The sequence below is a fragment of the Cenococcum geophilum genome, assembly GCF_001692895.1.
Source record: "Cenococcum geophilum 1.58 unplaced genomic scaffold K441scaffold_5, whole genome shotgun sequence".
NCBI lineage: Eukaryota > Fungi > Ascomycota > Dothideomycetes > Gloniales > Gloniaceae > Cenococcum > Cenococcum geophilum.
Window position 1 is genome coordinate 4924001 of NW_027137563.1, and position 66138 is coordinate 4990138.

At 46.6% G+C, this 66138-nt stretch overlaps 17 protein-coding genes across 17 annotated transcripts; 10 read left to right on the forward strand and 7 right to left on the reverse strand.

Annotated features, from left to right (window-relative positions):
- The first annotated feature begins 2116 nt into the window (after positions 1-2116).
- Positions 2117-4240, forward strand: K441DRAFT_603424 (glycosyltransferase family 4 protein). The gene is made up of 4 exons (XM_067645303.1): positions 2117-2541; positions 2600-2735; positions 2783-3776; positions 3863-4240. The coding sequence occupies exons 1-4, from the start codon at positions 2228-2230 to the stop codon at positions 4060-4062; spliced, it is 1644 nt and encodes a 547-aa protein (XP_067508657.1). The 5' UTR covers positions 2117-2227; the 3' UTR covers positions 4063-4240.
- Positions 4241-4379: 139 nt separating this feature from the next.
- K441DRAFT_653640 (uncharacterized protein) lies at positions 4380-5491 on the reverse strand. The gene is made up of 3 exons (XM_067647561.1): positions 5162-5491; positions 4946-5088; positions 4380-4856 (listed from the first exon to the last, which is right to left on the reverse strand). The coding sequence occupies exons 1-3, from the start codon at positions 5251-5253 to the stop codon at positions 4531-4533; spliced, it is 561 nt and encodes a 186-aa protein (XP_067508658.1). The 5' UTR covers positions 5254-5491; the 3' UTR covers positions 4380-4530.
- Positions 5492-5933: 442 nt separating this feature from the next.
- K441DRAFT_259987 (dDENN domain-containing protein) lies at positions 5934-9814 on the reverse strand. Its single transcript, XM_067640816.1, has 6 exons — positions 9048-9814; positions 6864-8954; positions 6556-6813; positions 6378-6500; positions 6216-6320; positions 5934-6158 (listed from the first exon to the last, which is right to left on the reverse strand). The coding sequence occupies exons 1-6, from the start codon at positions 9649-9651 to the stop codon at positions 6016-6018; spliced, it is 3324 nt and encodes a 1107-aa protein (XP_067508659.1). The 5' UTR covers positions 9652-9814; the 3' UTR covers positions 5934-6015.
- A 1758-nt stretch (positions 9815-11572) lies between these two features.
- On the reverse strand, positions 11573-13039 carry K441DRAFT_733717 (uncharacterized protein; the record flags this gene model as incomplete). The annotated part of the gene is made up of 3 exons (XM_067654262.1): positions 11573-12152; positions 12218-12856; positions 12905-13039. The coding sequence occupies 3 exons, from the start codon at positions 13037-13039 to the stop codon at positions 11865-11867; spliced, it is 1062 nt and encodes a 353-aa protein (XP_067508660.1). The 3' UTR covers positions 11573-11864.
- Positions 13040-13158: 119 nt separating this feature from the next.
- K441DRAFT_541429 (SET domain-containing protein) lies at positions 13159-13832 on the forward strand (the record flags this gene model as incomplete). Its single annotated transcript, XM_067642646.1, has 4 exons — positions 13159-13240; positions 13297-13423; positions 13497-13672; positions 13729-13832. The coding sequence occupies 4 exons, from the start codon at positions 13159-13161 to the stop codon at positions 13830-13832; spliced, it is 489 nt and encodes a 162-aa protein (XP_067508661.1).
- A 230-nt stretch (positions 13833-14062) lies between these two features.
- On the reverse strand, positions 14063-15956 carry K441DRAFT_703136 (uncharacterized protein; the record flags this gene model as incomplete). Its single annotated transcript, XM_067653454.1, has 8 exons — positions 15670-15956; positions 15528-15609; positions 15442-15466; positions 15109-15387; positions 14820-15055; positions 14554-14767; positions 14321-14506; positions 14063-14260 (listed from the first exon to the last, which is right to left on the reverse strand). The coding sequence occupies exons 1-8, from the start codon at positions 15884-15886 to the stop codon at positions 14063-14065; spliced, it is 1437 nt and encodes a 478-aa protein (XP_067508662.1). The 5' UTR covers positions 15887-15956.
- Positions 15957-16155: 199 nt separating this feature from the next.
- On the forward strand, positions 16156-16670 carry K441DRAFT_540996 (ribosomal protein P1; the record flags this gene model as incomplete). The annotated part of the gene is made up of 4 exons (XM_067642622.1): positions 16156-16224; positions 16276-16353; positions 16411-16555; positions 16624-16670. The coding sequence occupies 4 exons, from the start codon at positions 16156-16158 to the stop codon at positions 16668-16670; spliced, it is 339 nt and encodes a 112-aa protein (XP_067508663.1).
- A 4860-nt stretch (positions 16671-21530) lies between these two features.
- K441DRAFT_653646 (DAO-domain-containing protein) lies at positions 21531-24594 on the forward strand. The gene is made up of 5 exons (XM_067647562.1): positions 21531-21657; positions 21720-22343; positions 22397-22656; positions 22705-24021; positions 24091-24594. Exons 2-5 carry the CDS (start codon positions 21823-21825, stop codon positions 24177-24179), a joined length of 2187 nt encoding a protein of 728 aa, XP_067508664.1. The 5' UTR covers positions 21531-21657; positions 21720-21822; the 3' UTR covers positions 24180-24594.
- A 162-nt stretch (positions 24595-24756) lies between these two features.
- Positions 24757-30698, forward strand: K441DRAFT_684595 (DUF647-domain-containing protein; the record flags this gene model as incomplete). The annotated part of the gene is made up of 4 exons (XM_067651797.1): positions 24757-24954; positions 25264-25327; positions 25504-25841; positions 29364-30698. The coding sequence occupies 4 exons, from the start codon at positions 24757-24759 to the stop codon at positions 30696-30698; spliced, it is 1935 nt and encodes a 644-aa protein (XP_067508665.1).
- Positions 30699-31970: 1272 nt separating this feature from the next.
- Positions 31971-33493, reverse strand: K441DRAFT_693306 (uncharacterized protein; the record flags this gene model as incomplete). Its single annotated transcript, XM_067652642.1, has 3 exons — positions 31971-32998; positions 33246-33302; positions 33353-33493. The coding sequence occupies 3 exons, from the start codon at positions 33491-33493 to the stop codon at positions 32126-32128; spliced, it is 1071 nt and encodes a 356-aa protein (XP_067508666.1). The 3' UTR covers positions 31971-32125.
- A 358-nt stretch (positions 33494-33851) lies between these two features.
- Positions 33852-36993, forward strand: K441DRAFT_674090 (uncharacterized protein; the record flags this gene model as incomplete). Its single annotated transcript, XM_067650711.1, has 5 exons — positions 33852-34078; positions 34185-34296; positions 34358-34719; positions 34761-36282; positions 36385-36993. 5 exons carry the CDS (start codon positions 33852-33854, stop codon positions 36991-36993), a joined length of 2832 nt encoding a protein of 943 aa, XP_067508667.1.
- A 536-nt stretch (positions 36994-37529) lies between these two features.
- Positions 37530-40933, reverse strand: K441DRAFT_603444 (uncharacterized protein). Its single transcript, XM_067645304.1, has 5 exons — positions 39995-40933; positions 38963-39916; positions 38584-38901; positions 38339-38529; positions 37530-38179 (listed from the first exon to the last, which is right to left on the reverse strand). Exons 1-5 carry the CDS (start codon positions 40809-40811, stop codon positions 37841-37843), a joined length of 2619 nt encoding a protein of 872 aa, XP_067508668.1. The 5' UTR covers positions 40812-40933; the 3' UTR covers positions 37530-37840.
- A 105-nt stretch (positions 40934-41038) lies between these two features.
- Positions 41039-42435, forward strand: K441DRAFT_653655 (ornithine carbamoyltransferase mitochondrial precursor). The gene is made up of 3 exons (XM_067647563.1): positions 41039-41496; positions 41589-42270; positions 42323-42435. The coding sequence occupies exons 1-3, from the start codon at positions 41143-41145 to the stop codon at positions 42364-42366; spliced, it is 1080 nt and encodes a 359-aa protein (XP_067508669.1). The 5' UTR covers positions 41039-41142; the 3' UTR covers positions 42367-42435.
- A 312-nt stretch (positions 42436-42747) lies between these two features.
- On the forward strand, positions 42748-43254 carry K441DRAFT_541226 (uncharacterized protein; the record flags this gene model as incomplete). Its single annotated transcript, XM_067642635.1, has 1 exon — positions 42748-43254. The coding sequence occupies one exon, from the start codon at positions 42748-42750 to the stop codon at positions 43252-43254; it is 507 nt and encodes a 168-aa protein (XP_067508670.1).
- Positions 43255-43349: 95 nt separating this feature from the next.
- K441DRAFT_628553 (acetolactate synthase small subunit mitochondrial precursor) lies at positions 43350-44735 on the reverse strand. Its single transcript, XM_067646199.1, has 2 exons — positions 43759-44735; positions 43350-43703 (listed from the first exon to the last, which is right to left on the reverse strand). The coding sequence occupies exons 1-2, from the start codon at positions 44639-44641 to the stop codon at positions 43603-43605; spliced, it is 984 nt and encodes a 327-aa protein (XP_067508671.1). The 5' UTR covers positions 44642-44735; the 3' UTR covers positions 43350-43602.
- Positions 44736-44894: 159 nt separating this feature from the next.
- On the forward strand, positions 44895-47277 carry K441DRAFT_628557 (uncharacterized protein). The gene is made up of 8 exons (XM_067646200.1): positions 44895-45215; positions 45276-45428; positions 45670-45691; positions 45756-45808; positions 45865-46029; positions 46082-46290; positions 46344-46893; positions 46949-47277. The coding sequence occupies exons 1-8, from the start codon at positions 44931-44933 to the stop codon at positions 46970-46972; spliced, it is 1461 nt and encodes a 486-aa protein (XP_067508672.1). The 5' UTR covers positions 44895-44930; the 3' UTR covers positions 46973-47277.
- A 373-nt stretch (positions 47278-47650) lies between these two features.
- On the forward strand, positions 47651-50902 carry K441DRAFT_628558 (putative aconitate hydratase 2). The gene is made up of 3 exons (XM_067646201.1): positions 47651-47886; positions 48056-48838; positions 48893-50902. Exons 1-3 carry the CDS (start codon positions 47842-47844, stop codon positions 50531-50533), a joined length of 2469 nt encoding a protein of 822 aa, XP_067508673.1. The 5' UTR covers positions 47651-47841; the 3' UTR covers positions 50534-50902.
- Positions 50903-66138: the final 15236 nt, after the last annotated feature.

Consider the following 66138-nt stretch of genomic DNA (forward strand, 5'->3'; position numbering starts at 1 on the left):
ATAACCTTAAAGCCTTATATAACCTTAATCGGTAATAGTAAATAAGGAAAGTAATTAATTAAGCCTACTATAAAGGCTATAGAAGTTAAAGAAGAGGAGGATAATAGAGCGGGTAAGGCTAGCGTAGGCAGGAGAAATCTAAATCGCAACTACACTAAACCTAATTAGGTAATTAGTCTATAGCCAGCAGAACATTAAAGAGCCTAGCTTTTAATAGATCTTAGTAGGTTTAAGGCTTTACGCAATTTATAAATTTTGGTGTTGGGGAATGTCACGGAGCGCGGACAATGGCTACAAAGCGTATGTATTCGGGGAGTCTACAAGACGTTGCGCGATCGATCGTAAGGGTCGAGGGCGTAAGGAGGTGATATACCCTCGCGTAGCTGACATAAGCTGTACGCGAGGTGTACGCGAGAGCACGGGGTTCTCCTATGGAGGCCCCTGCGGTCGGGTTCCGTGACAGGGAATGTAATTAACTACCCCCTACCTAATTAGTTTCTACTACCTATAGACTATATCCATAACGTGGAAAGGCCTTTAAATACACTTATAAATTACAGCGTAACCTAGTTTAGATAGAATCTAATAGTATTATAGTGGTTTAGGGGGGTAGTTAAATTTAATCTCTAGAGCCTTATAAAATCTCGTTAGAAAATTAAGATTTTATATAATTATGCTCCACCAGATAAACAATTATAATATTAAGGATATATTATTACTTATTTTATGCCTAAAATTAATAAGATTATATATTAGTCCTTATTTATAACCATTAACTGCACTATACTTCCTAAATTAACTCGTAGAAACAGCTAAAATCTACTGAAAAGCTTCGTTAAAAAGCTTTATATAGCTTCAAATCTATTCCGGAATAAAGCAATTAATCCGGAATGAAGCAGCTCAAAGCGATACACGATTTGTTCCTCTTTGAGGACGATCTGTTCCGGAATGAGGCAGAAATATTCCGGAATAAGCCGTGTACCGGTATTGGGCAGAACAAAGGACGACGTAAACGTGGAGAAGCTCGAGGTGCTCATTCTCTCTTACCTTAGCTTTAACGTCCTTAGAAAAGACCCTCCTGCGGTAGATGTTCTCTTTCTTATACTTATATTTAGGACCTATCTTGCGCTTAATCTTCTTTGTCGTTTAAGTCCTAATTCTAGCGTAAAACTCGTCCGTAAAGACTACGTCATCCTAATTCTTAGAGTGAGGCTGTTAGCGACTTAGTTAATCGAGGCACGAGCACGGCAAGAAGGATGCATGCAAGCCTGTACGATTGGATTGTTTATCAACGAAGATCTAAAGCTAAGGAAAAAGAAAGAAGAGGACAATTAGCGCCTCTTGAAGTTTTATACGATTTTTCGAGCTACGTGACCGTAATTTGCCAGTACCGTAACAGAGGCCGTACAGCAAGCAACTTGTCCTTCTAATCTAATCTACTATCCGCTTGTTTATCCGTAAGCTCCCGCTCCACCTTATATACCGCGTTAATTATCCCTTCGTCTACCTTATAAGCCCTCTGCACTATTTATGGCTCCACGTCCTAAAATTTAGAGGCTTTAATATATATTATTTTTAGTAAAGTAACGCCCGTGGATTCGGCAAGGTCGGGCTATGGCTGGCCTTTGTCGTTAAGGGTAGTAGTAGGGTTATTGAGGTAGGAAGCAACGGCAGCTATATCGGATCGTTTGAGAGCTCTCTTACATCCGCAAGGATTGGGGCTAAGGTCTTCTTGGTTATAGAGTTTTCTTAGCTGTTTCAAGGTAAGGATTCTTATCTATAATTAAGGCGGGACCTTTATAACCGCCCCTATTATCTCTTAATTAATTAGGAGGCCGCTAAAAAGCTTCCCCTATAAAATACCGCACCGTTAAGGCGTAGTAAAGAACCCGGAGTCCGTAAAAAGCTCCTACGGCGGTGTATAAGGGCGCGCGACTAATTTACGTACTTTAACTACCTTATAAGAAGGCATTGTGAGGTGTGAGAGTGGTAATAAGTCTTGTTTACATTAAAATAGTGTAAATAGACTGCGCTCGCTTAGTGGGCGCACGGATGAATATCGGCCACCTTTTTCTCCGGCTGAGAGCCTTCCGTCATCAGCCCGAGCGCGGTGAGCAGCGGCAGTCGATGACATGCAGGAACAGACTGTCATCAACTTGCAAGAATTACACAGCTATCCCATGGCGATCATTTCTTTGGCATCTTGATACCCTTGGTGTCTTCAAAAATGAGCGTATCTTTTCTTTTACTCTCCGTCCTCGTTTCCATTATCGTGTCATGCATTTTTCTTCCAAAAATTCTATCCTCTCTCGGAGAGAGCATCGGGTACTATCTTCGTCGAACCTCGCGTACTAGGAGGGAGCTTTTGTTGGCCCGGGTGGCCTCTGAGCAGCGAAGTTACTCTTCTGAGAACATCGAAACTCGATCTGCAGAGGACGATGACTGGGAAGAAATTGAGGGCTACGCCGCGGGCACTGCTGCGAATGGAGGAAAGGCAGACCAAGATTGGAAAGGTATCGTGGGCTTCTTTCATCCTTTCTGGTAAGCAGCAACGCTTTAATCCTTGCTCTACATATGAGCCTGACATGAATTATGCTAGCAATGCTGGTGGAGGTGGAGAACGTGTTCTTTGGGCTGCTATACGAGCAACTCAAAAGCGCTGGCCAGACGCTGTCTGCGTGGTCTACACTGGAGACCACGACGTGGACAAAGCAGCTATTTTAAAACGCGTAAAGGTAATTACCACTGCCTTAGATATATTCTTAAATGCTTATAACTATAGGACCGGTTTAATATCCAACTCCATCCTCCAACCATCCACTTCCTCTACCTCTCTACCAGGCACTATGTCCTTAGCAGCACATGGCCGCATTTTACCCTCCTGGGACAATCTCTGGGCTCTCTTATTCTTGCCTATGACGCATTTATGCTCCTAGTCCCTGACATCTTTATTGACACAATGGGCTACGCCTTCGCGCTAGCACTTTCACACTTCTTTTTCCCTTCGGTCCCTACCGGTGCCTACGTTCATTATCCCACAATATCCACCGACATGCTGGAATCGCTCTCGGCCGGAGGACAAGGTGTGAACGCTGGAGCAGGCGAAGGATGGAAGGGCGTTGTAAAACGGCAATACTGGCACTTATTCGCAAAACTGTACTGCATAGTAGGCAGTACCATTGATGTCGTCATGACCAATTCCTCCTGGACTCAGGCACACATTCAATCACTCTGGGGCCCGTCTCGCAAAAGACGCACGCCGAATGCCGACGCAGACATTGACGTTGTGTTCCCACCAGTTGCAGTGGAAGAGCTAGAATCTGCCATCGAAATATCCGACACGAGCGGGAGCAGGCGTGGGCCATACCTCTTATACATTGCTCAATTCCGGCCGGAAAAGAACCACCAATTAATTCTTGAGGCCTTTGCTGACTTGTTAGCGTCCAACAACGGCTTTCCCTCTTTCCCGAACGAGTCCCCTAAACTCGTGCTCGTCGGCTCAGTTAGGGATAGCGATGACGCCACGCGTGTGTACAACCTGCGTCTATTAGCACACGAGCTGAAAATCAAAGAAAGTGTCGAGTTCGTCTGCGACGCCACGTGGCCGCAGGTCCTTGGCTGGCTAAGACGCGCCAGCGTCGGCGTAAATGGCATGTGGAATGAGCACTTCGGCATTGGCGTGGTGGAGTATCAAGCTGCGGGACTTATCAGTGTAGTGAACGACTCCGGCGGTCCAAAGCTTGACATAGTAGTAGACATAGATGGGGAGCCGACAGGTATATTGCCCTATCCGCCTCCCATGATCTTCGTTCGAACATTGCTCCATTTTCACAGTTGGCAACACTAACATTTAATCACATAGGATTTCATGCAAGTACCGTTTCAGAGTACTCAAAAGCATTTGCAAAATCCCTCTCGTTCTCTCCTGCCGAAACATTTGCGATACGAACCCGTGCCCGAAAATCAGCTCTCCGTTTCACGGATCGAGGGTTTGCAGAGAAGTGGATTAAGCATATGGAGAGACTGGTGAATTTGCAGATAGAGAAGGCGTCAGAGACATAAAACAATGAATTTAACGTTGAATGAATTACTAATGTATCTTTAGTATGGAGGTGGTAGGGGTCCGATACTGATATAATGCATGATACCACCCTGCTAAATACCAACCATCTTATTTTAGCATCCTTCGATTCCTGGCCAATATCAACGGCACATATATCCATCGTTCTTTTATAACGGGGCCACTTCACATGCACACACAGCGGATTAACATGCTAAAATCTTGGATGATGATAATTAGAGCTCACGAAACTAATTGTAGCAGACAGGCAGGAAAGACCACGCCGCCGCAGCCTCCAAGGCCGCGTCTAAGCCCAAAAAGCCAGCCCAGATATGCCTACAGGATAACAGAATAGCCAATGTGCTATTTTACAAACCTCGCTTCCCGCACCATCATCTATAGCCACCTGGAAGCCCTCTCACCAATCCCCATCACATCCCCAATATCCAGACTGGACACGCTACGTTTCCTTACATAGCAGCAAACAGCCCACCAACTACGACAGCGACAGCAGCGAGCCGGCCCATTTCATTCTTGCCGGCCGCCCCGGTGCTAAGAACTAGGGCCCCGGTGCCGGTTGCCGTGCCGGATGTGACAACACCAGTAGGGCCGGAGACAGCGGTGGTGGTGATAGCGGCAGTCTTGGTGCACGAGCACGACGAGTCAAACGAGGCAGTAGTGTAGACGAGGACACTGGTCGAGGCGTGAGCGGTTGTGAGCGGTATGCTAGAGTTCATACTGGCGATGCCGGAGGATTTAGCGGACAGGGTTCCTGAAGCGGAAGGAGCGGCGGAGGCTGTGGACTGGTCAGCATGATTACTTGCGAATGTGGCTGTAGTGGTGGTGGTAGTGATGGGAGAGGTTCGGAGGGTGGATGACACGTACAAACAGTAACACCGACGCCCTTGCACACGCTCGCGAAGTCGCTCAGCGCTTGTTGAGTGTTGTCGCCGCAGTAGCTGACGATGGTGGGCTCCATCTTTGAGCTCTTACAGATGTTGCTAATCTTAGATGGGTCATCCTGGGTGCTAAAACAAAGTAAGTTCATATTAAGTCGAGAATGTTTGTTTGATCAAAGAATGTCGGAACCGCCCAACGTACTTGATAGCGGCCAGCAGACAAGCCGGTGGAGTAGCTGTGGCCAATTTGGCAATTGCGAAGAAAGCAAGAACAAATGCGGACTTGGAGAACATGTTGAGAGCTGTAGATAGATTGAAATTCGTGATTCGATCGAAGATACGAGTTGAAGAAGGGTATAGGATAGTTATCGGTGTCGTGTGGACGTGGTCAGGTAGGCAGTCGCAAGTTATCTGTAAAGAGTGACAGAGAAAGAAGAAGTATATTGCAAATGAAAAAGAAGAATGAGTGTGCAGTCGTTTCGAAACGCTATAAGATGGAGGAGCGAAGGGAACCTGGCGATGTTGGTTTAGGGGATGCCATCCTGCCAAGCCCATCCGTGCTTGCGGGTGCGCTAAATTTTAGTCAGGTATGGACCGTTTCATGCATTCACCACACCAGCCATTAACATGTATAAATCATCAAATCGAACAGGCTGAGAGGATATTTCATTATACAGTACTGTCTTCTAAGGAGCATGTCTCCTGAGCCCTGCTCTAGTTAGACGAGAAATTTCCGGGATGTGACGCAGAGTCACTTCGCCAGCGACATTACAAAAGCTGTACAAAATCGTGTCTTTTTGCGGAATCCAAATGCAGCGCGATACATCAGATATGTGACCGCATTTCTTCATCCCGATAGAACCAATGCACACCAAATTACCGCCCCATCGCATTCAAAATGCAAATATCCAAGGACGAAGCCCGTCTATCCAAATGTACTCCTTAAAGCTCCGGCGCTTAAAATATACAGTATTAGAAAAGACAGAGTGTGGGGCAAAGAGAAGGCGCGCTGCTAGAGCTTCCGGATTGCGGATAGCCTTATCCTCAGCCTACAATCTAGGAAGGTGGTGTCTTTGGTTGAGAATTCGGCCCGAGCATAGAGGGTATGGGTTTTCGACGTGCTTTTGCTTGTGGAATACGCGGTACTCCTTGTATCACACGTGGTTCTTTCATAAGAGTTGGGTCCAATTTTGCCGGAACTAATTGCCATATCAGTAAACATGTACTCAGCTGGGATGAATGTCATGAGAGCTCACTTCTGCTCACGACTTGTCTATAGTCTCCAGGAAAGCGAGCATTCGGTGGCGTTGCTGCTGCTGAGCGCCATAGATGATCCGTCGTGTCAGAGAGAAAGTCGGTACCTTGATAGTTCTTAGTTATGATCGAAAGCAGCCTAGACACAATATTGCAGGACTCACTAGACTTGTGGAATATCGATGTGCGACTGCGGTTCTTCTTAGAAAGAATGATTTGATCGAAGAGCTTGATAGATGGATCATCGGACCTTTTGCTTTCTCGCTCATGGATGAACTCATTGAAGCCTGAAAATACCGTCAGCTAAGAATTCCTATACTACAAGCATTTGGCGCGGCTCACCTTGAGTCTGGTGCAACATGCTCATATATTCTGCATTTTCACGAGGCATGCTTCCTAAGAAACCGTCCATATTGAACCTATATATCAGTCCAGACTTCTTTTGGTCTCCTGTAGCTGGATGCAGATAACGGCGATAAGTGTAGAGAAGACTAGCAAAACAGCGGACAAAAGCTGCTTGGACTTGGTCAGGGCGGAATGCAGTCGGACACACGACACAAATTTGAGAGGCGCATCGACCGTGAGCGCAGACATTGCAGCCTTAGAAGATGTCAGACAATTGAAACGTTAGGGGAAACCTTATTACTTACCAGTGCACCTATAGATTCCTTCGTCCGACTTCTCATCACATACCGAGCATGAGGTTTTCTCATCATGCAGCCTCCATTGTAAGCAGTGACCTTCAACCCATCGAACCGTCTCAGTATTACGAACAGGTTGCACGAGGAATCCAGGCATGATTGTTGAAGCCGCTAACGTGGACTGCGCATAAACTGATGGAGCGTACGAGGATGGCGCGCGTATCTCGTTACTCAAACTTGATGTCGAAGTGCTAGGAGCATGGCCAAGGAAAGATTGACTCGGACGTTTGAGTGTTGGTACCCTTTCGAATCCAAACTGTTTGTATCTATTAGGAGGAAATTTTGCCGAATTATCACTTGAACCTACCGACGAGCTCCTGCGCGACGATGTTTCGAAATGTCCAGATCGTTTCTCGCGAAGATTCGCCTGTAGCGCGAAACCAGAGTCGCTTCGTGAAATCGGTGTAGTAGGTACTGGTGGGAAGACGGTGGAGATGGGAGAAAGCTTAGGACTAGGAGGGGAGCCGGTCTTGATTGTAGATGCAGTAGAGGGTCTGTCATTACCGCGACTTTGATCGTTCCTTGACTGGAGGAAAGCATTGAAAACTAGCGGTGGCGGGCCTGGACCCACGACAGTCCCAAAAGACGCAGAGTTGAGCCCAGCATATGTCGCGAGAGTAGATGGAGGCGGTTTATGTATAAATATGGACGGATTCTCAGAAGAAAACCCATCAAAAGGGTACGCCTCTTGCGCATATACTGGAGGCCCGACAGGGACACCGTATCTATTGTGGTGAGGAGCCGACAGTTGTAATAAGGAAACAAGTTTCCTCCGCTGTTGTCGAGGAAGAGTCATAGGTGGAACATAAGATTCGATTGTGTCCTGATCAAGATCGACCAGGACAAAGTCGTCGTCCGGCAGCTCAACCGATTCATACCGCTTGTCTATACCAACAATATAGGGACAAGGTGCCTCCAGAGCCTGGATGAGACGAGCAGGGAGTACAGGTATGAAAACACCGGCCCATTTAAACGGATATAGGAGGTTGGCTAATGCTGCGCTGACGAGATGAAGCATGGCGGTGTGCGAAGATCTAAGGATGATCCTGGCCTCCGAAAGAACGCACTCGAACAAAGTGACGATATTTGGAATCGAGAGGGACCTGAAAAGAGCGTAGAGATCAGTGTTACGAGATCCTGGAAGCTCGTTGACAGCCTCCTTCCGCGCATACATGCGAAGCTCTCGCACCGCAATCTCCACTTGAGTAATTGAAGTCATAGGACTCAAAGCTTCGGCGCAGAGGTTGACGACGTATCGTTCGAGAGGCTGCCACATTCCTATTCTGGGTGAGCTTGGTGGCACTCTCAAGACGCCACCGTTTGTCATGGGTACTACGACCGCCTTCAACCACTCTTTCCAGAAACTTGTAAGAGCGCCATCTCTCCCAAGAACGCCATAGGCGCGAGGAATCCACAAGCCAGTCTCTCCGTCCGTCAATCCATCTATCTTGGAAGCTGCACCATGTCTGACTGGTCGTAGGAGATCTGTCATCAGTCCAATTTTCTCCTCAACATTGCTGATATCGTCTTCCAAATTTTCCCTTTCCTCGGACCCGGATGCCACTGTAGGAAGTTTCGCTAGAAGTCGGGATAACTTTGCCCTCTCTCCTGCCAATCGCTCCCCGAGGCTACTCGCTAACTCCCTCTGCTCGCCAGTCATATTAGCTCTCCTCCATTCCTCGCATTGGCGTTCAAGTCCTTCGGCAGCCTTGGGGTTCAAAGGTAGCCATGTAATCAAGCATATGCCGTGAAGCTTAGAGTTGTCGCCGTTAGTCATAGCGAATCCATGCCAGGTTGCCTTGGGGCGTTCATCGGACGAAACGACATTGACGTCGTTTGGAAAAGCAAACATTGGGACATAATCTGGGAATGGATTTCTACGCTTTAGCTCGTCGACCATATTCTTTGGTGGGTAGCGATCCAGAAGTACAGGCTCATATGTCCGCTTCAGAGGATGCATGTTTGGTGCTGGCTGGAAAGGCTGAGGAGCAGGAATTACTGAATTATATCCACTCAGTCTCTTGGAAGTTCGGATTGAAGCTGGCGAGATATTAGCAAATCAAATAATAAATTCATCTCATAGCCCATTCGACATTCTGATACTCTGAGTGGCAGATGGAATATTGTACATACCTTGTCGTGCCATTGAAGGCTGTCGTTTGAGGCTGCTCATGGTTGAGATACGCCTCCGTATGCTCCCAACGCTAGATCTAAGATTTCCCACATCCTCATTCACAATTCTTTGGGGTTTTGGACGCGGTTTCGGCGGCCGGCTTTGCTGTGGAGTCACCTCGGTACTGAATTGTATCTCCTCCAAGAACGTCTCGCGCTCCGACGCGAATGTTCGCAACGCCTGTTCGAAGTCGGCATCACTGAGACCAGATCCTCCTACTTGGATGCCTTTTATTGTAGTGCTACTTCTGTTGCTTGCAGTATTTTTGTGATCTGGCCCAATAGTGCTGCCGACAGACTTGCGAGGTTCGAAGCTTAGCCTTGCTGATCTACGTTGTGTGCTATCTCCATTGGAAAGGCCTTCAGAGGAAATTGGTCGAATACTAGACTCCGTCTCCAGTGCTTTATCCTCTTCAATTATGGCATCCACGTCTACCGGGGGCGCGACAACACCATTCGGCTGCGCTCGATCATCATAAACCTGGGAGGACTCGATTCCGGAGATAAAGAAATAGTCGGCCAGTGGGATGGAGGAATTGTCGGTGGAGGAAGCGATTGGAGCCATGATAAGTCGTCAAAGCATAAGATACGGCAAAAGCAAAGTAACGAGCGGCGGTGCCAAAAGCACGACGGATGTGATTGAGCGTGTTTCTTTGCGAGATTAACTCATTAGAACTAGAAAACCGCTCAACGGTGTTTGTGCTGCAACGATGGTTATGCACGGAGCTTTCTTGTGCGACAGTAACAGGCCGGCAACAGACAATGCTAACCGTATCGCAATAATCCTGGGCGAGCTGGGGATTAGTGAGGAGGTGTAGAAGCTTTCGACAGATGGGAAAGTGAAAGGCCCTACCTCGGAGGTATAAAATCCCAAGCCAGTAGAAAAGCCTGTAGAGAGCCTGTCCCTGGGTGTGGTGCGCAAGCCTGGGAACGTCGACAGCGCGGGTCCCTGGAGTTGAATGGGTCGAATGGAACGCGGTCTCCCTTGTCCTTATCACAGTCCTGCACGCAGCGAAACACTGGGGCAAGCATCCACTTTCGCACGCAAGATCATGCAAGACAGTTGCAAGATCATTGCCCGTTGCAACATGTTTCTGCAGGGGACACGTCGATGCTTGACAGCTTCCCGCTCTGTTCATCGCTGGTCCTCGCTGGTCGCATACCGCGCGAACCCTCCCAAAGCGCACCCTTTTACGAACAAGGTTCGCTCAGGGCGCTGAGGGGCTTGAGGGCGCTTCTCACGCTTTTTTGGCCGACCAGCTGCCAAACTGGGCCCAGGAGGCGCCCAAAGCAGTGCGCCATATCGCCTTCAGTTGCCCGCTATGCCCCAAACAGTATCGTACCTGGCCGATATTCGTAGCTAGCGTTGATCTTTTTCTTCCTCAGTCTCAGGGGAGCATCATCAGCGCTACCACGACCCCATACTAGGGGACGGCGGTCGAACGCACCAGCCAATGGATATTAAACACCAATTGTATCAATTTGCACGCGACCACGATGGTGGTGTGCATTCAATTTATAGGGTAGCAGATAGAGTCTTCGCAGCAGCGGGAGCTGAAGCAGGTAAAAAAAATGGGGAGGGGGATGCTGGCATGGCATTCGAACGACCTGTCAACTTCGTAGAACTGCTGCTATCCGATCGCCAGAGTCCTACACAAGGCACCCTGCCGCCTGTCTCCACCGTATACTCACTAATATCCATGTCTAGCCGGGAAATGAAACGTAGACTCCGAAGAGCAATTTTCTCTCTAGTTGGCATTCACTATTCAAGCATCTCTCTTTCAATATCACCATCAGATTACAGTATGAGACATGGAAGTGAGGGAACGGCAGCCACAACTCAAATTACCTGGGGCAATACCCTGCAATTGCGCTAGTGCTGCAGGAACTTGATATCCAGGAAAAGACTTTTAACGCTTGGCAGTCATATACTTAGAACTGAGCTATCCTCAAAATGATTTTTGCGGTGTGGTCGAAGCGACTTTACCGTTTCTCCATAACCGCCTTTCTCCCTCCTGCATGTATACAAATTTCGAATCCTCGCAGAGTTTGAGCCAAATATCAAACCAGCCAGCAACTTGTTCCCGCATCCTTGGTACACGGTGATCTGGCTGACGTCATTCGGCTACAGTAAAAACTCTTTAGTACGATATCTAACTACAATACACTCTGCATTACGATCCACATCTCTTAATCAAATCATTTTTGGTGTATTTTACGATAAACTGACCTCTAATGATATCATTAAGTTCCTGCTACCAAAATCGATATAACCAGAAGAAAATTTGTATAGGAGGGAAGCTATTTGAGGTAGATACCCTACGCCCTTTTCGGACACTTGATGACGTGTCAGCCTCCTTTTTCCTGCTATTTAGCCCAATACGTGACTTTATGTATAACAATACCATCGGAATAACGATACGCTTGCCCGTGCAACCCGTATCGTACTAATTAGTTTTTACTGTACCTGCAGCCCGTGCTGCAAGATGAAAGCTAATCGGGCTATTGACGCAATCAATCTTCCGTCATTTTGACCAGCAACACTACTGGTGCGGACTGCGTCCGTCGCCCTCTGGTGCGACACCAGACGAAGTGCCGGGTCTCTTGGCTTTGTGCGACATCAAACCGGGTCAATTCAGGCGTCCATTGATCCGACAAAAGTGCTGGTTTGGAAATATGTGAATTTAAAGGACACGAATATTTCAGATTGTCTCTAGCAATCAATGATATGGCCGTGTTGCATCGAGGGAACAAGCACGAGACGCCTGCAATATTCGGTCATCGTCGACTTGTTAACCATCCGGTGCTCAAGGACCCGCGATCACCCAGGGCACTTCGCCATTGGATCGAAAGTTGGCCCAATACTTTCCTCGTGTCGCCTGGCGGGAGTCTTCCAGCATTATCACTAGCCTCATCAACACCATCTTGCTGCTCAAGAAGAAATGCGACCTGAATGACATCGCGAGGGTTCAATATAGGTGAATGTATAGACTCAGCACCAGGTGCATGCAAGTCCCAATTGAGCGACTTTGACTTGAACGGTGGCTTTGGGTTGACATTTACGGCCTAGAGAACACCCACCGTCAGTAAATAGAATTAGACGCAGAATGATTATAAATGATTATACGTACTTCTAAAGATACTGCACTCTCCCCCATATTCTCAAGCTGAGCTTCAAGGGCATATCTAGACAGTCCTACCCGCGATGGTAAGTCTCCCGTTTTGGTTCGTACACTCAGCAGTTGCTGTGCCACAAACTGGTACAGCTTCCTGAAACTTCGAACTCGCCCACTGGCAGCTTTTCCCTCTCCAGCCAACTGCGTCTCTGTATATGTGACAGTAACCGCCAGTATATGAGTTCCTTCCTCCTTGAGCTCAAATCGCAGGATCTTTTGCAGTGATTCGCCAGGGCTCGGGGAAGCTTGCCCCTCATCCTCCTCAGGTCCAGCCAAATCTAGAGCAACACCAGCTGGTGTGGAGGGAGTCTGCATGTCCGCAGCAATCCTTACACCGCTTATGCTGCGTGTATAGTCCGTTTCTTCCAGCTCATTATTAGCGCAAAGAGTGCATGAGAAGTTCTCTCCGACATAAGCACTGCCGAATGCTTCAGGAAGGTTGAGGACTGGACTAATAATAAACTGGTCATCGATGTCGTCGGAGGGATAGCTTAGAGATGCTTTAGGAGATATTCCCAGGTCGGTCGAGCGAGGTAAAGGGTACTGATAAGCCAGTGACGGTCGAGATAGGCTTCGCACGACACAATATCTCAGCTAGGGCGGTTACCAAAGCTAGGCCTCATGATAGATGTACAAACTCACCGAAGCACCTTCAGACTGACCATATGAGGGCTCTTCAAGCCCTCGCCTGCTGACTGTGTTCGCTGGTGGGACATTGCAGCAATCTGCAATCCGGGCAGATTGAAGCGTGCAAGAATCCCCCGAGATGCAGGTCATTATGGGAAAGCAAAAACTCCCTAATTTCTGTATGGCCTGTGCGTCAAAGTCTCCCACATTTCGTTTTGAAATAAGCAAGAGATCAAACACCCTTACAATTATCCGTTCACTTCCGTAAAATGGGAATTATAGATGAGGAAAGCCGCATCTTGCTACTTCGCTGTGCGGATTTGGTAATAGTATCCAACACTCCCAAGGGTTGTGTTACAACTCGTAACGTCACACAGCTCTCTTCTGTTCTTCTAACACATTTACAGGTCGTGGCGTATTTGCAGCAAAAGATATCCCAGCGAGGACGGTATTAGACGTCTGCCCAGTCTTAGTTTTAGGCATGGAGGAGAACGAACAGCATATCAAGCATACGTCCTTATATCATTACACATAGTAAGTAATATTTAACTTTCGAACATATTCACCGTTCATATCATTTCCTCGGCACTAACGGCATCAATTACAGTAATTGGCCACAAAAAGAACAAAATGGTGGCACCAAAGTGGCTCAGGCCGTGATATTTGGGCTTGGGTCTATGTTTAACCATGCAATGGATCAAAATGTTGGCTGGGAACGAGATACAGACCGCCTGCTAGTCACGTATAGATCTCTCCGAGATATATCAGCCGGGGAAGAGCTCTGTAAGTGTTCCCATCTTCTACCAATTATATAACTAGTTCTAAGTATATCTGCCTAGGTATTTCTTATGGACCTCGCTTGACATTCAAGGATGCGGGTGTTGCAGAATCCCTTACAGAAGGAGACGGTTTAGAACAGTTAAATAGAATACAGCTTGATTAAAAGCCAGCTTCCACTTATAAGTACAAGGGGGATTTTCTGACCGGCAAGTGAATCCATGCTCGTCAAAGTCAACACTTAAAGCCCCAACCCAAGCAATTGCCAAGGTAGAGGAAGAAACCTATGCTTGGTCAAATTGCCACCCCAGGCGGAACATAAAAGATTTGAGAAGTAAAAGAAAATACAGAGTAACCTGAGGCCAAGGCGCCTTGCCGTTGCCCCCACCACTTCCATTATGCTGCAATACCATGGTCTTTCGTATCATGCTCATCCTCACTTTCGTTTGATTCGTTCTCCTCGGCTTCATTTCGTAAATCGTAGGCAAGCTCAAAACACTCCTCGAGAAGTTGGGTTATGCTACCCTGGCCATCCGGAATATCGTCTCCAATCATAAATTTTCCGTCTTTCCTCATGTTATCGATAGAATTTAGCTAGATTTTGGTAAGCGTAAATTTCTCACGATGAGGGGGAGGGGGGGTGTAGCTGTAAACCTTCATGCTGTATGGATACAACTCCCGTGGAGAGGAAACCCCTCCCGATTGTTTGACCTCTATGAGGCACCTCCGCAAAGTTGTCAACTGATTGTAGATTGGTAGTAGGGCTTCGGAGACCGGCTCGGACGTTATTATTAGATGGTAGATGAGAGCATAACTCTTCCGCAGGAGATACAGCAATGTCTGAAATGAAATCAGCGAAGGCAGTCGAGAAATGCTTCGAATCTTACCCTCTGGGCGTGAAGATCTGCGGAAGCACCGTTGGAGTCAAGGAAGTTTCCATCAACTCGAGCCTCATCAATCCGATCTAGTTGTCGTTGATAGCCGTACAGGTCTGTCTCTCTCAGTGACCATGCCTGTGTGAGTAATAATTTCTCAAGCTTATTCCGAACATCAAGAAGTTTATCGTAAGTATCTCGGAATCTCTCGTCAATCTTGCCTTGCCTAAGTTAACGGTGTCAGTAGTCGTATTAAGAAATCTAACAGTGTTGCTTACTTCTTTTTTATAATTTCGACCCATAAGAAGCATCTTTGAAGCAGTGTTTCAATGAGATTCTTAGCTTCAGGTGCTGGAGTTGGATGATTTATTGAGATCTTCAACTTTTCCGTCATCTCCGCTATTTGTTCTTCCATAGTGCCACTACTCTCATATGCAGCGATACCGTATGCACCGAGGCTAGCTTGCAACTCCTTAAGCTGCTCGAGGAAGTCATTGACCTCCGCGGTTGGAAACTAACCTTCAGTGTTAGCAATGTATGAAATCTGTAAGTTCTCTAGCTCCATACCTTTGATCTGGTATTACATGCAGATAGAGACCTAAGAATAGAAACCAGTTTGTCGTACTTGGGCCGTAACTCCGGAGTGAGGTGGGAGAGAGATAGTTCTAGTTCCGATAAAATTGACTGGCAGACTTCAATTCGTGCATCGAGCAAAGTCAAGAGGTGAGGGCTATAACTGTCTTTTCCCCGTTCGCAATAGTCTCTGCATTCCTGGAGTCGGCCACTGATCGACTCCAGGTCTTTAGGAGAAAAGAAGGCTGCCTCCTTGAGATGGTCAAGTAGACGCTAGGAGCTATGAGTATGCAGGCCATCTCAGAGGATGTTCTGGGCATATCTCACCTTCATCGTCGATATGGCCGAATATCTGGAATCAAATCTGATTAGAAAACGAGAGAACACCAAAAGAACTATAATTTTCAGCGTACACAGCAGGAGCCTCGTGGTTTTTTCCTATTGTTAAGAACGAGAGCGATATGAGCTGAAAGCAATCATCCAGTACCGTATCCACTGTTCAATGACCGAGGCTATCAGCAAGAGTCTCTGAGGGGTTGAATCATGAAACCACACCTCTGTTCTGCTCATGGCGCTTATTTGTCCGTAGTTCATTAAGTATAACTACTTGCTCGATAATTTGATTGTACAAGTCGATTACATCTTGCGATTTGACATAAGTTGACTTGTCCTGTTGCAATAGCTCCAAATTAGTGCGGATAGCGAGTAACTTGTCAAGAATCGGCTGTTCCCGCGAATCTAGCGGTATTCGCACGACAGGAGAGTCAGTCATAGCTAGCTGGACGTCGAAAACTTGAATCTGGCTGGTGTGTTGCTGGAATATGCGTCCTACTGAATCTGGTCTCGAGACTTTCTAAGAGAGAACTGACGTCGATCCCCGTCCGCGGGGCTCTCACGTGCCAGCGACGTTCTCGCCTAATTTAGCCCCGACATTCCGACCTCCCACAAAACACTCCGCCAAAAAACGAGCCGCCATCTCAACTCTTCGACGACAGTTAATTCCGTTTTCGACACCCCATCATCCCTCTTCATACAGTCGAGATGTCTACCTCCGAGCTCGCAACCTCCTATGCGGCCCTCATTCTCGCCGATGACGGCGTTGATATCACCGTACGCAACAGCGCAAAACTTTGAGATAGACATATTGCTGATTCCTCGCAGGCCGACAAGCTCCAAACACTCATCAAGGCCGCAAATATTGACGATGTTGAGCCGATATGGGCAACTCTGTTTGCGAAGGTGCGCTCTTAGCTGCTATAATTGGGACCAGAATATCCAAATCTGATACACTACTAGGCGCTTGAGGGCAAAGATGTCAAGGACCTCCTACTAAACGTTGGCTCTGGCGGAGGTGCGGCTGCTGCTGCATCAAGCGGCGGCGCTGCTGCTGGTGGCGCGACGGAAGCCGCAGCAGAGGAGAAGGTGGAGGAGAAGGAAGAGGGTACGCTCATCCTAATTGAAGAATTGTGATTCCGAGGCTGCATATCCACTAACATTTCCGCTCTACAGAGAAGGAGGAGTCAGACGAAGACATGGGTTTCGGTCTTTTCGACTAAACTTCTCCTGTCACTATTTGAGTTTGCATTTTGCCTTGGTCGGCGTCTCGTCATTGCAGCGGATTAGCTGTCGATTTCAATACATCTCCCATACCCTCGGCGAAATACCTGGTCACTTCAAGTTTTGTGACTCCACTTTGCTCTGTATAATCTACCACAGCTAAAGGTTCGGAAAGGGCATACGAGGAAATGCGATGGATACGACCTCCTGAATGAAAGAGTCAAAAAGTGACGTTCCTAAATGCAGTAATGAAAAGTGAACTGATTGGAATAGCAAACCCCAAACTTAACTTTTGACTCTTTTAACCTTGAATACACCGAAATGAGATTGAGAGATAGCTTGCCAAGCTTCCATCTCCATTCTCTGTCACTCTAAGCTTTGCTAGCCCATCACCTACCTTCCCTCCATAACACGCCGGCTTCGGAAAGATATTCTGTGGAGTTTTCGTAAAGGTCTTCGGTGACCTTACAGAGCTCTACAGCTATGCGAACACACCCCTCTCATTTAGGGCATTTGATAAAGTACTCAGGGATGCTTCACGCTAGTCAACACTAGTGTATACCATTCTTACCAGGTTTAGACGCTTCTTGCAGGATTTGACGTTATGTTTAACGGGGGCATGTGTGATACAGCTGTGTAGTGTAACTCTTATTAAATTATACATGGCAGAATTTTTACACTCTAAGATTCTTCAAACATGTACCAGTAGTTATGACAGGAGATAACGCAAAATATTGGCAAAATATTGGCAAAATATTGAGATATTTTTGACATGCATAATGATAGGCATGAACTCCTTCCAGGGTGAGAAATCTTCTAATCAGAATCGGTGTTTGGTAAGATCCATCAATGGCGCCGGTTATGCGAATGAATTCATGAGGATCCATCAGAACAGATTCCTTGAAAAATCCAAAGCGAGATCATCCAATTCTAATTGAATCCATCTATGTATGCAAGGAAGTTGATCGTCCAAGATCGAGTGGTGAGGTACACAATTTTTGACAGGCTGTACCTTTACGACTCTGGTTTTTATTACGATTACGAAAATGGGGTTTTAACTTTTTAGGACCAAAAGAAGCCGATACCTTTGTCGAGCGATGCCTCTCCTGAAATCCTTGGGGCATAGATCTCACAATGTCCCTTGGAATTGGCCGGGTTGCTTCATTTCTAGCCTCGCCATTGATTTATTAGACGATTAGTAGATCCTTTTCCCTGTAAGAGAAGGGCCCCCTTTGTGACTATGAGTTCCGTTAAGTCGTTCATGACTGGACCATCTTCTAGCTCAAAATTATCGTTACATACAGGGCAGAACAAAAGTTTATACAGATGGCCAGTATGTTTGTGGTATCTGCTGTGAAGGGCCACTGTTGCATTTGGATTTGCACTGAACCAACGAGAAAGGACTTTGCTGTTCGCTAGGTCAAACCTAAAGCTACCGAATGCCCAGGCTAGGGAGCATTCCTACATACTCGGTTCATCCTCTAGGTACAAATTCCTAGTCCTTTTATAAACCTCATTCGGGTTGGCACCATTCGTTAATAGTAATTCGGTCAGATTAGGATCTGCCTGATCACTTCCAAACCGATAACTGCGTACGTGGTCTTGTCAGCCGGAACTTGAGGCTAAATATTGTCCTAATTGGCGTTGCCAGTGGGACCGGTTCTTCTGGTGCCTAGTTAGCGGCCAACAGGTCTGCTAGAACGTGGAGGTGCTGGGGAATGACCGCGCAGCTGAGCAGTGGTCGACCCTGCTTGTATTTGAGCTCATAATTAGCGTGGTCAAACCTATCTTTGATATAGAGGGTCAGATTTCCTTGCACGGCTAGCACCATAAAGTCGGTGTGTCACTCATAATTCCTTCTAGGTTCCTGTGACTCCCAGACGAACCAGTGGTAGCTCTTCTTCCGCAAACGGACATCTTGACTGCCTTCTGAGTACTCTTGGCTTGTATTTTTATGCTGATGCCACAGCTCCCACGCCGTCTAATCAAGACTATCCAGGAGTTCGGTGTGCGAAAGACCCGTAGTGCTTTCTGCTTGTGCCGCGTAGTATATAGCATCCTTAATAGGAACAAATATATTGACGACGTGGGCCAGTCGGCGAGATTTCCCCCAATGTTTCAACTGGGAAAGACATGCGCTCAGGAGCTGAATGTGGGTTGCAGACCAGTTAGCAGGAGAATATTCCACTTCTCTGGCCGTGCTATGAATTCCTTAATAGTTTTATGCAAGTAATTTAACCCTTCCCAATACTGGACGGCCATGCTTGGTAATAGCGCCTTCGAATTGTGTGGTTTCTACCGCTAGAAGACCAGCGCACCTGCTCAGAAGCTGGCCCTATAGTTTGGTGTGTGGGTACGCCTCAGAGGTATCACGAAATGCCAACAATGGCCGGCTTGATAGGCATAGCTTGATGTTCGGTGATCCCACCGCTCACCAAGACGCGCTGAGGAGATAGCGTGAGCTCCAAAATCCGCAGATTGACCGGGCTCGGAAGAAGTAAAGAGGTGAGGGGCTGATGCCTGGGCAACAGAGGCTTCAGGCCTAGCAGTCTGCTTACCTTGCGCCACTTCTTTAGCTGCCTGTCGAGCAAAAGCAATAATATAACCGGAAATGTGTTAATATCCAGTGTCTCTTGCGTCATCAAATTTACACATATCCATGTGATTTGCAAGAGTGGTACTAGTCTTGACATTAAATCCATAGGTCGAGGCCGAGTGCTCTTGGACGATCTGATTTGGAGTTAATATGGTTCAGATCAGTGTACATGGATGCTTACAAGCCCACCAGCAGTTGGTAACTTCTTAGAGACGCATGCGAGCAGCATCTCATTGCCAATTCCTGCCAAGGATCGCCTGTCGTTCCAGGATTTCCGATTCCCGCTCTAGAAGCTTGATGAGCTTATCGTTCGGATGTTGTGGGGCAAGTTTGGCCACGTCTGCAACCAATTACCCAAGCACTGTCTTAGAGCTCCTCGGTGTGGATTTCCTAAGAAAACCTCAATTTTGAAATCAGTCTAGCGTGTTCACGAAAGAAACGTACAGGATAGTCACTTAATGCACCTTAGTGCAGACGTGTATAGGTCCTGGTACTGGATCTTGTTTATTGTTATGGTATTTCGAAGAGCGGATCAATGCCTGGCACGGTATTAGTAGGCACTAATGACAACCACTGTATCGCATGCGTTGTTGAAAAGGCATCCACTCGAAGAGCCATTGATTTAGTTCCCTCCAACTTATATGAGATTTGTACGAGCTTCTGAAGTGCTTTAGAACTAGATATGAAAAGAGTCTTCTAAGAGTTTCTGGGTATCTAAAGTCATTACGAGGGCATAGCCAGAGTATCAAAAATTGAGTAGATACCTCGGCAGCTTAAGGAATTGACTACTTTTCCTTGAAAAACCCTAAGCCGTCCCATTTATACACTCACCTCTTTCATTACCAGACCACCTAGGCCATGTCCGACGAGGATAATTGGCCAGGTCGCCTAGCTATATGAACTTTGCGGAAATATACGTGCTCCGGGGGATCTCTACCTCTGCATCTGTATGCTTTAACCACGAAATACCGTTCAAGAGATTCTCGACGTGACTAAAACTGCTAGTTTGGCTAGTGGCCTTCGCGGCTTTCAGCACATTCGAGTCATATCCCCAGGTGAATATCCGAGCGTTGCTAATATCATCCTTCAAGAAGTCGCGAGGATAGCATACCTATTCTAGATTGGAAGATGACTGTGTTAGCCAGGCTCTGTCCCATGGAGATAGAGGCGACCACGCGAAGGGCTGTTTGCTCAGCCCTTGCCACGTCATAAAGGTTTAAACATGTATGTGAAACATCTCAAAATCAAACTTATAGACGATGCCGATAGTTTTCTTGAGCATCTGAAGCTACTTTTGAGGGCAGAAATAAGACACAAAAAATTGAGTGGACGCCTCAGCGGCACATGGGATAGAGGGTATAAGGAGACGTGATAAAAGACTTTCTCTCAAGAGTGCGGACTTACCCTTTGACCAAGTTTCAAAGGCATCTCTACAAGGCCCATGGACGAACCAGATGCTTCAAGTTGTCAATATATCTGAATCGTTCTCAATGACTAACACTCACAGCAACATTGCCTCCGTTTCTAGCCTATAGTTTAATCGGCCTAAAGGGGGCTATCGATAAAAAAAACGAGAGAAATATGGGGCTTTCAAATGGCCTTGGAACGTAAAAATCGAGATAGAGGTTCAAGGAGGCTGAAGCAGGAAGAAGGCAAAAGTAATCTTGGACAGATTTAGCTTCGGCCTCAGCCTGAGTCTAGCCTCCTACATAATAATAACCAATCGTGACCGACAAAAATATGCGGGATCGAGATGCTTGTGGTAGTATCGTGAGGCAGCTATGTCTTGTGGATGTTATTGGGGAGGAAAATATTTGGGTTTTACGACTCATCCTCGTTTTCGAGGAGCTGGGAAATCCACGCAATTTGGAGTATTGAAAGACAAAGTTATCAGACTCCGATTCAATTACATGACGGAGTATCATCAAGGCGTTCAGACTTTTAGTCCTTTTTTAAGCGATCTTCCGTGACGAAAGATTGATCGACAACAGCGGCCCAAACCTTTTGAGGTCCTGGTGGCCATCAATTAAACTAAGACGTAAGCGGTAACCTAATCGATATTTATACAAAATGCAATCTCTTTAGGCGTAGCTCAACAGTGGTAATTGATATATTGTAGCGTAAAGCATCTTGGCCAAGCCTCTCAAAAGGTTGAAATCAAACCGAAAACGGGGCGTGGGGTACTGTCATCAAAGGAAACACTTCGGGCGAGACTTTTAATCGGGCCGAAGCTTTCCTCGGCGCGAACCCATCGAACGTCATACCCGCCTGAAGTCCAACTCCCAACTCTCGGGTTACCCCATCGGAGCCTTTCCTTGCACAATTGACACCCGGAAAATTTTGCTTCGGGCTCTCTATACATTAGAATGCCATTTTAATATCCTGAAGAGGTAAAACTGTTACTGTAGTCGTTTTTCCGGATGGATTGAAGCTAACGGAAAGCATGTGAAAGGCATATCAAGCCTCAGTCTCGAATAGCTTTAACCTCGTGCGCTTTGACAGCGACGCCTATTCTAATAACCACGCTCTTTGCTTGCCTCTTTTACCTTCATACAATGGCGACTCGTCGCTCGATCCAGATCCTAAGGCCGCTCCTCTATGCCACGGGTGCCGGCTTGGTTGGCGGTGGAGTTCTGTACGCGAATTATCGACCAAGAGACATTCCTGGATCGGAGGCTGCGGCAGTTCCACCACCCACGTACGGCGAAGGTGGCATCTTTCGACCTCCAAGATTTCCAGTGGTGAAGTCGCGAGAGGGGCAGATTGCGGACTTGAAGCGCAGCAGCGGTACAATAGCGGGTAGTGTCGAAAAAGTAAAGAACAATCTTGGGAATTGGTTTGGGAGTGGTACAACGTCAGCACAAGATACTGGTGAGGAGGAGCCGTATGACCTTCTGATTATCGGTGGAGGTGCTACAGGTTCAGGCATTGCTCTTGATGCAGCTACTAGAGGCCTAAAAGTTGCACTTGTTGAGAGGGATGATTTTAGCAGTGGGACCAGCAGTAAGAGCACAAAGCTGGTACATGGCGGTGTAAGATATCTTGAAAAGGCGTTTTGGAACCTCGACTATAACCAGTAAGATCCTTTCCACAAGATATCACCGAGTCACTACTAAGAGGTTAATATAGGTACAAGCTTGTTGTAGAAGCTCTTCATGAAAGACGATACTTTCTGGATACGGCCCCTCATCTGTCGTCATGGCTTCCAATCATGATTCCGATTGATAAATGGTGGAAAGCGCCATACTTTTGGGCTGGCACCAAAATGTATGATTTCCTGGCCGGTTCGGAGAACATTGAAAGCTCGTACTTTCTCACAAAGAGCAAGGCTTTGGATGCATTTCCGATGCTTAAGAAGACTGGCCTAGTTGGAGCCCTCGTCTACTATGGTATGGATTGTAACCATGACACCTGAGCTTGGAAACTGATTATATTAGATGGTGCGCACAACGATTCCCGAATGAATGTATCTCTGGCAATGACTGCAGCTCTATACGGGGCTACAGTTGTTAACCATCTAGAAGTTACAGCCTTGGAAAAGGATGCTTCTGGAAGGCTCAATGGTGCCCGTGCGAAGGATTGTATCACGGAGCTGAATGGAAAAAAGGCCGAAGGATTCACTATTAAGGCCAAAGGAATAATTAACGCTACAGGCCCTTTCACAGACTCAATTCGAAAGCTGGATGACCCGAGCGTCGAGGAGATTGTTGCGCCCAGCTCTGGTGTTCATGTTATCTTGCCTGGTTACTACAGTCCTGCAAATATGGGGCTGATTGACCCATCTACTTCTGATGGTCGAGTCATCTTCTTTCTCCCTTGGCAAGGCAACACTATCGCCGGTACTACCGACACCCCGACTAGCATCTCGCAGAACCCTGTAGCTGGCGAAAACGAAATTGAATGGATCTTGAAAGAGATCCGACGATATCTTCAACCGGAAATTAATGTTCGCCGCGGTGATGTGCTTGCTACTTGGTCTGGAATTCGTCCCTTGGTCCGTGATCCCAAGGCTAAGAAAACGGAGGGTCTTGTGCGAAACCACTTGGTTACAACATCGCCATCTGGACTCATCACTTGCTCTGGTGGGAAATGGACAACATACCGTCAAATGGCCGAAGAAACTGTTGACGAAGCTATTGAAGAATTCGACCTCCAGCCCAAGTCTCTAACGAATCCACCTCGCGTGAGTGGGACAGCTGTGGACGATGAAGCACCTTTGGATGGAACCTGTCAGACGCATCGCGTTCGTTTGATTGGTGCACACGGATTCTCTAAGACTTTGTTCATCAATCTCATCCAGCACTATGGCGTTGAGACTGAGGTTGCTAAATATCTGACAGCCGCTTACGGAGACCGAGCCTGGACTGTCGTTGCACTATCCGCTCCCACCGAGCAGCGCTTCCCGGTTCGGGGCAAGCGTATCTCACCTCTGTACCCTTTTATCGATGGTGAAGTCCGGTATTGTGTAAAACATGAATATGCACAGACGGCGACCGACGTTATTGCACGACGGATGCGACTGGCGTTCCTCAATGCGCAGGCGGCGCTTGAAGCTCTACCTGCCGTGATCGATTTAATGGGCGATGAGCTGAACTGGGATGCGAAGCGTAAGGATAGAGAATGGAAGGATACCCTTGCATATTTGGGTAGTATGGGTTTGCCGAAGGGTAAATTGACTCTGACACGCAAGGACGTTGAGAGTGGCAGGGTCGGGAAGTATGCGGATGAAGAGTACCAGCTTTATGCTCGACATGGTAAGCCCCCCACGTCACTCTTTAGGTAGAGTAGTGTTATCAATAATGGGTTGCTCACGTATGAACTAGACAAACCAGATGAGACTCTTGCGTCAGACTCAAAGTATCCCCAGGGACACAGTCCTGTTATAGGCACGGAGTCCGCCGCTAATAAATAGAGTGGGAGTAATTATCTTCCTTTGTATATACCAAGCCTTACTCATTTGCTCCCCTGTAATGCGTTGGGAACATTTGTGTGCTGAGCAATCCGTTCAATGACGGTGGCATATCTTATGTTGTATCATATCACTGTGCTCTCTAATCTATATGTCTGTGTGCCTGCTGTTCGACAGAGCGTTGGCCAAACCAGTGCCACTTTATGTATAAATCCTCCTGAACAGTACTCTTCAATAGTGTTGTTCACTAGTCTCAATCAATTGATTGCATTAGGGGATAGGGCGACGTTTTGGTTGCGTGAGATTTGTCTAATGAAGACGTGTTTCAACATCTTTGATTATCATTTTAGTTTTTTTTTAGCTCTAGAATAATAGGGAACAGGTTATATGGTCTACCGCCACAAAAGATCGAGGCATGCGGCTAATATCAGGGTTGAGACACTTTGTGATCGAACTAGCTCGGGTTAGGCTTGCAAAATCGGCATTATAGTTGGTTCAATATTACGCATGAACAAGGGATCGACCTTTTTTATCCAGGCGGTTACTAGCTCGCATTTTCATGACTTGACTTCCGCCCGTGATGGTGCGACATGGTGATCCTGAAACACGAGCCAAGCGATCTTCCACTCCATCTCAACCCTTCACCATCCATATGAACGGCGCGGACACCAGGAAGATGGAAATTACTGAATATGACGAATCGGCCAATCTCACGACGACATACATCGAATCCCGTGTATCACAGCAACGGGCAGGAGGAAGCCGAGTGGACGTCATTGTGGGTCACCGCTGTCGGACTTTCGTTAAGCAACGGAGAAGCTAACAATAGGCCACGTCTAGCTTCCTGAACGCACCAAAAGCTATTGGCAACAGCTGCTCGATGTTTTCCTGCCTGCTGGATACCCGCAAAGCGTGACTGAAGACTACCTGGAGTGCGTCGTCTTCCCAGGGAATTGAAGCGCACGTTCAGCGCCTTCCGATATTTCTGCATGTGCTAACGGTTCCTGCTTATTGACCATTAGATACCAGATCTATGTCGCTACTCCGCTTCGTGGGCGAATTAATTCTTGAGCTAACGTTTGCATAGGACTCCTTACAAGCATTTTCTAGCTCGATTGCTGGCCTCCTCTCGTCGCGTGCTGTGCTAGAAGGTGTGTTCCAATTCATCTACATTTTATTCTTTGCTTTCAGTCAGCCGTTCACTAGACTTAAACGACAGCGTTCAGATTAAACAGCAGGGTTAGAGTTGTGAGGAATAGTATTTCATTGACAGTGCCTTTCGTCCACCGTTATCCAATCCACGTCACTGACATGGAGGGTGATATAGGTGTTGGCGTCGGGGATGCATCAGCGTCACCAACAGCAGCACTTCTCTTGTCCATCCTGCAAGAGTCAATGGGCAGAATAGCAACCATCTTATTTGCTCACAAACTAGGGACATCCCTGGAACCCGAGTGCAAAATGTATCGACTTGCAGCCGATGTGTTCAATGATACGGCAATAATTCTCGATTGTCTATCTCCGATATTCCCAAAAGCTCTCAGAGTGCTAATCCTCAGTTGCTCAAGCATGCTCCGTGCTCTTTGCGGGGTAGCTGCAGGGAGTTCCAAGGCCAGTCTCAGTGCTCACTTTGCTCGATGGGGTAATTTGGGAGAGTTGAATGCAGTAAGTATTTAGTCGACAGATCAGTATGTCGTGACGTCTCACTCGGCAGGTCCTTGCACGTGCAGATACACACGCAGATAGGATCCTAGCTCACCGATTTGCAGAAAGATTCCAGCCAGGAAACAGTCATATCACTCATGGGGATGCTGGTGAGTCCGATCGATCTGCTTCGTCATCTCAGCTGACCAGGCTGATTGATGAACAATTAGGTCGGAAGCGTCGTGGTATCTTGGGTGTCGTCGCCATTTGCAACGTGGTCAACGCTTATGCTGCTGCTTTCAATCCATCTTGCGACAAATTATGCTGCCGTCCGAGCTGTAAGCATGCGTTCACTTAACCGACAGCGGGCAAATATAGTACTCTCCCACATGATTCAGCATGAGAAGGCCCTTGACCCGATCGAAGTGTCAAAGAGGGAGAGAATTTTTGAAAGAGATGGAGTTTTACGATGGACAGATGGACAAGTGGTAGGTTACGGTAGGATAGGCGTGAAGTTGCAGACCCTACTCGAGCATCTAGCCCCAAGCCACGAAAAGACTAGATCGGTCCGCCTTGAAGCCGTGGAGTTGTCCCAACTGATGAAGCTCTACAAGGACGAATCGTACATTCTTTGGTTTGACGTCAGCACGTCTGAGGCTTTCATCGTCTTGAAGCAAGGGAGTACGCCGAACACCCAGCTCAAAGCCTGGGCACAGGCTCTTCTGGTTGCTTGGCGGGCCAAAAAGGCGACCAGGCAGCCGTTGGCTTCGCGTGAATCGGGTGCCGAATCACCGTCTGCGGATACGCTCTCCGAGCTGCATCTAACACTAAGGCAGATATGTGAGACTTTTGAAGAATATGCAGAAAGGCTTAGGACAGCGGGCTGGGATTTGGATATTGCAGCGCTCGAGACCAGGTCCGGAACACGAACAGTCATCAAAATACCCAATTTGGGTCACCGAAGTGAAGGGGCAGTGCAAGAACCTGGTTTGAATCATTGACTTCACATGTTTTCCTATTTCACGATAATTACTCGGAGTATGTTCGGCATTACAATTCTCTTCATCGTGATGGTTTCAAGGGCCCGGTTTGGAATCATGCAGACGTAATCCGTAGAAAGCGAAGGCGTGCCGGGCTTTGAAGATTTAAAGTTTCTAAGGGCTTGATGACAAGTCTTTGTTGGAGTGGCAAAGACTATTTCGAGCAGGCCATGATGAGATGAGATGAGAAGGATCAGTGTAGGATGATATTGAAAAAGTGTTATGTACGATACTAAACCGTTGGATTTCTGCCGCCACAGGAAAAAGGACTGAGTGGCGTGTCTTTATTAAGGTGTTGAGATCTGCACGCAGCCTAAGCTTACCGCCACGGGAGAATCGCCGCATAACAGAAGAACGTGGCGGAGGCGAAAGGGCGATCCTTGGACGCCTGGCAAATATTTAGTTGGGATCATGGGATAGGCTTGAAGGCCGCTTAGAGTCGGCGGTCGGGGCAGGAAGAATGGTGAGCGAGCAGGCTGTTCGGCAGCTCGCGACGGCGGAATGGGAGGTTGAAGACTTATTCACCATCACGCAATTTAGCACCAAGCCATGCAGAAGCTCAGCAATAGCCATGCATACGATGTAATGTGATCACCGTCTGCACTGCCGGATTTGCCCGGTCTCGCTGCCAGTGCCTTTGGCCATGCCTTTGGTCGTGTTGTGGCTTGCTGCGGGATAAAAAGGGTAGGCTTCTAGAAGGTCGCGCAGGCTTCCATGCAGGTGAGACACAGGGGGGACTTGTCAACCAGCCCAGCAGCAGCACCTGGGGAGAGATCGGCGCGGCGCCAGATGCTGACGTTTCACCGATATGCCCCATCCTCGGCAGCATGGAAAAGAGGAAGGTCGCAGCCTGTTGTGCTGCTGGTGCTGCTGGTGCCCGCGAGTGGAACCAGACCTGCTCATAGTGACAGACAGCGAGCAGAGTTGCAATATGAGGGCTGCGAGCTCAGGCCTGAGGGCGATGGCTCAGACATGGCATGTCACTCTCCTGTTTGGATACGGGAACAAAGAGCACACGAGAGCCGTGCGCGGCGTAGAATCAATGGAAGCAGCGTAGAATGCCGCCCCCAGTGATGGGTAAGACTAGAAAAGTGCATTACGCCGGCACGGCCTATCAGGGGCAGGCAGCTTTGTCGGCCTAGCGTCACAAATGCGAGTGGGGTTATCTCGTCGCTGCCCTTGTACGCTGTATGGCATCATACCATCGCCGTTCAAATTGCATTGTTATATTGTCTGAACAAGGGCAACCAAACTATGGGTATCGCGCGGTTTGGCTGGCCACAAGCATTGCTGGATGAATGAAAAGAGAGCCGTTCGCGGCCGTGGGCGCTCGTGATGCGTGAGATCGGCTCCCGGAGCGACACCAGCGATCCAGGGATGAGTTGCTCTTACGAAAGCCAATGCCGCCAACGCTGCCGACGCCGCCAAACGCCGTCGGTTTTTGTAGCGTGACAGCGACTCCTCGTAATCCTGGCGCTCCTAGAGGCCCTTGGGCAAGAAAGCAGCCAGAGGAGCGCGCCCTGCGACCATGCTCTTGCCCATTAGTGGCAAAGACAAGTGTCGCAGGCGGCCTATCACGCCCGCCCACTCGCTGGCGTTGGCCTGCTTCCAGCAATCAGGAACGCTGGGCGGTGCAGCGACGCCGTTTCAGCAGGGAGTTGGTGTCGAATCTTCTTTGGGGCGTGGGCTTGGCGCTTCGTAGTGCTTCTTTGTGCGTTCTAGCGCTTCGATTAGCGGTAAAAGCAGCGGCGTGTCGCAACGGTATCCCGGCCGCTGATTGGCGTGGAAGCACGGTAGAAGCAGCGGCCGACTTAGGGCAGAGGCCTGAGCAAAAGACCGCCCCATACCAGCCCATACCAGCCCATACTAGCTCATAGGCCAAACCAAGCACATCTCCGCTCTCTGACATACCTTCCACGCCTTCCATTCCATTGCCAGAGTGGGACCTGAGATTGCTGACCCACACAACCTCATTCCTCAAAACCATCTGTTCACCCCCGTCTCGGCCTCTTGATTGTCTCGACTACGCCCTCGTGTCTTCTTCTTCCCCTGCCCAAGCCCGCCGTCTCCTCGACGCAGCAGCCTATCCAGTGCTCACTAATCACCTCGTTCGCCCTGACTCAGGTTCGCCTCTCTTCGTCGGCTCCTGCACCCTCCACCCGTTCGTAGCGGAGTCTTATAGACTCTGCGAAAGCTGGCCTTGTTCTGCATTGGCGAGGATTCATCCTCTCAGACCCGCACACGGATACCTGCCTGCGTCGACGCTCGCAAACAATTGATCGCTCCTGCAGTAACTCGGTTTGAGAAGCCGCAGCAGAACGAAGCAAACAGCGACACCTCGCACGCAATCTGTGCTCAGCAGCTTCCTGCCGTGTAAAAGCCATCGTCCCCGGCCACCACAACGACTTCCTCACATGTTACGATAATAAAGTCTATCCACTTACCGCATTTACTCCCGACGCCTCAGGTTCCCCCGAACCTGAATCCGCTCACCTCCATCAAGCTGGCGCAACGACACCGCCGTCCGCGGCCCGCTCAATTCTGTTCTTGCCCTGGATTCGACGAAAGGAACAGGACTAGTGCAGGAAGAGGGTACAAGCAACTGTTCAAAACCGTAATGAGCAGTAAGAAAGCCCAACCGCCCGCGTTATCAATACGAACCTCGTCAACAGAGTCGTCTCCTCGCTGCTCGTCTGCCTACGAGGAGTCTGAAGCTGACGACGAAGGGAACATGACCATGGCAGAATATATACCTACAAGGCCGTTAACCGTAGCGATACCCAAAGGTTACGTCTCGGGACCATACTGCCCGCGACGACCCAATCTCTCCGAAATACTTGCCAACACCGCGCCTCCACCATGGACACTCCCTGCCTTCATGGCTTACCTCTCACAAAACCACTGCTTAGAAACGTTAGAATTCACGATGGATGCCTCACGGTATCGAAAACACTACTCAAAATGGGCGAATCGCTCTCCAGGCTCGCCAGTATCACCACTCAGCGACGAATGTACATATGTAAAGATGCTCTGGCAGCGGTTACTTGATGCCTACATCGCCCCCAATGGCCCCCGGGAAGTAAACCTACCAAGCGATGTCCGAGATACGCTACTCTCCCTTTCCAATCCATACGTTCCTCCACATCCTTCAACTTTAGATCCGGCAGTGTCGAAAATTTACGAATTGATGGAAGAATCCGTCCTGGTACCATTCCTCAATAGCATATGCCCACAAACCGCCCACCCCGACTCTAGTTGCGATAACAATGACGAAGGCTTGATTCGCTCACAAACCCGTTCTTATGATGATCGTGCCATGTATGGTCGATTTACTGCCTCACCTCAGAGCATGTCGGCATCAGTCCCAGGTCCTTACTACAGGGCTTCGGCACCTTCGTCTCTCACATCTAACTTTACGCAAACTCGTTCCTTCGCCCACACACGCTTCGCCTCAGGTTCAGCAGCCGCTTCATCGTCTCCCTTCGCACGCATGACACCAGGGAGCTACGGCAGCGGAAGCGACGTGCTCACCGACGACTCTGGAAGCGCGAGTAGCCCGAGCGCGATAGATGATCTGATGACACCACCTACCACACCACCGATTAGTGAGTACAATTATGGTAACTGCTACGAGGCAAATAACGCCAACGGTGCCAATGGCAATGCAAATGGAGGGACTCCTAGCCCGCGATCAAGCCGTAGCGAGCACGGAATGGGCATCGCTGGCGCGACGAAAGACGGCTGGAAGCGGGTTAGCAGTAAACTGTGGCCAAAAAAGAGGAGCCGAGGCGCACTGAGGGAGGAGGAACAGGGTGCAGTAGAAGGTGGCCTTTTTTAACATTCGGTCCCCTTCACTGCGCTCTAGCACCACCCTATCTCTGCTTCACCACCACCAGTTGATCCATCTGACGACTGAACACGATACCGTCACGTCACTCGACATGACATCTGTCCTTTCGACCATCGATCGAGACAACGATTGCGCTGTGCTATAATATCGCGGTGGTCCGGACCAATTCGTCTTTTTTGCCGAAACCGGACCCAAAAGGAACGATAGCTTACGATTCAAAGTATCTTGCATGCATGCGTGGGGTATAGGGGGCATATTGCACGGCGTCTGTTTCCCATGATTTTTACTCTCGAATTCTACTATTTTTTCAACAACCTCTCATCCTTTCTGCTCTCTTTCCTTCTCGCCTCGTCCTGGCGAGGAAGGAGTCTGGCATGGCGTCAAAGGGGGTGCGAAAGCTGTATTTTGCCTTCCCATGCGGCGAGTTCGGCGTGATAATTGTGGGTTTGGGGAACAGTGGGGCGGGCGGTGTTACGGCGAGCAAACGGGATCGGGGGGTGGGCTGATTTTTGGGAGGTGTTTCGGGGTTGATGATAAATTTTTTTTTTTGCGTTGCGGTGTGAGGAAAAAAATCGACTAGGGCGGGAACCGAGGCATTTGGAGTTAATTACTTGATTTTTTTTCGGGAGTTTATGGGTTTTTTTTAAGCAGATGAATGGTGTAGATTGGTTTGCATCGGATCGGAACGGAATGGGTCCAGCTAGGGCTATGTTTGATGCTGAGAAAGCGATCGAATTGATTTTAACTGAATCGAATACAATGGGACTGGGTGAAAGGCAGCATACACTACTATACATAATGATATTATGATGAGCGCTTGATTTTGGATTCCTTTTCCCCTATTGGGACGATGTGAGAATTACGATTAGTGATTGGTGTGAAATTATCACAATGGGAGTGGGTACGATGAGCCTTTCATTGGGGCTTTACTAAGTTGGACTTGATGCCTTCTTGAAGATCTTTTAAAAGCTTATTACAGGTACGAGTTTCGTGACAATAGGGCAACAAACTACCCTCCACGCTCTCTTTCGCCTTACTGACTTTTAAGCTTCTATCTGTACTAATATCTGGAGATTCTAGATTTAATGTTCTCTAGATTTAAAACTTAAGGATTTTAAATTTCACGAATCCCTCAATTCCTATTTTTTAGGGTTCTTGGCATTGAACTGCAATGTCAACGACCCTAGTCAGTTCAAGGTTCTGCGTTAGGTCCGATGAGGTCTTCTAAAGGCTTCCAAGCTATTGACTGGAAGGAAACAGACCAGTTGACCTTTTGGTATTGCGGATATGCTGCTATATGGCATGTCCATTCTCAGGGGTCGCTGCATGCCTTTCTGAACACCCAAGCACATACGACAATTTCTACCTCCTATATTCGGGAGAGCGAAAGAATCTCTCAGGTAGATTGCAGTCGACTAATAGTTCAATGACATCAAGTAGCCACACAACTCGAATCCCACACGCCGAAGAAACACAGTCGCTCCAGCCATAAATAATAAAAAAATCAGAGAAACGTGTTCCCAGCCAGCGGACTCATCCACCACCCCTTCCTCGCCGCCCTCATCTCTGCATACAGCGCCGGATTGATCCCCCTTCTTCCTGCACCGCGTGGTCTCCGCGTCCGTCACCCCGCTGATGTCGTCCTCGCTGGCCCGCCACTCCCTGCTGCCGCTGCTGCCGCTGCTGCCGCTGCTGCCGCCCCGCGAACTACCATCTGTCTGCGTGTGCTCGGGCCTGCTGTCGGATCCGGGGGCAGCCAGGTCAGGCGTCGAGCAGGCGTGCTCGGAGAACTGGCCCAGCGAGACGCGGCGCGAGATTCTCGAGGTGTGAGGGCTGCAGGAGCGGCTCTTTGTGCGGGGCCTTGAAGAGGCGGAGGAGCGAGTTGCGGCGCTGGGTGCGGGAGGGTGTGGAGGTGGGCGAGGAGGCCGTGGGGTCGGGGCTGGGTGTGAGGGCTCGGAGGGCGTGTGGGATGGGTTGGTGGGCGGGGGGGCTAGGTGGGTGCTTTCGTAACTTGAGTGGGGTGGTTCGCTGTCGTCATTGTCTGAAGTGATTGTGTTGACGGATTGGATTGTCTCAAGGAACCCCGATGGCGCAGGTGTGGTGGAGGGTGCGAATTGGTCGATGGGGGAAGCTGGGGCTTGGGGGCGTATTTCGGGTCGGATAGGAGAAATTCCAGCTGTGGTGAGATTGGGATGCTGGTTGGACCTAGGATAGCCGCAGAGGGCTTCGGCGAGATATGGGTGGAGGGAGTGAGGGATTGAGGGATTTTGATAGTCGCCGTCCTCAAACTAATGGCGTGATATTGGAAGAAGTGTGGGATCCCAGGAACTGTCCTCTAGGACAACTCGGCGGCGAATTGGTGGAGGCACTGCATCGTCTTCTGGATCAATCGGAAGGGTCTCTGCTGTGATCTCAATTGAGTAGTACAGATGTTGGAGGTTGTTTGCAGGTGCCCTTGGACCCTCGCCATGACGACGAGAGGGACTTCTGGACTACAGGTCACTGGACTACGGCGCTATATTTTGCGCTACATACCTGCATATGGGCTGACATTACAATGTTTGAGTGTGGGAGGACGATAGACATGGCTTGCTAGCATCGTTGAGTGTGGGACAGCAGGAAGTTCTAAGTAAGTTCCCGACCTTTGCGATGACGGTTGGGATGGCGATGGCGTTGTACGTGTAACCCTGAGCGGTAGACATGCTAGGCGTAGATGGGTGGAGTTGTATCCGTGGAAGGGCGTTCGCTCGACACGACGGTTTGGTTGGAATTTGTCGGTGCATGTTGAGAACCTCGGGTCTCTGCTTTGGGGCGGCCGTTCACGTGCTTTACGCATTATGTTCTGTGCAGTGCAACGCTGTCGTTCTCGTGTTTAGGAATTGGTTTAGCCGGTTCATGCGGCTTCATGCCGACTCGGGGTTCTGGAAAAAGTTCATTCAGGGGATTGTAAATAGCGTTTGGGCTTGCATCGATAAGGTAAAGCAAGACAGGGGGCCCTCTCCTGAAGGGCTGAAGATTCGCTTCGTCGCTCCGTTGTTCCTGCATAACCGCAACGATATACCGCCATGCCACCATGACCTCAAAGAGCTCCCAAGAAGAACACCGCCTCCGCCCACGCCCACCCACGCCTTGAACACAACCATGAGCAACGACCCTCCCAAGCCTATGCCCGATGAGGATGTCGTCGCTCTGGCCAAGGAAGCTATTGAGGCCTCGCGCGAAGACCTGAAGCGACGCTCTGTAGCTGATACGCCTGGATCCGGGAAGGATTTGCAGCAGCAGCCCGGCATCACCATAGATCTGGGCCACAAAAATATCGTGCGCCTACCCGAGGAAGTCATCGACGTTATTAGGGTTGAGATCGAGAGGTGAGAAATCTTTCCAAACGCTTTCGCCTTCTATATTCCCCCTTCAAATGGCGCTACTCAGCGCATGTGATGATGATGCGAAAACAGCTTTCTAACCGACTCTTAGACTCGCCTTGTCCCATAACAATCTTTCCACCTTACCTCTTCGACTGCCAGAATGCCATCGTCTACGTTATCTCAACGTCCGCTACAATTCTATGCGAGAAATTCCACCCCCCGTTCGTCCGCTCCCACCCGCGTATATAAACGAGATAATATTGGATTGCTGACGTAATTTAGATCCTTCAAATGACCTCACTTGAAATTCTTGATGTTAGCAAAAATAAAATTCGAGTAATACCCGACGAGATCGCAAATTTGACTTCCCTGAAAGTCTTGGCTATACAAAAGAATAAGATTGAAAAGCTGCCGATTTGTCTTGGGGATATAAGTAGTTTACAGGTACTGAAGCTCGACGGCAATCCAATCTTATTTCCGCCACCAGAAGTCTGCGTTATCAAGGACAACACCCCGTCTCCATCCAATGAGAACGAGAAAGATGCTGTTATTGCAACGCAAGTCAAGAAATATATGCGATCATTTTTGACTAGAGAGAAGCTTCGGATAGAGTCAGAAGAGGACGAAAGGTCTATTTGTGCAGTGTAAATAAGATAGTATTCTCACGTGCTAACTCTTGCTACAGCGAAAGCAATGTGGCTACACCCCGTCCATCAAAGCGGGTATCAAGTGGACGATTTCCAGTTAGACCAAGCATTAGTAACTTGGATATATTTGGAGACGCTAAACCTGACTCTCCCGGAATTCCTCCACCTATTCCCACAAGGTCACACTACCGCGTCCAGTCTCAACAAAATAGCAATGCTGCGCGAAGGCCCGTCATACCCCCCTTGACAATTGGAAGCAGTAATGAACGTAACAGAAGTCAAAGCGAGGGTGCTGGGTCGGCTACTATACGGGCGAAGCGTATGGGGATTTACACACGCAAAACTGCTGACCTCAGCGCAGTCGATGAGCTCAGGCGAAACAGCCACTTTCGAGGCTTCAGCCAAGGATATGTCCTGTCTGGGGGTAGCCCCGGTAATGGAACATCAGGACCAGCAGCTGTGGGCGGCATTGGGGATAACGGAACCCAGAGAACAATAGCTAACCGACCACTTTCAGACTTGCTGGAACACAAACGAAGATCGCGAGCCCCGGATGTTGTGGTCGAAGCTGCCAAGAGTTTCCTATACGCAATGTCCCAGCTGCATGACACCGTGCTGAATATGCTGCGTGCTATCAAGAGAGACAGACTAAAAGAAGGAATACGGAAGAAAGAGGACCTTCCTCGTCGGTTCGCTATCGCCTACCTGCAGATTAGGAATCTGGGCGAACTCTTACACAAATTCGATACTCTTGCAGAGGAGGACGAAGAGGAAGCACAAAAGCTGTCCGACTCAATTCATCAAGCTTGTCTAAGATCATTGAGTCACTTCATGTTTATCAATTTGTCAATAGCCGAGAACGCGCGAGAAATCGCTCGAGATGGCGACCCGCGCTTCGTTAGATCCTTTTTGCTCTTACAACAGGGCAGTCTCATTGAGTTGAGAAATGCTTGCTCCGTGCTAGGCGTGGACTTCAAGGATGCTGCTAGACCAGCTCGAAAAATTCAGGANCATGACCGCTCCGGATCGACAGCTCAGATGCCTCGACCTCTAGTAGTACGCCGATTCCAACCACCTCCTCAACAGCGTCTAGCGCCACCTTACCAAATGCCACCGCCCGTCTCGTTGAACAGTAATGAAAGCAGTCGGACGAATACCTTGACGAGCATCAGCGCAGCTACCCCACGATCTGGAGAGTCTTTTGCTACATTGGCTTCGTCAGCAGTTTCTCGAACCAGTGCAATGCAGAGCACCTTTGATGACCCTGATGAAGAGGCACAGTTTGAGCGTATTTACATCAAACTTAGAACAGCGTGTGACTATTCTATGGAGAATATTCCTCACATACAACGACATTTAAGAAAGGCATACGAGCTGGAGAAACGGGAATTTGACTCTGAGGACCCAAAAATGAAGGTTCTCGCGAATCTGATTGAGAAGGGCGACTTCGTCTACAGCATGGCCTGGGCTCTGACGAAACGGCTATCTCAGATCAAACTCAAAGACCCTATTGCTAGGAGCCAACATGACTTCTGGCAACAGTGTACAACGTATATAAAGGTTGGTTAAGTATTTTTTAAACAAGTTCTCGCCCACCTCTTATCTATAACTCCCATCCACAACTCTCATCCTAAACCAAATACAATGCTTACAAATATCTAGGCCTGGGGTGACCTTGCAACCGCCACAACAGGCGAAGCCCGACAAATAGGACTTCTAAACGAAGATCTCAAGCTACTCATGAAGCCACTCCACCGCGCCGTCAAAGATGCCAGCCTCGTCATCAACGCCTCTTCCTGGTCGCACCTCGCCCTCGCCGCCAACACCACCGGCGGCGGCGGCGGCGGCAGCGGCGGCACGACGACCGCCAGCGGCGCAATGGGCCCGCCATCCCTCCCCTCCCTCACCTCCAAAACCCAACCCCCGAAATTCTTCACCAACAAATCCCTAGCTGCAAACAGCGGCGGCGGCGGCGAGCCCCCCTTCCCCGGCCCCATCAACACGGCTCTCACGCCCTCGGTTTCCTCCTTCGCATCCCAGTACTCAGCGCAGAGCTCCGCGGGACCCAGCGCCAGCGCCCTGGGCTACATCACCCCGGTGCCCGCGACGCCGCTCAGCGCCGCGCTCGGGGCCGCGGCGCAGGCTACGGTGCCTAATACGCCGAATCAGGTTCCCCCGGGCCCTGGTGGGCAGCATACGGGCCCGTTTGCGGGGAACGTGTTTGAGCGCGCGGATAGGCTGTTGCAACAGGTGCCGCAGAGGAGGATCTGAGGGGTGGGTACCGGGGCGGGGATTGGAGGTTGGAAATTGTATTGGGGAGGGGACGTGGGAAGTTGGGGGATGGTTGCTGGGATGGATCGGGTAGTTGGGCGGTTGGTGGATGGATGGCGGGGGTTGGATAGATGGGATGGATGGATGAGTGGGTGGGTTGGGGGAACTACCGCGCTGGTGTTGCTTCGGGCTGGGCATAGCGAGGCGTTTGAGTGGCGTTTTTCATATTTGTTTCTGGGTCTTTTTTCTGGCTGGGTAAGGTGGGCTGAGCGACTGTGGACATCTGTGGCGTTTGAGTATATTACTACTTTTGGAATGTGTATTTAGCAGGCTTGTTTTGTGGGGAGGGGTGGGTCATCATGTCTGGGACGTTTGGCGAAGGATGGAAGGGATTAGGGAGTTAATATGTAATTACCAGCTAACAGATTTCTTGAGGTTGTATGGACTGAAGTCTGTGGCGTTCGATGAGAGGTTGATGCTGTGCTTTTATAAATGCATTTCACATGGTGTTGAGTATTGCGAAGTAATGGTGTAATGTCCTCACTGATGGGTAGGCTCTACTTAATGGGATACTATATAAGGTCGAGAACCCCAATTCCCATTGCAATTTGAGGTGCTAATATTTTGCAGATTTCACGTTCAAATACTAGACAGTAGAACAAAAGAGCACGTAATACCAAATACAGCTATCCTAAATCTAAACGACCTTATTTCAAAGCCCGGAATCCCAGTTCCAAAACTACAACATAGAACCAATTCGGAGACCGACCAGATCCATACCAATCCCACAATAGCATATACAAAAGGGTACCCACCTTAGCTTCCCCGGCCCCCTAGCAGCATTTTCTTACCACCTAACATTCGCACCAATCGCTTTCCCCTTAAACCAAATCTTCTGGTTCCATCTCCCAATTCGCACGCTAACTTCGGCCGTCGCGCTCAGCTTCAGCTGGCCGCCCAGCGCCTCTCTGATAGCATCGTAGCCGACGCTGCCCAGGCTCCAGTCTACGGGAAAGCGCGGGGTATCCGATACGCCCGGTGGAACGGCGAAGGGGAGTTCGTACAAGATTATGCCGGCCGGGTTACCTTCATGATAAGCGGTGGCATTGAGGTAGGTTATGTAGAGTGTTGTGGTGGTTAGGGGGGATGAGAGAGTGAAGACTGCGGTGCTAGTTAGGAGGTGCATCTAGTGGTAGAGTCGTTAGTTTAGGTGGATGGAAGTACAATAACTTGAATGGCTGGGATTAGAGAATGAGGGATATTGGGTTTGGTGGTCAGAGTACTGACCGTCAGGTGTGATGATTGTAAATCTAGGGGGAACGTAAGTAATGAGAAAAGTCAGTACCGTGGTTTCTTTGATAAAATGCGGTCCATCGTTTTCATCGTCCCCGTCGCCATCCCCATCATCAGGATTCTTTGGGGATCGAAGTTTGGGTGTTGGAAGATCGATTTCCAGGCCGGAAAGAGCCAATCCTAGGGCTGGTTGGGAGGGGATAGTGCCGTTGTGGGTTGCGATTCTTAGAGTGGTGTTGTAACCTTACTAGTATTAGCAAACAGAACATTTCACGATGAATGTAGTTATGCCCATACCAGAAATGTATTGGGAAAGCAATTCCCTGCCAACAGCACGACCCTTCTTGCCGCTATACGTAAAGGGGTCATAGACTGCCTTAATAAGGACATTTGTGTTGTTTCCAGGGACAACTGCAACATTAGTCGCGGTTGCCTGTCCAAGAATCGTGCCATTCACAAGAATATTGATATTGAAGTACGGGACCGTCGCAGAGTACTTGGTTGGATTCGTGAAGTTCACTTGAGCTTGTAATGTGAGGGAGGTGGTATCAGTGTCAAGTATCTTAAGATTCCCAAGTTTAGGAGACAGGGAGCCGAAGCCTCTACCTCCAATTGCTACACCGAAACGATGAATTAGCAATAGAGCTGTGGGTGCGGTGCGATCAAGGTCACGAACGTTTGACAGGGACCACTCCCTCCGCTGGAATCTGTCGCACGGCAAATTTCCCCATTGGTGTGTCCATCTCGACGTCTACGTCTGCTTTTACTGCCAAGAAGATTGGCTTTCCACCAAAAATGAGCGCCTGAACAACTTCCGTGAACAAATCATCATCTGTGATTTCCAGCGGCGCTTCCTTGATGATGGACTCCACCAATAATTCCACACCTTCGTCATCATGAGCACCGATTCTTGTTGAGTTGGCTTTCTGCCATTTATCAAGATGAAGCCTTCCAAGCTTCTCCTTGTGGTAAAATACGTCCGCACTAGCGCGGACTCGATCCACTTTAAGAGGGAAGTTCATCTGGTCTGGCAGTCCCACTAATACTTTGGCTACAGCAGATATCTTTGGTTGGGCTTCAGGTGTACCGGGTTCGGCTAGAGATTCTGGAAGATGGAAATGTACATCAGCCAGGGAAAAGTTTTTGATAAGGCGCCCGAAACTCCGCCCCGCGAATGGAACCGGAACAGTGATATTGGTGAGTAGGTTTCGAGTCCATTGAGGCGTCTTTAGGTCCGGGAACTTGCAGCAGTTGATGTATATCGTGGTATCCTGACCATGAATATAATTTCCTAAGAATGTGTCGAGAGGTGATTTGACCGAATTCGGACACGCTGCTGTAAGTGACTCAGGTAGATGACGGACGGTTCCAGTGACATTGACTTGAAGATCAGTCTTCGGCTCAACACGTAAAGGTCCGATTTCTGCTTCCCCTACTTTAATATACGGGTCCGTAGGCATACAGTTGTCCACCAACACATCAACACCAAGTGGAGGTACAGTGAGGTCGACAAGATAGTCGTTGGTCACAATTATGGTAACATCAGCTCCCATGCCTTTTTGCCCACCATGTGCCTCCCGAATATTTAATCGAGTGATGTTGTGCTTAGGGAACGAAGGAAGATTATTTCCTGTGGAGGAGGGACTATTAGCGCATAGGTTCTGATCAGCAATAGGGCCGTCGACCCTAGATATAGAATATTGTTTACCTTCAAATACAAGAGATTCTTCAATAGTCTGGTCACCCAGACGGAAAATACCAGACTTCAACGGAACTGTCGCCTTGCCCTTCACCCTAATTTGACCCAATCGCCCATCCAACCAGTCATTGGCAAGATTGCGGATGCCATTAAAGGACCTAGGCTCGAGATCCGTAAAGAACGAGATGTGGGTGATATGTCCATTCCGGATATTGACTTTGACTCCAGGCACTCTTGCGGTACCCAACAACACATTCCCGTACTCCGGCAAGTATACATCGACATCTGTCGGACCGCTCTCGACTTCTTTTGCAATCCAAGTTCCAAACTTTCCAAAATCACGCACAGACTTCTTCTTAACACGGGAAGCGTCCATTTTGAAGTCTCCCTCTACCCGCACCCTGACACCTGTCTGGGTCAGAGAATCGAGGGAGAGCTTTGTTGCCTTGAAGTCCACGGCCTGCGTGGCGTACTCTTCGACCGCAGCAGGGGCAAAGAATCCAAGCAGCATAATGATTATAACGGCTAGGCAGAGTATTATTAGAGCCACAATACTCGGCCATCGTCTCCCTTTGCTAGCATCCCTGGGGCTGGATGAGATTCCTAACGAACGTAACAACGATGTTGCGGCCTGAGAATGAGTGTCCGAGTGCTCCGCATCTTCATCACCGCTCTGACTATCGTCCCTTGCTAACAGTGGCGTCTCTTCCGCGGTCCGGCTAGAAGGTATTGACTTTGCTGATCGTGTTGACCTCGTTGATTTCTGGGAGGCTGGGCGTGAGCTGGGCGTTCTCGTGGAACCCCACGTTCCGTTAGGCGTATCCATTGTGGCAAAGAAATGCGATAAACTCGAAGGGAAAAGGTTCTAAAACATCATCAAGAAGTAAGGAAATGCGTGATGAGCGACTGTTTAGTACAAGAGAGGAAGATGAAGGTCTTGGGAGTGTGAAACCAAGTGAAGCGTGGCGAACGCTGTGATGACGAGATCCTGCCAGGCACCGCAAGCGACCCAATCCGATGGCGGCTGATGATCCCCAGATTTTGATGCATGAAGGGCGCCGAAAAATAAAACTCTACACCAACGTGACTCGTCATTCCGCTTCCTGTATAAAAGCTCAATTGTTTGTCTTTGGGTTCGGAGGTTTTCAGATATCATAATGCCTTCCTTTCGCCCTTCTCCGTCTGCCCTCCGCAGCTTAACCAAAGCTCAATGCCGCCGTTACTCCTTCCCCGCCAGTCCACCAACGTCACCGTTCACCCCACGCCATCTGCTTTCGATAGCAGACCTTACGCCTGCTGAGCTCACCACTCTAGTTCGGAATGCTCACCAACATAAGCAAGCTATTAAATCGGGCTCAATTCCCCGAAATCTTCTCGGGGCAATGGCTGGGAAGACTGTTGCTATGACATTTAGCAAGCGTAGCACAAGGACAAGGGTCTCAACGGAAGGTGCTGTGGTTACAATGGGTGGCCATCCTATGTTCTTGGGGAAAGAAGATATTCAATTAGGCGTACAGCTCCATAACCATTTCTTTAATCTCTAAGACTTTCGAAAAGGTACTATTGGCGTGAAATATGAATGTTAGCTCACCAACTGTTCTAGGTCAATGAATCCCTCTACGACACCTCTCTCGTCCTCTCCAGTATGACTTCTGCTATAGTTGCTCGTGTTGGCCCCCACTCCGACGTTGCAGATCTAGCAAAACATTCTACCGTTCCCGTTATCAACGCTCTCTCAGACCTTTATCACCCACTCCAGACAATTGCCGATTTCCTAACCATATCCGAAACCTCTTTAGCTACTTCTAGTCCCACTCTCGGGCTTGAAGGACTTAAAATTGCTTGGGTAGGCGATGCAAACAATGTCCTTTTCGATCTAGCTATCGGAGCGATGAAGTTAGGTGTCAATATAGCAGTCGCGACACCCAAGGGCTATACAATCCCTAGCTCTATGCGGGAAGTTATACAGTCCACTGCATCCACCTCTCCCCGCCCCGGTACACTCACCGAGACCAATATACCTGAAGAAGCGGTGAAGGACGCCGACATCCTTGTCACTGACACTTTCGTATCGATGGGGCAAGAAGGAGAGGCTGCTAAGCGGTTAGCCGACTTCAAAGGATTCCAGATTACTTCTGAACTAGCTAAGAGGGGCGGCGCCAAGGCGAGCTGGCAATTTATGCATTGTTTACCGCGCCATCCAGAAGAGGTCAACGATGAAGTTTTCTACGGCCCAAGGAGTGTCGTGTTTAGGGAGGCGGAGAACAGGCTTTGGGCTGCAATTTGTGAGTACTCTTATCTCATGTCTGAGAAAAACTCAGCTAATCGACCAATCAGCGGCTCTTGAGGCTTTCGTTGTCAATAAGGGCAAGATCGTATGAGTCAGAGAACTGATTTTAAGGGTTCACAAACAGGCAGATATTGAATAAATACTGGATGGTCTAGGACGGGTAAAAGCACTTTATTTGATTTGTTTAAATGTGGACGCAATAGCACGCTTAATGAAAACATTCATCAGTTAAGGTCCGCTTAGGGGCTAAGTCGATGGCTGTGGTATACCAGCCACCCCCAGCCACAATACCCAAGTCACTTGGATCCTGACCCAGTACTCACAATTATGCTAGAGCAGTTTCTATACCTTGTGCTCTCCGGCAATCCTTTTCCCCCCTTATTTTACAATCTCACATTTTGGGCATTCCTGTTCTCATCACACTCTGATTCCGAGGTCTCAAGTCTCAGGTTATCGAACTACTCAACTGACCATGAGTGATAATATTTCAATCCCTCAAGTCCTACCCGCCGAGAACTTCGTTATCAGCGCCGGCACTGTCTGTTTTGACGTCTCTAGATCAATGATTCTACTTCTCTATCATCGCCCAAAGGCCGAATACTTGCTGCCTAAAGGACGAGTTAACGCCGGAGAGCGCTTCAGTGATGCAGCGTTGCGTGAGACCCTCGAAGAGAGTGGAGTTACAGCTACTCTCCTACCATCGCCAATTGCGACACTAGCACAGGGCCTAGATCCGGGAGAGCTGAATACCGAGCCTTTCGTACTCTCGAGTGCATTCCGCAACGGCGCATGGAAGCTTATGTTCTGGTATATTGCGCAAGCAGACTATGCGGCGCCGCGGAGTTACGGCATGCAGGAAGAGGGCGAGGAATTTGATACTGTGTGGGTGCCGCAGGCGAACGCACCAGGCGTGCTTTCTTACTCTGATGATAGTGCCATAGCTGCTAAGGCATTAAGTATCATGGCTAAGCGTGAGTAGAGCCAGTATCAATCTCAACGTGGGATAACAAGACTTGACTAGTCAAGGCCACTTTCTAATCGTACCAATAGCTCGGATATTCGATAGGACTCATAGCGGGATATAAAACTCCTCTTTTGATATAAACACAACATTATTAAATCACTTTTGACTAATGAAGTAAATTTAACTGGCTGGAGACCATCGGGCTGTCCTGATTGGAAGACTCCGGCTTCGGCCTATCTAACGGCCCTACATTGATACATCCAACCCAAACAAACCAAAGACTCTATATACAAGGTCTGTAAACACCAAAAAATCCGAGAAAACAAACTCCAAACCAGTATTGCATGGTGCGCAAATGAAAGCTTAACCAGGTGGAAGCGTGCTCTGGTCGACAACGTCTTGCGCCTCTTTTTCTTCGACTTCATTTGGACCGTGAAGGGGTGATCGAGGGAGGGCCATGAGGCCTAGATCCGTTCAGTTAGCTACACTTGCAATAGAAATAGTGAAGGCTCTGCTCACCCGTCCTTGCTGATTCCAGAATTCCAAACGGCGCAATCAACTTCATGAATGAATCAATCCTCGTAGGCTTCGCTGAAACTTCCACCACACAGTTGTTCGTGCTAATATCCAACACCTTCCCGCCAAACTGATGGGTCAAATGGGTAATTGCCCTCAAATGCTCATGTTTGTGCCTCAGCGCCTGACTAACAGCCAATTTACTTGGATGATAGTCTCTTCTAAGTGCCTCTCGTGCAGCGTAATCGACAGCATGATCGCGATCGACTTCTGAGAGTTCTCCGGCGCTGGCGAGATCTTCGAGCTCCGGCTCATGGACCATTTCACGATGGTGCGCGAGAAGCTCTTCGAAGTATTCGGGGCCAAGGATGGAAATTTTGGCGAGGAGAAGCTCGCGCTGGACAAGCGGGGCAGCCGTATAGTCCAGGACGGCCCATACGGGCACCAAATCTTCGAGCTGGCGGCGTGCTTGCTCGACAACGCCGTCTTGGCCTTGCAGAACGATGGTCATGCGGGACAAGTCATCGACCTCGGTATTGCAAACAACCAAGCTGTCAATATTGAAACCGCGGGCGGCGAGAATACCGGAGACACGAGAAAGAACTCCGGGCTCATTTTGCACCAGACAATTCAAAATATGGCGTTTTGGGGGTGCTTGCGATGGGAGAGGTGTTTCGTAGAGAATACTACTGACAGCGGCTTGTGCGGACCATGCGGGAGGGAGATCTTCTGTCGGGAGGGGCGCAATACGGCGGTGGAGGGCTTTGTAGGCTAAAGCTTGGGTGGAGGAGGAGCTCTGGCATTTTTGGTGGAGAAGGGTAGTGGTGGAAGGGCGGTGGAGGAGAGTGCGGAAAGGCAGAGCTTGTATTGCTCGCCGGGAAGCCATGGTGAGAGGCAAGACCTCTAGGAGGTCAATTGATGCGTAAGATGACCTATTAGGAAATTTTAGGTGTTGATGTTGGTGAGAAAGTGTGCAAGCAAGGTCGGATGAATCACACAGATTTTTGGAACCTGAGAGCGATCTCGCTGACGAACTGCCAAGCCCGATTATCTTGGCTGCAGACTTGACACTTCTCAACGCCGAATGTTCAACCCTTGCCGAACCTTTAACCACCCAAGGCTGTAGCAACATCTATACCCACCGAATACCTCCATCGAAGCCAGCACTGCCCAACATGACTGGAGAACCGCGCAAGCGCTCGCGCTTCGACCAGACCGAGCCTCCAGAACCTAAGCGTGCCTCGAGATTCGATCGTCGTTCGCGTTCGCCTTCCTCGAGAAAATCTGAGAGTCGGCGCAGTCGCAGCCCTATATCATCGGCAGGACCTATGAGCCCTTCCTCAGCTGAAAGAAAGAAGATTGATCCGGCAGCTGCTGCGGCTGCGGCTGCGGCGAAAATAAATGCGCAAATACAGGCTAGAAAGGGCATCCAGCATGTCGACGTCCCACCTATCCGTTCGGTAATCTACACTCCCATAAAGATACTACATAGGCATCTAATACTGACAATGCGTTTGTAGACAGCTAGCCCAACGAGCGCAAAGTCCCCGAGCGCGGGCGCAGGAGCAGTCAACAGTGAAGTCTACCAACAAGATGGCGACTACATCAAAGACATAGAAGTTAACGATTTGCGAAACCGTTACACACTGACCAAAGGCTCTACACAGAAGATGGTAAATATTTTTGTAGTCTTAATTGTACTGATACTCTCAGGGCTACTCCTCTCTCCCTGCCTTGTTGCTTCTGCGTTGGTCTCACCAAGCTTTGCAATCAGTAACGCTCAAGGGTTTCTCTCTTTTCCATCTACGTACTTTTTTGTGGGAAATAGTGCTGTCGCTCACTCGTGGTGCAACTTCTAGCTGCCCTGCACGGCACCCGTTTTGCATCTGCTGACCTCACTCGTGTGACATCTAGATTAAAGAAGAAACTGGCGCCGGTACGCTCAACCACTTGATATTATTTAATACTTGTGAGAATGCCTTGCTTATTAGTGTGAAAAGATGTCACTACCCGGGGCGAATATTACCCTGACAAAAGCATGGCCACTGCTGCAGTAAGTGCCCGGTTTCTTAATATCTTAGGAGGAATTGCGAACTAATTATTTTCTAGTCACCGCCACTCTACCTGCATGTCACCAGTACTACCAAAGACGGCCTAGAGAAAGCTATCGCCAAAATTGATGAACTTATGAAACAGGAACTTCCAAATCTTGTTGACGAGCGCAGATTCCGCCGCCGAGAACCTGAACAGTTCGAGAGGGATGAGCTTGGTCGAGTATAGCTATCTCAACCCACCCTTTAGTGTGAGATACACTGACACCAAATAGCGCAAATGGCCTGAGGAGAGAATTCCCATTGACCTTGAGCCTATTACTGGCTTTAATCTAAGAGCTCAGGTTGTCGGTCATGGCGGCGCATACGTTAAACACATTCAGCAAGAGACACGCTGCCGTGTACAGATTAAGGGCCGCGGATCAGGCTTTATGGAGCCTCAGACCGGTCGCGAGAGCGATGAATCGATGTATCTCCACGTTGCGTAAGTAAAAATCAACTGCATCCTGATTGACTCTGAATACTAAATCTATCCAGAGGTCCAGATCCGGAAATGGTGAAGAAAGCACGCGAACTCTGCGAAGATCTTCTATCCAATGTTAAAGATGAATATGAGAAGTTCAAAGAACGCGGGCCTTCGCACGACCGTTATGGAGGAGGCTTTTCCAACGGTCGACCTGGCTACGGCGATCGAGGCGACCGTGACCGCAGCGCAAGTTACGGTTATGGAGGCAGCTACGGTGGGCATGGCGGCCAGCAATCATCTGGAGTTCATCCTTCAGCCATGAGCCCAGTTGCAGCAGCGCCCGGCACTCCGGGTCAGCCTGGAGGAGATTATGCTGCTCAGTATGCCCAATATTATGCCGGCGGACAAGACCCGTATGCCGCGTATGGAGGCTACCAAAATTATGTTACCATGTACTATAGCTACTACCAGCAACAGCAACCGGGTGCTACTCAGCAATCCCCTCCTCCTGGCACAGGATCCGCACCACCACCTCCGCCCAGCGAAGCTCCTCCACCTCCACCAGGCAGCGCTCCCCCACCACCCCCACCTAGTGGAGCTCCGCCTGCTAGCTATAACGCGGTATATACACACTTCCCTAATTATAATTATCCCCGGTCAAACTAATCCAGATTAGGTTCCTCCTCCTCCTGGAATGTGAATACTTGGATTCATGGGGATTATGCGTTGAAGCGTGGTTATAGTTGGCTTTGGGAGTATCATGCTTGTTCCATTGCTACTGGTGGGAGATTATAATCAGGTGGAGGGTTGGTAGTTTTGCACCCTCTTCATCACTATTTGTTGTTTTAATATGCGGCTTTTCGTCGGCACAGCTTCATTGCATGTGTATAGTCTATATAGCAGCAGAAATGGCGTTCAAACATTTCTCTACGCTTGCGTCCAAGTACCGGATATAGGCATATCCCATCACCCGTCAGGGTACTACGTTATCGATAAGAATTTGGCCAATCAGGAGGCATGGATTGAGTACAGTTCCTTGGTGTTATATATGCACGGTCCACATCATTATCGATAACGTAGTACCCTGACGGGTGATGGGATACCTGTGCATCAAGTTGCGTAGTGAATAACAGCCTAGCAATACAAAAGAAAAAAATCTGGCAGGAACATTTCTATTTGATACAGTAGGAATATGATCAATCCAAGAGGGCCTCATAACGGAATAAGAAGAGAATAGCCGTCTCAATTTCATTCTTCCTTTGGCCAAATTCTGCTTGCAGGAGTGGTAAGCATAATTGTAAGACTCCCTATTCGCTGAGCAGATGATATTCATAAATTGTGGTTAAAATCAAGCGAAATCGCTACAACAAATTGTGTAAGGAAATCCACTCCAAGCGCCATCCATTACCCTTCAACCCTCGTTGCGGACCCTTTCCCCAGATTGCAGGCCTCGCGTACTCGCGTGGCGTAAACTTTCAGCCTTCCGACTTTACATCTCCAGATTTTCTACACTGCTCGCAACCTCACCTCCGCAGCCTTTAAACAACACGAACACCGCCCACCTCAACTATGCGGGCTCAGGCTCTTAGGGCGGGAAGGTCCATACCTTCCAGGGTAAGCGTTACTTCAAAAATTGCACATTGAGTCTTCGGTTCGTCCTAGAAATATACCCCACCATGTACCTGCTTCTCTAGCTGAGGATTAAAATTCAATTGAAAGCCTACTGTTTCTGTTCACAAAATTATTTCTGATCCAATTATTTTCGGATTCTGACCAGTCAAAGGCCTGTCACACGACCCTCCTACGGACTTCTCTCCCATCGAGGCGATACCTGGCCACTGCAGAATCCAGCTCACCTCACTCTAAAGCTGACATTGGCTCTCGAACACCTCCATATCAAAAACTTACCAAAAGGCTCTATGAAGTACGCCGAGTCCTGGGCCCAGACCGGCAGCTGACCCTCGCCGAAAAAATCCTCTACTCCCATCTCGACAATCCTGAAGAATCCCTTCTCACGAACACCCAGAATGGCGCAAATATTAGAGGTATAGCGAACCTCAAGCTTAAACCTGACCGAGTGGCGATGCAAGATGCCTCGGCACAGATGGCGCTCCTTCAATTTATGTCCTGCGGATTGCCCACAACTGCAGTTCCAGCTAGCATACACTGCGACCATATGATTGTGGGTGAGAAGGGCGCCGATACGGACTTGCCGTCCTCAATTGCAGGTAATAAGGAAGTTTTTGACTTTCTGGGATCCGCGGCGAAGAAGTACGGAATTGAGTTCTGGCCGCCAGGTGCGGGTATTATACATCAGACGGTTCTAGAAAACTACTCTGCGCCTGGATTGATGATGCTAGGCACGGATAGCCATACGCCAAACGCAGGTGGTCTGGGTGCTATTGCAATCGGCGTTGGCGGTGCGGATGCTGTTGATGCGCTTGTAGATGCGCCGTGGGAGTTGAAGGCACCTAAAATATTGGGTGTTAAGCTGGAGGGCGAGCTAAGCGGATGGGCTTCTCCTAAAGACGTGATATTAACACTTGCTGGGAAGCTCACAGTTAGAGTGGGTTCCTTGGTACTTCTAAACTGGTAAAGCGAGGACTGACAATATTCGCAGGGTGGTACTGGCTTCGTAATTGAGTATTTTGGGTCTGGCGTAGACACATTAAGCTGCACCGGAATGGCCACAATCTGTAACATGGGCGCTGAAGTTGGCGCTACAACGTCTCTGTTCCCATTTTCATCTCAACACATTCCATACTTGGAAGCCACTCATCGTGGGTCCATTGCTAAGGCAGCTGCAGCAATTGCCTCTGCCCCGACAGCCCAAAATCTCCTTGCTGCTGACCCGGAAGCTAAATACGACGAAATCATTACCATCGACCTCTCAACCCTCGAACCACATATTAACGGCCCTTTCACCCCGGATCTCTCAACCCCATTATCCAGGTTTTCTTCCGTTGTGGAAGAGAACAACTGGCCGAAAACCTTCGGTGCCGGCCTCATTGGGAGCTGCACTAACAGCTCATATCAAGACATGACGCGAGCTGAGGACCTCGTCAAGCAAGCTTCTGCTGCAGGTCTAACGCCCAAAGCTTCTTTCTTCATCACTCCTGGCAGCGAACAGATCCGCGCAACGCTCGACCGTGATAACACGCTCTCAACGTTCTCCTCCGCCGGCGGAACCGTCCTAGCAAACGCATGCGGACCTTGTATCGGCCAGTGGAAGCGCACAGACGGGGTCACAAAAGGCGAATCCAACGCCATCTTCACGTCTTATAACCGCAACTTCCGCGGCCGCAATGACGGAAATCCAGCTACTATGAACTTCCTCGCATCCCCCGAACTCGTCACTGCTCTCACATACGCTGGCAGCACGACCTTCAATCCGCTCACAGATACCATTCCCACGCCTTCCGGAACCCCCTTCCGCTTCGCGCCACCCAAAGGCTCCGACCTCCCTACCGCAGGCTTCGCAGAAGGCAAGCCAGAACTCCTACCCACCCCCGGCGTGCCAGACCCCTCGGTCGAGGTGAAAATCGACCCCGCCTCCACCCGCCTCGCCCGTCTCGACCCCTTCCCGCCCTTCCCAAAAAGCGAGCTCTCCGGCCTGCGCGTGCTCGTGAAGGTAAAAGGGCAGTGCACAACCGACACCATCTCAGCCGCAGGCCCGTGGCTCAAATACAAAGGGCACCTGCCCAACATCGCGGAAAACACGCTGATTAGCGCCATCAACGCGGCGACGGATGAGGTAGGCGCCGCGTACGACGTCGACGGCTCGCGCGCCGGGATCCCCGAGCTGGCGAAGCGGTGGCGCGACGCCGGGCGCGAGTGGCTCGTCGTGGCTGAGCACAACTATGGCGAGGGCAGCGCGCGCGAGCACGCCGCGCTGCAGCCGCGCTACCTGGGCGGCCGCGTCGTGCTGGCCAAGAGCTTCGCGCGCATCCACGAGACGAACCTCAAGAAGCAGGGCGTCGTGCCGCTGACGTTTGCGCGCGAGTCCGACTACGAGCTCATCAACGCCTGCGACGAGGTGCAGACGGTGGGCCTGCTCGACGTGCTGAGGAGTGGCGGGAAGGGCGAGGTGGCGCTCGTGGTTACGAAGAGGGATGGGAGCCAGGTTGGGATTAAGGCCAGGCATACGCTTAGTGAGGACCAGTGTAGGTTTGTGCTGGCGGGCAGCGCGCTGAATTTGCTGGCGATGAGGGGGAAGGAGGCGAGGGAGGAGGTTACGAGGGAGTCGGAGATGACGGATTAGGTCGGGTATAGGGGGGTTGTTATGGGAGAATGTGGGAATTTGCGTTGGATACCATATGCAATGGGTATATTACGTGGGCGAGCTATATGCGAAAAGACAGTTGATATACTTAAATATCTGGGATAGAATCTTGTGTTGGTCACGGTTTGTATATAAAGTATAAAAGGAGTGTATTGATGGAGTTTGGAGAGCACTTCATCTACATTGTATCTTCTACACTTACGTTATGCTACGAATACTTTCTTAACAACTCATCTTTTTTTGTAACAGCTCAAGAGATGGAAGTGAGCCAGCATTGAATCTCGAACGTGGACGATGAGTAGTAGTAGCTAACTCGAGGCATGCACCTCGTAGCCCCGTAAAAATTACTGGCTTGGTATTTCCACGAAAATCTCCACGGATCAGGTAGAGGTGCTATACTCTTTCCACGGATTCCCTGTCCTATCCCACGTGCGGCCTCAGCTACGAGGGGAGCAATGAATTTACGTATCAGAAAATGCACTATCGTTGATATCGTGAAGGGTTGTCACGTGGGCTCTGTTTTCTTTCTTGAATTTCCTAATCGGGATCTGACTAGAGGCATGGTCCAACGCTTGCGATTATTTGCGGTAGGCTAGCAACATAGGTGGGAGGCATATAGCCCCGGGGCTCTCCGCCGTCAAGAAGTCTAGAAAAATGGCTCAGCTCATCGTTGCAGGACGGTTTTGGGAGTTGAAGCGCAAAGGAGCGGTGGATAGAATACTATTGAATGGCACTGACAAGAGTGTTAGTGCAACAATATCAGGCGATCGAAGCCGGGAGGGTGATAGTGGGAAGTTGCTCCACTCATACCATGTCAGCGTTGGTGTGTTTAGTAATGAATCCACAGTTGAGAGATTGCTGTGGACCGAGAACGGATAACGGCGGAAGAGCATTTTCTAGGCTGCCCATCAGCAAGGGCGGGAGAGGAAAATTTAAATGTAACATTCGAAAGGTCTGGAAGTTTTACCTCGCTTATCTTAACAAATCTAATTAAGCAGCGAGAGTTTTACACTATTTAAAGTAACCGTGTTATCTTCAAATAGGTATCTTGCTCTTAATAGCTTTAATGTAGTAGAAATTCCTCTCACATAGGTGATAACACACTCGTGTCCAGTCATGCTAGACAGCCAAGAATTACAATTGCATCTCTATATACGCGGTCGTCGGCATCATATCTCGTTGTTTTGGAGGCGCCTGCACATGCAAGCGGAAAATCGCAAAACTAATCAAGAATAACTGTAACCGACTACCGGACCTTGCATATTACCCTGTTCACTAGCGTCAGCACTACCCTCGTATACCTCGTATATCTATCACATATTGGGGGGGCTAATTTGGCGCGGTTATAACCTAGGTTAATACGAGGTTAGGGCCATAACGCGCCCGAACCCCGCACGAGGTCGCGCAGTAACCGCCCCCAAGTACTTTCGCACGCGATTTTAGGCGAAAAGGTACATAATTTGTGTTAGATTGGTACTTCTGGATGGTCGCGTAATGTTACTCTAAATTTATAATACCTAAATGGGCTCTATTCCTATATAATAGGCGTCTTAGTTACTATAGTACAGTCCTATATTAAGACGTCTCGGTTACTATAGTATAGTCCTATATTAAGGCGTCTCGGTTAATATAGTACAGTCCTATATTAAGGCGTTTTAGTTACTATAGTGCAGTCGTATATTAAGGCGTCTTGGTTACTATAGTATAGTCCTATATTAAGACGTCTTGGTTACTAGTATAGTCCTATATTAAGATGTCTTAGTTACTACAGTGCAGTTATATATTAAGGCGTCTTAGTTACTATAGTGTAATTATATATAGAGGCGTCTTAGTCACTATAGTGCAGTTATATATTAAGGCGTCTTAATTACTATAGTAAAATAACTATTTAAATATTCTTATAAAGCCAATCTAAAGAACGCCGACCTTATAGCTGTTCCAGCTAGTTAATAGCCTATCTTTTATCTCTTACTATACCGTCTCTTACGCGCCATCTTATATCCTTAATTATCCTACGGCGACGGCTATAGAATATAGCCTCGCCGTTAACCCGCTAGCGTGCCCCCTAGCAGTAATTAAGAGCTTTAATTAATGGCCTATCTACTAGCCCTAAAGTCCACTTAGTCTAGAGCTAGAAGACTAAATTACCGCCTTAAAGCATTTTATATTTCCTTAGCGGCGCCTATAGGTTAAGGATAAATAGAAAAGATAGTTAAGTATTAGTTTATACCTACGCTAGTAGGGGCAATATGGATATAGTAGACGGCTAAGTAAGTAGTGCGGATATTATAGACGGCTAATTAGATGGTGTAGATATTATAAATAGCTAAGCGGATAGTATAGATATTATAGACGGCTAAGTAGATGGTGCGGATATTATAAATAGCAGCTAAGTAGGTAGTATGGATATTATAGACGGCCAAGCAGGCGGCGCGGATATAGTAGATATTATAGTAAACGGCGTAGGCTCGCCTAAAGGTGGATATATAGACTCTATAGGCCCTATCTAAATACCTATCTTCCCTTACTAGATTTATATAGGTGCGAATAATACTAATAATTTTTTTATTTTACTAAGGCGTTCTAAGATCGTCTATATATATAATTAAACCCCCTTTATCTTAGAAATCGCGGCCTTATATTTTAGCTTAGCTATAGCCTTATAGGCAGGCCAGTATTTCTATATTATTAGCTTATCTAGTATAACTATATTAGCTAGTAAGCTTTTTACCTATGTGGTAAACCTCTAGTACTCCTTATAGCCGAAAAGGGGGTCCTTCTATAGGGGGTAAAGCGGGAACTGCTTATATAGGATTACTAAGTCTTATAATAGGATTACCCTAAACGCGCGGAAGAGGCATAGAAATTCTAAGCCCGTAAGGTTAAGCCGTATAACCTTATTATCGGCCCTACCTAGATAATAGGCCTCTATGCGTTTTAGCTAAACATTAGTCTTTAGCTATATCTTTAAATAGAGGGCCTTCTCTGGCACCTCTTATACACGGGGGAAAAAGTAGCCCTTTTCTTTCTTTAGGAAGCTAGTAATCGACCGTATAAACGTATTAAATAGGTAGCTAAGGTAGGCTCCTATTATCGCGTCCGTATTCTAGCATTTAGCCCATTTAATTTAGGTTTCCTTAACGCCGCTAAGCTCGGTATACTAGACGCTCTGCTTATAGGCGCTATAAGTTTTCTCCTTTAAGTAAATTCCTACACCCTAGAATATCTTTTTATTTTATTTAAACTATATATAATAGCTTAGCGGCCGTTACGGTACTTTAATACTACTAGGGAAGACGTATAGGTTATAGTAGTCCTCTAGCTACTAAAAGGATAGGAAGCTCTTAGCGCTATCTTTACCCTAGCGGTTAAAGAAGTAGAAGGCTACTATAGAGAGGGGGTAAAGGATAGGGTTAGCGTTCCGTATACAGCCTATATACTTAACCTTACTATACTAATTTTACTTCCCTTATATTATTAATATAATTATATATAGCGCTAACTCGTCTAGTTTAGGCCCTTTATTCTCTAGTTTAATAAAAATAAGGTTAGTAAGCTAAATGTCTTATCTACTTTTACTATAGGTAACAGTAGTATAGCTTAAGAAATGGGTTAAAAAACGGCAGCTATATAGATTAGGTAGGGTATATATAAACCTAATAAATGCTCGGCTGTAGTTTAAAGGTAAGACTTAACTAAACCTAGTATCTTAGAGCCCATCTCCTAGTACTAAGTAATTGCCTTTTTAAGCCCTTTAACGTTATAGCCGCTAGTAATTATAAATAGGCCTTAATTAATAAAGTTAACGCGTTAAATCCGGTCCTTATTGTGGTAGACGCTATCTAGTACTGCTAAGAGCTTTACCCCCCGCAGCGGCTATAAGGTTTTACCTTCTAACTACTATATATAAAGCTCGGTAATAGTAAAGACATAGCTATTTATAACTAAGTATTAGACTATCTTATTAAATAGGGCGTCTAGGGCCTCCTTATCCTATATCTCCCCTTCCTCCTTTATAGCTTCCTCCCCTATATCTATAGCTGCCCCTACAGCTACCCTTACGGCTGCCCCTACGGCTGCCCCTATAGCTAACTTCCCCTCTAGCTACTCTACCCGCTTAACCGTCTTCTGCCTCTTTTTTACCTACTTACTATTTTTCTATATCTTTTTCTGTTTTAACTTCTATTTTTAATAGCTAGCAGCCTATAATTTTTAGTTAATAACTTACTGCTCTAAAAATAGGTAAAGCTTATCTTCTATTACCTAGGCGCTGTCTATATTACCTTTTAGTCTTATATACTAGTCTTCCCACTCTTTCTACTTTAGCTTTTATGCCCTTATAGTATTCTTTAAGCGCTAGGCCTTATAAATATTATATAGCCGTACCGTCTAGGCCTTAAATTCGTTCTAAAGGCTATAGAAGAAGGGGGAGAAGGAGGCTAGGGGGGCTTTCTTTAACTATAAAGTAGACCGTAGGGTAAGAATATTCTTAAAAGACTCTATCTCCGCAAAAGGTTAGGGGGAAGACACGTAAGCATAGCGTGGGTATAGGTAAATAAAGCCACTAAACGCGTAAATATTAATAGAGGAGGAGAAGAAGAGAGCTCTATATTATAGAATTAGAATTATAATAGGCCGTTCTATATAAAACTAAAAGCCCTACGCGAGCTAGGAGCTAGCGCGGGTATAAGAATAAAAAAAGGGTTAAAAAATAAATTGTTAAGGCGATAATAAGGTTAAAGGCGTGTAATAAGGTCCTCTATACTAACCTAGTACTAACTTAGGCCTTAAAAACGCGTCTAAAAAGTAGGGGCCACTACTAAAAGGGGTGGGTTATATATAACCTAAGGTTATACTAAGCTTAACCCAGACCTCTAATACCTATTATATATTAGGGGGGCTAATTTAGCGCGGTTATAACCCAGGTTAATACGAGGTTAGGGCTACCTCTACTAATAACGCGCCTGAGCCCCGTATAAGGTCGCGCAGTAACCGCCCCCAAGTACTTTCGCACGCGATTTTAGGCGAAAAGGTATATAATTTATATTAAATTGGTACTTCTAGACGGTCGCGTAATATTGCTCTAAATTTATAACACCTAAATAGGCTCTATTCCTACGTAATAGGCGTCTTAGTTGCTATAGTATAGTCCTATATTAAGACGTCTTAATTACTATAGTATAGTCCTACATTAAGGCGTCTTAGTTAATGCAGTATAGTCCTATATTAAGGCGTTTCGGTTACTATAGTGCAGTTATATATTAAGGCGTCTTAGTTACTATAGTGTAATCCTATATTAAGACGTCTCGGTTACTAGTACAGTCCTATATTAAGACGTCTTAGTTACTGCAGTGCAGTTATATATTAAGGCGTNTTAGTTACTATAGTGTAATTATATATAGAGGCGTCTTAGTCACCGTAGTGCAGTTATATATTAAGGCGTCTTAGTTACTATAGTAAAATAACTATTTAGATATTTTTATAAAGCCAATCTAAAGAACGCTGACCTTATAGCTATTCCAGCTGGTTAATAGCCTATCTTTTATCTCTTACTATACCGTCTTTTACGCGCCGTCTTACATCCTTAATTATCCTACGGCGACGGCTATAGAATATAGCCTCGCTGTTAACCCACTAGCGTGCCCTCTAGCAGCAATTAAGAGCTTTAATTAATAGCCTATTTACTAGCCCTAAAGTCCACTTAGTCTAAAGCTAAAAGACCAAATTACCGCCTTAAAGCATTTTATATTTCCTTAGTAGCGCCTATAGGTTAAGGATAAATAGGAGAGATAGTTAAGTATTAGCTTATACCTACGCTAGTAGGGGTAATGCGGATATAGTAGACAGCTAAGCGGGTAGTGCGGATATTATAAACGGCTAAGTAAACGGTATAGATATTATAGACGGCTAAGCGGACGGTGCGGATATTATTAATAGCAGCTAAGTAGGTAGTACGGATATTATAGACGGCCAAATAGGCGGCGTAGATATAGTAAACGTTATAGTAGACAGTATAGGCTTACCTAAAGGTAGATATATAGACTTCGTAGGCCCTATCTAGATACCTATCTTCCCTTACTAAATTTATATAGGTGCGAATAATGCTAATAATTTTTTTTTTTGCTAAGGCGTTCTAAGATTATCTATATATATAATTAAACCCCCTTTATCTCGGAAATCGCGGCCTTATATCTTAGCTTAGCTACAGCCTTATAAGTAGGCCAGTATTTCTATATTATTAGCTTATCTAGTATAATTACATTAGCTAGTAAGCTTTTTACCTATGTGGTAAACCTCTAGTACTTCTTATAGCCGAAAAGGGGGTCCTTCTATAGGGGGTAGAGTGGGAACTGCTTATATAGGATTACTAAGTCCTATAATAGGATTACTCTAAACACGTGGAGAAGGCGTAGAAATTTTAAGCCCGTAAGGTTAAGCCGTATAACCTTATTATCGGCCCTACCTAGGTAGTAGGCCTCTATACGTTTTAGCTAGATATTAGTCTTTAGCTATATCTTTAAATAAAGGGCCTTCTTTAGCACCTCCTATACGCGGAAAAGAAAGTAGCCCTTTCCTTTCTTTAGAAAGCTGGTAATTAACTATATAAACGTATAAAGTAGGTAGCTAAGGTAGGCTCCTATTATCGCGTTTATATTTTAGCGTTTAGCCCATTTAATTTAGGTTTCCTTAACGCCGCTAAGCTCGGTATACTAAACGCTCTACTTATAGGCGCTATAAGTTTTCTCCTTTAAGTAAATTCCTACCCCCTAGAATATCTTTTTTTTAATTTAAACTGCGTATAATAGCTTAGCGGCCGTTACGGTACTTTAATACTGCTAGGAAAGACGTATAGGTTATAGTAGTCCTCTAGCTACTAAAAGGATAGGAAGCTCTTAGCGCTATCTTTACCCTAGTAGTTAAAGAAGTAAAAGGCTACTATAGAGAGGGGGTAAAGGATAGGGTTAGCGTTCCGTATATAGCCTATATACTTAACCTTACTATACTAATTCTGCTTCCCTTATATTATTAATATAATTATATACGGCGCTAACTTATCTAGTTTAGGCCCTTTATTCTCTAGTTTAATAAAAATAAGGTTAGTAAGCTAAACGTCTTATCTACTTTTACTATAGGTAATAGTAGTATAGCCTAAGGAACTGGTTAGAAAACGGCAGCTATATAGATTAGGTAGGGTATATATAAACCTAATAAATACTTGGCTGCAGTTTAAAGGTAAGACTTAACTAAACCTAGTATCTTAGAGCCCGTCTCTTAATACTAAGTAATTGCCTTTTTTAAGCCCTTTAACGTTATAGCCGCTAGTAATTATAAATAGGCTTTAATTAATAAAGTTAATGCGTTAAATCCAGTCTTTATCACGGCGGACGCTGTCTAGTACTACTAAGAGCTTTACCCCCTATAGCGGCTACAAGGTCTTACCTTCTAACTACTATGTATAAAGCTTAGTAATAGCAGAAATATAGCTATTTATAACTAAGTATTAAACTATCTTATTAAATAGGGCGTCTAGGGCCTCCTCATCCTATATCTCCCCTTCCTCCTTTACAGCTTCCTCCCCTATACCTACAGCTGCCCCTATAGCTGCCCCTATGGCTACCCCTACGGCTAACTTCCCCTCTAGCTACCTTACCCGCTTAACCGTCTTCTACCTCTTCTTTACCCACTTACTATCTTTCTATATCTCTTTCTGTTTTAACTTCCGTTTTTAATAGCTAGCAGCTTATAATTCTTAGTTAATAACTTACTACTCTAAAAATAGGTAAAGCTTATTTTCTGTTACCTAGGCGCCGTCCATATTACCTTTTAGTCTTATACACTAGTCTTTCTACTCTTTCTGCTTTAGCTTATATAACCTTATAGTATTCTTTAAGCGCTAAGCCTTATAAATATTGTATAGCCGTACTGTTTAGGCCTTAAATTCGTTCTAGAGGCTATAGAAGAAAGGGGAGGAGGAGGCTAGGGGGGCTTCCTTTAACTATAAAGTAGACTGTAGGGTAAGAAGATTTTTAAAAGACTCTATCTCCGTAAAAGGTTAGGGGGAAGACGCGTAAGCACGGCGCGGGTATAGGTAAATAAAGCCACTAAACACATAAATATTAATAGAGGAGGAGAAGAAGAGAGCTCTATATTATAGAATTATAATTATAATAGGCCGTTCTATATAAAACTAAAAGCTCCGCGTAAGCTAGGAGCTAGTATAGGTATAAGAATAGAAAGAGGGTTAAAAAATAGATTATTAAGGCGATAATAAGGTTAAAGGCGCGTAATAAAGTCCTCTATACTAACCTAATACTAACCTAAACCTTAAAAACGCGTTTAAAAAGTAGGGGCTACTACTAAAAGGGGGGGTAATATTTAGACGATATATCGCGGACCTTAAGGGGTTATATATAACCTAAGGTTATACTAAGCTTAACCTAAACCTCTAATACCTATTATATATTAAGGGGGCTAATTTAGTGTAGTTATAACCCGGGTTAATATAAGGTTAAGACTACCCCTGCTAATAACGCGCCCGAACCCCATATAAGGTCGTATAGTAACTACCCCCAAGTACTTTTACACGCGATTTTAGGCGAAAAGGTATATAATTTATATTAGATCGGTACTTCTAGACGGTTACGTAATATTGCTCTAAATTTATAACACCTAAATAGGCTCTATTCCTACGTAATAGGCGTCTTAGTTACTATAGTATAGTCCTATATTAAGGCGTCTTAGTCAATATAGTGCAGTCCTATATTAAGGCGTTTTGGTCACTATAGTATAGTCGTATATTAAGGCGTCTTAGTTACTACAGTATAGTCCTATATTAAGACGTCTTAGTTACTAGTATAGTCCTATATTAAGACATCTTAGTTATTATAGTGTAGTCGTATATTAAGGCGTCTTGGTTACTGCAGTGTAATTATATATAGAGGCGTCTTAATTACCGTAATGCAGTTATATATTAAGGCGTCTTAGTTACTATAGTAAAATAACTATTTAGATATTCTTATAAAGCCAATTTAAAGAACGCCAACCTTATAGCTATTCCAGCTGGTTAATAGCCTATCTCTTATCTCTTACTATACCATCTTCTACGCGCTATCTTACATCCTTAATTATTCTATAGCGACGGCTATAGAATATAGCCTTACCGTTAACCCGCTAGCGTGCCCCCTAGTAATAATTAAGAGCTTTAATTAATAGCCTATCTACTAGCCCTAAAGTCCACTTAGTCTAGAGCTAGAAGACCAAATTACCACCTTAAAGTATTTTATATTTCCTTAGCAGCGCCTATAGGTTAAGAATAAATAGGAGAGATAGTTAAGTATTAGCTTATACCTACGCTAGTAGGGGCAATACGGATATAGTAGATGGCTAAGTGGGTAGTGCGGATATTATAGACAGCTAATTAGATAGTGCGGATATTATAAATAGCTAAGTAAATGGTGCAGATATTATAAACGGCTAAGTAGACGGTGCGGATATCATAGATAGCGGCTAAGTAGGTAGTATAGATATTATAAATAGCTAAGCAGGCGGCGCGGATATAGTAAACATTATAGTAAACGGCGTAGGCTTGCCTAAAGGTAGATATATAGACTCTATAGGCCCTATCTAAATACCTATCTTCCCTTACTAGATTTATATAGGTATAAATAATGCTAATGATTTTTTTATTTTGCTAAGGCGTTTTAAGATTATCTATATATATAATTAAACCCCCTTTATCTCGGAAATCACGGCCTTATATCTTAGCTTAGCTATAGCCTTATAAGTAGGCCAGTATTTCTATATTATTAGCTTATCTAGTATAATTACATTAGCTAGTAAGCTTTTTACCTATGTGGTAAACCTCTAGTACTTCTTATAGCCGAAAAGGGGGTCCTTCTATAGGGGGTAGAGTGGGAACTGCTTATATAGGATTACTAAGTCCTATAATAGGATTACTCTAAACACGTGGAGAAGGCGTAGAAATTTTAAGCCCGTAAGGTTAAGCCGTATAACCTTATTATCGGCCCTACCTAGGTAGTAGGCCTCTATGTATTTTAGCTAAATATTAGTCTTCGGCTATATCTTTAAACAGAGGGCCTTCTCTAGCACCTCCTATGCGTAGGGAAAAAAGTAGCCCTTTCCTTTCTTTAGGAAGCTGGTAATTAACTATATAAACGTATAGAGTAGGTAGCTAAGGTAGGCTCCTATTATCGCGTTTATATTCTAGCATTTAGCCTATTTAATTTAGGTTTCCTTAACGCCGCTAAGCTCGGTATACTAGACGCTCTACTTATAAGCGCTATAGGTTTTCTCCTTTAAGTAAATTCCTACCCCCTAAAACATCTTTTTATTTTATTTAAACTATATATAATAGCTTGGCGGCTATTATGGTACTTTAATACTGCTAGGGAAGATATATAGGTTATAGTAGTCCTCTAGTTACTAAAAGGATAAAAAGCTCTTTGCGCTATCTTTACCCTAGCAGTTAAAGAAGTAAAAGGCTACTATAGAGAGGGGGTAAAGAATAGGGTTAGCGTTCCGTATATAGCTTATATACTTAACCTTACTATACTAATTCTACTTCCCTTATATTATCGATATAATTATATACGGCGCTAACTCGTCTAGTTTAGGCCCTTTATTCTTTAGTTTAATAAAAATAAGGTTAGTAAGCTAAACGTCTTATCTACTTTTACTATAGGTAATAGTAGTATGGCCTAAGGAACGGGTTAGAAAACAGTAGCTATATAGATTAGGTAAGGTATATATAAACCTAATAAATACTCGGCTGTAGTTTAAAGGTAAGACTTAACTAAACCTAGTATCTTAGAGCCCGTCTCCTAGTACTAAGTAATTGCCTTTTTAAGCCCTTTAATATTATAGCCGCTAGTAATTATAAATAGGCCTTAATTAATAAAGTTAACGTATTAAATTTAGTCCTTATTATAGCGGACGCTATCTAGTACTGCTAAGAGCTTTACCCCCTATAGCGGCTATAAGGTCTTACCTTCTAACTACTATATATAAAGCTTAGTAATAGCGGAGATATAGCTATTTATAACTAAGTATCGGACTATCTCGTTAAATAGGGCGTCTAGGGCCTCCTCGTCCTATATCTCCCCTTCCTCCTTTATAGCTTCCTCCCCTATGCCTACAGCTGCCCCTATAGCTGCCCTTGCGGCTGCCCCTACGGCTACCCCTATGGCTAACTTCCCCTTTAGCTGCCCTACCCGCTTAACCATCTTCTACTTCTTTTTTACCCACTTACTATCTTTCTATATCTCTTTCTGTTTTAACTTCTGTTTTTAATAGCTAGTAGTTTATAATTCTTAGTTAACGACTTACTACTCTAAAAATAGGTAAAGCTTATCTTCTATTACCTAGGCGCCGTCTATATTGCCTTCTAATCTCACGTACTAGTCTTTTTACTCTTTCTGCTTTAGCTTATATACCCTTATAGTATTCTTTAAGCGCTAGGCCTTATAAATATTATATAGCCGTGCTGTTTGGGCCTTAAATTTATTCTAAAGGCTATAAAAGGAGGGGGAGAAAGAGGCTAGGGGGGCTTTCTTTAACTATAAAGTAGACTATAGGGTAAGAAGATTTTTAAAAGACTCTATCTCCGTAAGAGGTTAGGGGGAAGACGCGTAAGTACGGCGCGGGTATAGGTAAATAAAGCCACTAAACGCGTAAATATTAATAGAGGAGGAGAAGAAGAGAGCTCTATATTATAGAATTAGAATTATAGTAGGCCGTTCTATATAAAACTAGAAGCCCCGCATAAGCTAGGAGCCAGCGCAGGTATAAAAACAGGAAGAGGGTTAAAAAATGGATTATTAAGGCGACGATAAGGTTGAAGGCGCGCGACAAGGTCCTCTATACTAACCCAGTACTAACCTAGGCCTTAAAAACGCGTCCAAAAAGTAGGGGCCACCACTAAAAGGGGGGGGTGATATTTGGACGATATGTCGCGGACCTTAGGGGGTCGTGCGTAACCCGAGGTTATGCCAAGCTTAACCCGGACCTCCGATACCTTATTGACCCGAGGTACGAGTGGTCTATTATATTCGGGTCCTAGAATTCAAACTCTCGCCAAGCCGGCTTCTAATTGGTTAGATGAAAAAGCGCGCGCGGTAAGTTGTGGTAGAATCCACGTGACGAACATTAAAATATTATAAATATCAAAATATCCTAGTATTACGCCTTCCTTTTTGTTGACACCTCTATTAATACTGCTATATACATTATAAATATGGCAAATCCTACTGTAATTTAGTGTAGCAAGTGCCATATTTATAAGCCCCGCCTTAGCTTTATTAAAGACGGCCCTTTAAAGAAGCTTTTAAAGCTATACCAGTTATATTAGTCAAAGGCGCGTCTTCCCTATATATTACTTCTACCTCTGCTTACTTTTCTAGATCTCTAAATATAATTCAAATAAGCGGAGAGCTCTTATAGAGTTAGGTTCTACTACTAAGACTCGTCCTATAAGGCGCTAGTGAACTACTCTACCTAAAAACGATACCGAAAACGCCTTTCTGCCTCACGGCCAGAATAGCCAAGATACCCCTAAGATAGCTTAACGGCGGAAGACAATTAGGGCAATATAACGGAAGCACCGCATTCTTAATCAGCGGAGTAAAGCTCACTTACCTACCCCTCCGCTATATACTATAGATAAAGCTCCATACAGCAAAGGCACTTTAAATGGCCTAAATACGTCCTTGCTGGAACTAGCTCCTATACCTACTCTACCGCCAATACCTACCCTTCCGCCAATACCTACCCTACCGCCAATACCACCTTTCTCGCGGCAAGCTCTAACTACGGCTACACCACTACCCATTTCAGCTGTCGATTGGGAGCGAATTAAGAAGTTTAGGAGTATACTATAGGCTAAATATATAGAGACATGCAGTTGTTATAAGGAGCGGTAGTTCTAAATAGGCCTAGCTATAGAGGGTAATAATATAGGTATATATAAAGCCTACATTAAGGACGCTAATAGCCTCAAAAATCTAACCCTTTTACCCCTATTTAGCGAAAGTAACGGGCTTAATTTAGGGCCTATTCCTGGCTTTCTACCTATACTTACCGCGGTAAAGAAGCTTCTAATTGCGCGCGTATACGTTTATCTGCAAGTTATACGTGTATGCAGCCAGCAATATTGCTATACTAGCCACGTCTGCTGCTTTAGCTAGAACATACTAAAGACTTAGAGGCAGCTACTATGGCTACCTACTGAACTCGATATACTAGTCGTAAGGCCTGCGGCGGTAGAGGGTGGCGAATACCTAAATTAGCGGTTTACTAAGCGGTATGCTATAAGGCGCTCTGCTATAGCACAGTGGCTTTACTTTCTAAAGGTCAATTATCCTAATTATTGCGACGTTAAAATATATAGCACCTGGCTTACAAGCTTACCTAAAAATAGCTCTATATTAGATTAGCTACCTTATATTAATAAGTTAAAGTCTAATTCTAGTGGCCTGACGGCTTACCCTACTGCTCCTATACAATATCCTTATAATGTTAATCCTCTGCTTACCAAGCTTGGCAGTAATATACTAGACGGTGAATTTAATAACGACGTACTAAATACTTTGGTTCCTGATCTAGTGCCTAACCTTAATAAATTAGAGCTTTTAGGTCGCGAGGTTTAATACTAATAAAACCTATAAGCGGGCCTAGAGGTTCCTACTATGCGATAAACACCTCTCTCTAAGCGATTAGCTAGTTTTATTATACGCGGCGCCTTTCCTACTCTATTTCCTTATAGTAAAGCCGATTTTAATATACTATAAAGCCGTACGGTTACCCTAGCTACGTACGCTAAGCATATGCTTAAGTATCAGGACGGTCGGTTTAGCTACTACCCCTTATTTTACTACTACGTGTTTAATCGGATTATAAGAGAGCAAGCCCTTAGCGCCACCCGCTTTCTTTACGGCTAATTAAATAAGAATAATCTATCTTTAGATAAGCTTAGTAATCTTATAAATAGTAATAGGGGTAGCTAGTTGCTAAATAAGATTATACAGCATATATAAAACCTTAAGGGCACTAGACCTTACTAGAGGCAGAAGAGAAATAAGCTTACGGCTTATGCTAAGAATATTAAGAGTGGGTCTCTATTCTTTATACTTAGCGCTGCTAATCTATATTAGTATAATCTACACTCTTATATACCTCTATTTAACAAATATAAGGCTACTAATAAGGCTTAGCGCTACTAAATTACTTCTTAAAATCTTAATAATAATCCGCATATTACTGCTTACTGGCTACATCACCGCTTTAATCTATTTAGGAAGCACGTACTTATAGGCCTATTTAATAGTATAGACTTTTAGTCCCGATATAAGTGGTAGGTATAAGGTAGCGGCTATATATATAGCTTCTTATAGAGTTTAATAGCCCTAAGGCCAGATCCGTCAACTAGTAAGTCAAGGGCGGCTTTTACTAAGTACTAGACTACTTTTATATTTATAGTCAATCCTAATCAATTTAGGCCTCCCAATCTCCGATATCCTTCTACTCTTAGCTATAAAAAACAGCTTAATACTAGTAAGCTTCTTACTACCTGCCTTAATCGATTTTAACGGCACCGTAATTACACCGAATCTTACTGCTTAAGATTAAAGAAAGGCTCCACTAGAGTAAAGGAGTGCCGCTTCTATTTTCTACGCTCTTTTTATAATAAGGCCGCTATATTAAAGGATCAAAATCCACATTACTAGACGTTCTGTCTGTAGTATAACAATAAGCTTCTTAATGGTTATAATACAGCTATAATATTAGCGTAGATAGCAAATATTAATATGTTACCCGCTATAAGTATATTAGTAATAGTTAACTATATAGGCAAATATTGTAGCAAAAAAGAGAAGAAGTTAACTTCCTACTAGGAGTTACTCTAATTAGTATAGCCGCACGCCAATAGCCTTTATACCTTCAGTTTGGTTGTAGCTAGGTTTATAAATAAGTTTATTATTAAACGCGATTAGTTAGCGCAGGAGGTATACCATCTGCTTCTTAACATTCCCCTTTATAAAGGCTCTAGGAATATAGTAACTTTAGACTACCACTAGGAGGATAATTAAAGCGCTACGTATAAGCTTAATAATAGGCAACTAAGAGGGTATAGACTGTCTAACTATAAGAAATATAAGCGCCGCCTAGATAGGGTAGAGGACGTTACTTTCCTCAATTTTCTACTCTATTTTAATTACTCTACTTATAAGCGTTAGCTAAGAGTAAGGCCTTAAGTTATATTATACTTTCCGTAATATAACAGTGATTATTCCTATCCGCAGTATCCTAAGTTCTGCTATATAAAGCTTATTCTTCATCACCCGTAAAGGGAGTATAAGGAAGTAGCTACTTATACTAATAGATTTAGGGCCCTTAATTATATGGCTTCCTATTAGGCTTATATTAACTCTTATTAGCACCCGCCTAACTACTTCTGCAATTAGAAACTAGAGGAAGGTTACGAAACTGCTAATAATATTAATGAGTTTAAGGACGATTTCGCAGACAACTTAGAGCTATACTAGTCCTTTAAGGCCCTGCATGCCCGC

Coding starts and splice junctions, on each gene's coding strand:
- K441DRAFT_603424 (XM_067645303.1), top strand. CDS start 2,228: ATGAGCGTATCTTTTCTTTTACTCTCCGTCCTCGTTTCCATTATCGTG. Junction 2,736..2,782: donor CTATTTTAAAACGCGTAAAG/GTAATTACCACT, acceptor TTATAACTATAG/GACCGGTTTAATATCCAACT. Junction 3,777..3,862: donor CATAGATGGGGAGCCGACAG/GTATATTGCCCT, acceptor TTAATCACATAG/GATTTCATGCAAGTACCGTT.
- K441DRAFT_653640 (XM_067647561.1), bottom strand. CDS start 5,253: ATGTTCTCCAAGTCCGCATTTGTTCTTGCTTTCTTCGCAATTGCCAAA. Junction 5,089..5,161: donor TGTCTGCTGGCCGCTATCAA/GTACGTTGGGCG, acceptor ACTTTGTTTTAG/CACCCAGGATGACCCATCTA. Junction 4,857..4,945: donor GGGCGTCGGTGTTACTGTTT/GTACGTGTCATC, acceptor ACCAGTCCACAG/CCTCCGCCGCTCCTTCCGCT.
- K441DRAFT_259987 (XM_067640816.1), bottom strand. CDS start 9,651: ATGGCTCCAATCGCTTCCTCCACCGACAATTCCTCCATCCCACTGGCC. Junction 8,955..9,047: donor GCCTTCAATGGCACGACAAG/GTATGTACAATA, acceptor ATATCTCGCCAG/CTTCAATCCGAACTTCCAAG. Junction 6,501..6,555: donor CATGTTGCACCAGACTCAAG/GTGAGCCGCGCC, acceptor CGGTATTTTCAG/GCTTCAATGAGTTCATCCAT.
- K441DRAFT_653646 (XM_067647562.1), top strand. CDS start 21,823: ATGGCGACTCGTCGCTCGATCCAGATCCTAAGGCCGCTCCTCTATGCC. Junction 22,344..22,396: donor TGGAACCTCGACTATAACCA/GTAAGATCCTTT, acceptor AGGTTAATATAG/GTACAAGCTTGTTGTAGAAG. Junction 22,657..22,704: donor TGGAGCCCTCGTCTACTATG/GTATGGATTGTA, acceptor TGATTATATTAG/ATGGTGCGCACAACGATTCC.
- K441DRAFT_603444 (XM_067645304.1), bottom strand. CDS start 40,811: ATGGATACGCCTAACGGAACGTGGGGTTCCACGAGAACGCCCAGCTCA. Junction 38,902..38,962: donor GGGAGTGGTCCCTGTCAAAC/GTTCGTGACCTT, acceptor GTTTCGGTGTAG/CAATTGGAGGTAGAGGCTTC. Junction 38,530..38,583: donor GCTTTCCCAATACATTTCTG/GTATGGGCATAA, acceptor AATACTAGTAAG/GTTACAACACCACTCTAAGA.
- K441DRAFT_653655 (XM_067647563.1), top strand. CDS start 41,143: ATGCCTTCCTTTCGCCCTTCTCCGTCTGCCCTCCGCAGCTTAACCAAA. Junction 41,497..41,588: donor AAGAAGATATTCAATTAGGC/GTACAGCTCCAT, acceptor CAACTGTTCTAG/GTCAATGAATCCCTCTACGA. Junction 42,271..42,322: donor CAGGCTTTGGGCTGCAATTT/GTGAGTACTCTT, acceptor TCGACCAATCAG/CGGCTCTTGAGGCTTTCGTT.
- K441DRAFT_628553 (XM_067646199.1), bottom strand. CDS start 44,641: ATGGCTTCCCGGCGAGCAATACAAGCTCTGCCTTTCCGCACTCTCCTC. Junction 43,704..43,758: donor TCTGGAATCAGCAAGGACGG/GTGAGCAGAGCC, acceptor GAACGGATCTAG/GCCTCATGGCCCTCCCTCGA.
- K441DRAFT_628557 (XM_067646200.1), top strand. CDS start 44,931: ATGACTGGAGAACCGCGCAAGCGCTCGCGCTTCGACCAGACCGAGCCT. Junction 45,809..45,864: donor AAAGCATGGCCACTGCTGCA/GTAAGTGCCCGG, acceptor ATTATTTTCTAG/TCACCGCCACTCTACCTGCA. Junction 46,894..46,948: donor CGCCTGCTAGCTATAACGCG/GTATATACACAC, acceptor AATCCAGATTAG/GTTCCTCCTCCTCCTGGAAT.
- K441DRAFT_628558 (XM_067646201.1), top strand. CDS start 47,842: ATGCGGGCTCAGGCTCTTAGGGCGGGAAGGTCCATACCTTCCAGG. Junction 47,887..48,055: donor GAAGGTCCATACCTTCCAGG/GTAAGCGTTACT, acceptor GACCAGTCAAAG/GCCTGTCACACGACCCTCCT. Junction 48,839..48,892: donor CTGGGAAGCTCACAGTTAGA/GTGGGTTCCTTG, acceptor CAATATTCGCAG/GGTGGTACTGGCTTCGTAAT.